Source organism: Vanellus vanellus, assembly GCF_965231255.1.
Source record: "Vanellus vanellus genome assembly, chromosome: 6".
NCBI lineage: Eukaryota > Metazoa > Chordata > Aves > Charadriiformes > Charadriidae > Vanellus > Vanellus vanellus.
Genome location: NC_138911.1, coordinates 22,739,579 through 22,802,104, shown reverse-complemented (window position 1 = coordinate 22,802,104; position 62,526 = coordinate 22,739,579). Strand labels below are relative to the sequence as shown.

At 44.0% G+C, this 62,526-nt stretch overlaps 1 protein-coding gene across 1 annotated transcript; it reads right to left on the bottom strand.

Moving 5' to 3' along the window:
* Positions 1 to 13,444: 13,444 nt before the first annotated feature.
* On the bottom strand, positions 13,445 to 57,357 carry PRR5L (proline rich 5 like). The gene is made up of 9 exons (XM_082485699.1): positions 57,325 to 57,357; positions 46,436 to 46,709; positions 44,959 to 45,039; positions 41,440 to 41,488; positions 28,683 to 28,740; positions 25,783 to 25,874; positions 22,408 to 22,548; positions 20,800 to 20,926; positions 13,445 to 14,565 (listed from the first exon to the last, which is right to left on the bottom strand). The coding sequence occupies exons 2-9, from the start codon at positions 46,603 to 46,605 to the stop codon at positions 14,183 to 14,185; spliced, it is 1,101 nt and encodes a 366-aa protein (XP_082341825.1). The 5' UTR covers positions 46,606 to 46,709; positions 57,325 to 57,357; the 3' UTR covers positions 13,445 to 14,182.
* Between the last annotated feature and the right edge of the window lie 5,169 nt (positions 57,358 to 62,526).

Genomic DNA, 62,526 nt, shown 5'->3' with positions numbered 1-62,526 from the left:
GGGCAGGAGGGAAGTCTTGTGAAGACAGGGCTTTCTGCTCAACTTACGAAGCTTGTTAGTTCTCTGTTTTCCGGGCCATTGTGTCCGATGAGTGACCTTTGCCTCGTTATTCATGAAATGCATATTGAAGTTCACACCCCCGCATATGCTAAGGAAGATTATGGCGATCATGCTAACCATATATCACTATAGGACTCGTCTCTCCACCCAAATCACGCTAGATGTCACCTCGGGGGGGAGAGAAACCTGAGCACTGTAACCGGGTCATACCAATACCGCAAACATAAAAGGGGAAAATAAGTGCCCCTAGAGAAACTTTTTTCCCTGAGGATCTGCGGAGGAGGGCTTCTATGAACCAGAGATCCCTGTTGGCTGGACCAACACTGGAACCAGGACAGGTGATCTCTCTCTCTCTCTCTCCCCCTCTCTTTTTCTCTCGCTCACTCTTTTTCTCTATCCCTCTGCTTCTCTTTCTTTTCTCTTTTTCTTTCAAAGTTAAGTACGTAACGCAAGGCATACCTTACCACTCGCCATAATTCATGGTATAATTTGTTGTATATCTGTTGCTAAGTAAGACATGGTGTACTTTACCACTTGCCATACTTTGTTTTACTGTTTGCTGTAATTTATTACATACCTAACCAATTATCGTGGACCTAGTCAAGACATATATTAATCACTGTGGGAATCTGATAGATAATTTTGTATAGACCTTGAGAGTTGAATACAGTTCATTGCAGCAACTTGATGGGTTTTTTTTTTTTGTTTTAGCTTGTCCTTACTGGTGCAAAACCAGTTGCTCTGCTGCCTTACTTATCCCCTAAAAGCTCCAGCCCAACACTAAGGCTGTTCCATCTGGAAAGAAGATTTGTACAGTTCCTTACTACACTATCCTGGGTGAGTACACGCAGTGCTAGGCTTCAGCTCTTCTGTGCCGCCTCTTTTGTCTAGATGCTGTGACTATTCAGCCTCTTCCATGACGTCATTTGCAGAATTCAACAAAACTTACTAAATTAGCCTTGATGAGGCTTGAGTATGCTATTAACATGCACTAAGTAGCAGGCAATAGAATGGGAGGTTAATGGACCAAAAACGGTTAGTAGGGCAACGAGACCTGTCTGGATGAAATGAGTAAGATGGCTGATGAATTCTGCCTGTTGCATATTTTGGACCAAAACCAAACCAAACCACCACCACCAAAAAAAAAAAAACCACCCAACAAAACAAAAAAAAAAAAAAAAAACAAAACCAAACCTCAAACTGGCACTCATGCTACTCAAAGAGGAAATTGTTACTCTGGCAGGAAAAATCATCAAAGGAAACACTTCACTGTCACCCTCATCATTTTCCCACCTCTGAGCCTTTGCCTGCTCCATCTGGAAGGGGTGGCTTGTCCAGGCTGGACTGAGTGGACCCTGGTGCTACCACCACCACGCTTAAAGGATCTGAGAGTCTTAGTGACCTGGAATACAAAATTTCAGGATCTCTGGCCTTTGTGTCTTTTTCCTTTAGTGGTTTTAATTTTTTTTTATTAAACCTAATCTCCTTGATAAAAATGCACGTCTCTGAGCTCAGAGGCAGCCCTTTGACAGTTACTTTAAGGTGGTCAGCACTCAGAATGTGCAAAGAGTTTGTGCTACTTCTGCAGCCTTTTCCAGTTCACAAACAATAAAAAAAACCAACCCAGAGACAGAACTGTCTTTCTCCTGTCCTCTCTTTTTTCGTTTCCTCTTGCCTGTAAGGAAGCAGAAAGAGATTCCATAGTAGTTGTCATAGCTTGAGTCTACCCTCACTCATATTTTATTCCAAGCAGAACTGTTACTATCACCACTTCTTATGCCCTCAAAAAGACTGCAATTTTCTCTATTTTGAAAAAATACAGGATAGTCTAAAAGCAAATTTACCTTGCTATTTTATGATGGAGGAGGAGCAGATAAAGCCTGAGATACAGCATCATGAAGATAATCTTTCTGCTCAAAACCCAGGTGCCTGTTTCACTGTCTAGTCTTTTGGCGATCGTGGTTGAATCTGTTTGTTCCACTGAAACAAGCACTCAGGTTGCACAGCTCTGAAAGGCTGGGTTTGGCTGGGTTTTTTTCCTCTCAGATGGAACAGGAAAATTTCTGAAACTGCAAGAGGAGGAAACTGTGAAACAGAAGAATAATTTCCCTATTAGCTGCAATCCCAGCCTCGACCGATGACCATCCTTTTCCTTTCGGTTTGGGCTCTGACAGATCTCTGAGGCGATACAGCCAATGAAGGTTCCCGAGTTTAGTGATTTCATCCTGCTCCTTTGTCCCAAGCAGCTCTTCATTGCCTCCTGGAGCTAGCTGCTCTCCCACATGGCTGCTGATGGTCATTTTGGCTGGCACACAGCCCCCGTGGGGTCAGTCGCCCAGTGCTGAAGCAGGAAGGGAAGACCTGGTCTACTCACAGTCCTGAAAGAAGACCCTAGCTGATGGTTTCTCACTAAGGTGCCAGCAGGTTTGACTCGGCTCAGCCAGACCTGACACTGTAGCAAAATGAATTCTTAGGCCATATGTATGTTTTCTGGCAGCTTTTGTCTAGGAGACTTACCGCACTTGACAATGAAGGAGCCAAAGTGTAAACAGAGCAGTGTTTTGACAGCTGGGCACTTACAGTTTTGGAAAAAAACCTCCTGCGTTCTCTCAGCAAATTAAAAGCAGAAGTGATAGCTTGCTAAAAACCCTGTGATGAACTGTCCAAAAACATGTGTTTCTTACCCCTCCCAGACAGAATTGTATTTCCATGAAACTCAGCTGATAATTCATACATTGAGGAAAAAAAAAAAAAAAAAAGAGGGCAGCAAGAGAAACCTTATGTTATCTTATTTGGTCTGCAGAGAAGATTGTTTTCTGCAGAGTCCTGAGTCCTCTCCTATCGACCAGTGTTTGTGACTTGGTTTACCCTTCTGCCTTCAGCAGCAGATACTCCTCCAGCTGCCTGCTTGCGCAGCAGCAGGGTGTCAGGCGAAGGTGTCACATGAAGTCCTTGAGTTTGGCTTGTCAAGTCCTACAACAGTATGCTTGAGCTTAGCATTTTTATTTCCATTTTGGTATTCATGAATACATGGACTTGTTTCTCTCCAAAATTTAACTTCGCTTCTGTTGCTGCCTTTATTAAAGTGGTAGTTTCAGCTGGGTATGAACTTGGGCTCTGCTAACAGGGTGTTAAGGAACCAAGACACTGCCAAGGAAAAGTGATATGTACAAGTTTTCCTAGTTTCAGTATCACACCCAGGTGTGATAAACTTCACACAGTGTGGAGCTTAGACTTACCTAAACAAGTGCCTGCACTGTGATATGTCCAAGTGGAGAGTAGTAACGAGTGGAGTTCCTCAGGGGTCAGTACTGGGACCAGTGCTGTTCAACATCTTTGTCAGCAACATGGACAGTGGGGTTGAGTGCACCCTCAGCAAGTTTGCCAATACCAAGCTGTTTGGCGAGGTAGACACGCTGGAGGGGAGGGATGCCATCCAGAGGGACCTGGACAGACTGGAGAGGTGGGCCCAAGCCAACCTCATGCAGTTCAACAAGGCCAAGTGCAAGGTCCTACATCTGGGTCAGGGCAATCCCAAGCACAAATACAGGCTCGGCGGGGAATGGCTGGAGAGCAGCCCTGAGGAGAAGGACCTGGGGGTGCTGATTGACGAGAAGCTCAACATGAGCCAGCAATGTGCGATCGCAGCCCACAAGGCCAACCGTATCCTGGGCTCCATCAGAAGTGTGGCCAGCAGGTCAAAGGAGGTAATTCTGCCCCTCTACTCCATTCTTGTGAGACCCCACCTGGAGTACTGCATCCAGATCTGCAGTCCCCAACATAAGAAGGACATGGACCTGTTGGAGCGGGTCCAGAGGAGAAACACGAGGATGATGCGAGGGCTGGAGCACCTCTCCTATGAGGAGAGGCTGAAATAGCTGGGTCTGTTCAGCCTGGAGAAGAGAAGGCTCCGGGGAGATCTTATTGTGGCCTTCCAGTACCTTAAGGGGGCCTACAGGAGAGCTGAGGAAGGACTTTTTACTAGGGCATGTAGTGATAGGACGAGGGGGAATGGCTTTAAACTGGAAGAGGGCAGGTTTAGATTAAACATAAGGAAGAAATTTTTCACTTTGAGGGTAGTAAGGCACTGGAACAGGTTGCCCAGAGAGGTTGTTGAGGCCCCATCCCTGGAGGTGTTCAAGGCCAGGCTGGACATGGCCTTGGGCAACCTGGTCTAGAGGGAGGTGTCCCTGCCTATGGCAGGATTGGAACTCGATGATCTTCAGGGTCCCTTCCCACCTAAACCATTCTATGATTCACCTCCTAGACATAGCTCCTTGGGCTAACACTTTTGTTTCTTCATGCCTAAGTCCTTTATATAGGCATATGCCTTTTCTCATCTTTCTAGTTCAAATTCAGAGAGTGAATCAGTATTTAAAATTCAACTCAGTGACCTGCCTTTTGTTGTTTTTTTGGTTTTTTGTTTTTTTTTTGTTTTGCTTCAGCTATGGCACCTGGACTTAGAAAAAAAGAAAGTAGGTAGTGTGGTTTGGGATCCCCTAGAAATGGAGGGTGTTTAGACTTCATAAGGGTAGAAAACACAACAATCTTGAAAGGCAAGTCAGTACTGTTGGGAAAGGGAAGGTCAGACCAAACACCATGATCATAATTAAATAGTAGAACAGAGATGAATGCCCACAACAGATTCCTTGGTTCCTTCCACACTGCTTTCAGACAGCAATAGAAGCCAGTGTGAATGCAAAGGAGCCATATTTTAACCTCTGCCTATTTCTGACTCTCAGATATTCTCAGTCCAGCTGTAATAGTCTCAGATAAAGATAATAAAGATTATAAAAGCAATACAAAAATAAAAATAAAAGTATGTAATATAAATATATACAATTAAATATATTTTTTAAATTAAGTGTAATGTATTTTAATAATATTGATATAGTATTAAGTATTTACAAATATAATATAATCTATAAGTAGATCATATATAAATGCACAAAATATAAAAATAGTTTTAAAGATAAAAAAAATAAAAATCATAAACTCTAATAAAGATAGTCTCAGTCCAGTCCAACCGTCCCCAGGTTTTTGAGCCAGAACTGTGTGTCCAACACCTTCACGTGTCCTTATCAGAATCAGAAAGGGTAAAAGCAAGGGGACGCCCTTTTGATTAATTTCTAACAGCTGCAGCAGTATACATCGTTGCAATAACAGAGAGGTTATTGCTGGTGAGCATCAAAATGCATTTAAAGGTCCTGCACCTAAACCCTCTCTCTTAATGGTAATCACGGGACAAGGCTTATTGCTCCTCGAAAATATAGCCGAATAGGGCACCACCAGACCACACCAAGTGGGGATGGTGCCCTTTGACGAGGCCACCACGAGGAATGGGAGAATGAAGAGACACCCACAGGCACGGGGTGCCAGACCTCACCCTCTGGCTCAGCCCCTCCTTCAAGGAAAAGCTTTCCTCAGGGAACTACCTTTACATCCACTTTGGTCTAGGATTCCTCTCGCAAAATGAAACTAAACTCCTGAAAGGCAATGAATGATAACAAAAAGTCAGAGCAATGAGGTCTTTTCAGCAAGAAGGCATACCGGCTTGCACGTTGGTGTAGCAAGCACTAAAGGTTCACTTGCAACAAACAGTTATTTGCAATAAGGCAAGGACAGCCAGCCCATGAACAACTTTCTCCAGGATTAGACAGGACATAACCCACAAGACTATGAGCATGAACTAACGTACATTCATCCAGTTATTCACTCAGAACAGCATGGCAGTCCAGTCCAGCTGCTTCTATCTGAATCATCAGTGCTTTTTTTATATATATATTTATTTTTTTTTTGCTGAGGCATTGTTTTCAAACAAATTTATGGCTGGGGTCTTCCGGAGCACATCAACAGTCAAGTGTCCTGCCCTCAGTGCTTCTTGACCACTGTAATGCATAATGAACATCTATCTATTTGGGGTACTATTTACATAAGCCTTATTTAAGAATCGCTAAAACTTCCCTGTCTTAAGAGATCATTTTCTTGCAATTCATTTCCAAAATTGAGAGGGTTTGATCCTTGCTTAATTTGTTGAAAGTTCTCTCTTAATAGCCCACAAAGATGATTTTTCTTTTCATTTCAGCCTCAAACTCCATGTAAGGTCTGATATGTGGAGTTTTTTATTTTGGTCTCAGCTTTTTTCTGTTTTGGGGTCCATCATAACAAATCTCCACTTTCAGCTGAGACTTTCCATCTGAGTCTGCCTCAGCTCCTTGTGCTGCTCCGCGTCTGCTGTGGCTGCAACACTGCATGCCAGACTTTCATCACACGCCACTTTTCCCACCTCTCCTGCAAGCTGGCACCCAGTAGGGAGATTTTTTTGTCTTGGCAGAATTTCTTTACTGAGTCAAGGCTTTTCACAAGACAAACCCACACATTTTCTCCCCACCTCTTTCAACAAGTGGTGCCATTTTTGTCTGGAAAAGAAAAACCATGAACTCAGGCTTCGTTCCTGTCACTTTTGATCCATCAGAAGGGTGACGTGGATGCATATTCACACTTACGTTGTTAGTCCCAGAGCGTGCAGCAACATAAGCATGTACAAAATCTATCCTTCCCCCTCGCCTTTGATCTCCCTGTACCCACAAAATCTGTGTCTCAAGATGGGGGGAATGTTTATTCGCCCAGACTTTCAGTTGATGACTTTACTAATTCATTCGCTTGTCCAGTTTCCCAGACACCATTTCTGAGACCAGGACCCCAGCACCGCAGCACATCACTGAGTGATGGTAAGTAGCACAGAAAGGAACATCTCTGAACAAGCAATTCTGATTGCAAGACAGAAAGCAAGCAAGACAGAAACAGGGTTTTTCCCCCACACCTTTGCAGTGTGACCTTCAACCCTTAGAGCTATCTATGCCTGTTGTTACCCTTTATTGGTTGTCCTTCAGATATGCAAGCTGATCTGTTATGGTTCATTTAACAATCCTATTTACTTGCTTCCCTTCAAGGTCACGAGCTAAACTTGCATCCAGCTGCATGCTGAACACCTGAAAGGCCAATGGATAGTTTTCCCACATAACGGAGTCCCCTGCTGTCCAGTGACCGATAATTGACCTCCCCCATCCAAGGGTTTAACAGTATGTTTCTCATGGGTTGCTTGCTAACAGAGCTGCAGTTTTTGGTATCTATTATCTGTGCTGAAGCAAAAGAAGATTCCAACATTAATGGCAGGACCACATTAGTCCCACCTCCACAGGTGGCTACCCCCTTCACTAAAGACTGCCCTGCCTGTTAGATGCAAGCCTGCTTTGATGCTACAGATGCCACATCTCAGGCAGAATTTTGACACAGTTGTCTGTTTTATGAAGGGGTGATTGCGGAGCCTGCTGGTAGCATTTGATACCCGTGATTTAAAGGCACACCCAAAAAAACCGAACTGGTTAGGTCTTCCAGTTTGGACTTCACACACCCCTGCAGTTGCAGAAACTTTGCGTGCTGGCAGTGAGCCCTGCAGGGCAGCCCTGAACTTCTGTTCTTTGCTGGATAGAGCAGATCTGCAACATTGAGGTAAGTGCGGCTTTACCAACTTCAGAGAGAAAAAGGACACCTATTAGCAGTCTCAGGAAGGCAGAGGATAGGAGACAGGTTGAAGGGATATACTGAGTATAGGCATGGCTGTTGCTAACCCAAAAGCTTCCCCTCCTGCACACGCTCCTTGCTTTCACCCCAAGCAGTGCCAGCGGCTGTTTGTGGTGCTAGGCAGAGCCCTGTGTGCTTCAGAGCCCTGCCAGGCTTTGGGCCACGGGTTCTGCCCGACCTCCTACCAAAGACATATTTTCTGCAGTAATACCCTGTACAACTTCTCCTCGATCAACAGAATTAACTCACCTTCTTTCAGAGCCGCTTTGTACCTCTGTGCAGGGCACAGCTAGATGCACCACAGCACACGGATGCACACAGGTAGAGGGGGGAGAGATCTCACCCATGTTGTAAACCCCAAGTAAAGGAGGTTGGCGATAGCAATGCAGACAGCCAGTGGATTAGATCAAGCATTGGTGAAAGTCAAAGAAATAAGATTCTGAAGATGGGCTTTTTTGTTTGTTTCGCTGATAAGCGTGGGCGTCTTGTCACAGCAGCTTGTCCATTTTAATAAGCTAGGAGGGGGCTTGTGGAAAGCTCTGACAGGCCTCATTTACTTTGGCATTTATTTTCATTTCAAAGAGCTGGATTTTAAGGACTAGGGGACACGCTCTTTGATGGGGGAATGACTAGATAGTGGCAGCTGCTTTTTGCCGCAGTGCTGTTAAGTATGAGCCACATCTTTTAACTAGGACTATGGGTGCAGTGGGCAGCACGCCTCCAGTCTGCGGCTGGGCTTTCAGGGAAGAAAACTGTCTAGCATTTAAGAGCCAGAAGACTGATGATATCCAGTGCCAGGCTGAACAGAGGAGCTCAGAGGAGCTCCATCTGCACTACCAAATGCAGTGATGCTCAGCATGTAATAACTGCCCACCACTGTTTTCTGGGAAAAAACAGGGATGGGGGAAAATCACAGGAAATCCCCTCCTCCCTCCCCTCCCCAGCAATCACTCAAACTTGTAAAGGAGAGTCATTCTGAATCTCTGAGATTCAAAGTCCCAAATGCACATCGGAGCTCCCATCCCATCCCCACCAAATGAAAAAAAAAAAAAAAAAAAGGATTAGAGCAGGGTGTTTCTCATAAATATAGTGCATATACCACCTAGGAGGGGACTTTTCACACATATCATCAGTCCCCTCCTTCAGAACAGCCTCTCCCACCCTGTCATCTCTTATATCTAACCACGCAGAAAATAAACGGTAATTCACCAGCCTGAGATGAGCCTGAAGACAGACAGCAGGTTTAGCACTTGTAATAGTGCCCATTAGAGACAGATACACAGAAGGCAAGGGAGGACATCTTGTTTCTGCTCCAAGAACCACTGATATGTCAGTCGATAAGCATTTAGTGTGAAGTGGATTAAAAACCCACAGTGGAAAAAGAGTTGCTTGCCAATAATGTGTGTAAATCTGTCCAAGAGGCCTACAGGGTAGGTGGTGTATGGCACAGATTCTGTGGTTTCTCGCTGACATTTAATATATATAAATTCTGTTACTTTCCAGGTAGTCCTGGTGCAGTACTGCATTGAACCCTGCGCATCTTGCAAGTGGCCCGTCCGCTCTTTGAGGAGCCCAAGCAATCCTCACAGAACTCATGCTTTTGGGTTAAAAAAAAATAAAAGAAGAAAAAAATAATTTTCAATGATGATAGCAACTGCAGAAAACTCCTGGGTGTGAGACAATGCAGGTGTCTTCATAAATTTCAGGATCAGAAAGGATGATTCTGTGACTCCAATCTATTTTCCAATGTAACAGAGGTGGTTACTGCACAGTCTGCAATAATTATGCCACAAGAATTCCGAACTAGTTCTTGGCATAAGTGGGAGGTAGTTCTGAAGCCTGATGACAAACCCTTCAAACAGCGACTCCCTGAATATTGTTGCAATGTATAGCTGCTGCAAAGCTACTCTGTACTATGGTAGGAGTTTAGGGTAGGTGCGACCCTTCAAGCCATTGTATTTCGTGGTATTTTTTAAGGACTTTGCTTTCCTTTTGCTCATTGAAAAGTCTGATGACCAAACTATAATCAAGCCTCTACCCTACCTTCTGTTATACCAATTATCTGGGAAAAGATTAATCTAGTCAGCTATTTCCTTCACCTGCATATATTCCTTCTTCATTGCCCTCCCAGACGTTCTGCCATACAGACACGTCTCCTACACGCACACCCATACTCGTGGCCCAGAGAGTGTGTTGGCCATACACAACCAGCAACTACTGATTAATAATGGCAATTTTCAGTTCACTTACTTCCTCACTGAAATTGCTCTTTCTTTTTATCACTTGCACAGGAGAATTGCAGCCCAAATTACTAATACACCCTGAGCTGCCACTCCTTGTGTAGTTAGGACAGCTTTCACTAGACCTGGAGAAGTGTTTGGGGCAGGATTCGTCCTTCAGAAGGGATGAACTTACACATAGGAGAAGCATAAACTGGCACAGCAATTTTACAGCACTTGCTCTCCCAGGTGGGAATAATGGTTGGATATAACTAATACGGGGACTCAAGGTATCTTCAGGTGCAATTAATGAATGAAGGGCAGCCAATTCTCAGGTGGAAAGTGGCAGGTATTTTACTGCATGCAGTTTTGAGCACTGTGTTAATGAGAATGTGCTGTTCCTTTGCTTCTAAGCTGCTTTAAAAGCTGCCATTTTGGTTCTGAAGCTTTTGTTTATTTAGTTAAGTGCTTGGTGCCCTCATTGGGAGCCGTTGGATAGCAAGGGGGACAGTAAGCACTCTCCAAATGGGTGAATAAGAAAATCCCATTTAAGCTGTTGTCATGGTGCCAGATCCACCTTCCAATTTTGAAAAATGAATAGGACAACTAATTATCTCCTCTTTGCTCGGGGAGATACCAAGTACTAGCCACGCTCTTCCCACTTTGAATTAAAAGGAAAATTTGTCCCTCACTAGACAGTTTCTGCTCTCTGGGACACACAGACTGCCTGTAAGAGCCAAGCATTTTCAGTCTGTTGACTCAGGGCTGTAAGCACCAAAAGACCATTCCTTCCGGGGGAAACCATTGCCGTTCGGACCTAAAAAGAAAGGGCTATACCATACCTCACCATCACTCCAAAGCCTGCAGCACTCCCCCTGCTGCTACCACTGCCAGCATCAAGATCTACTGCATTTCTTCAGACAGAAAAATGAAAAATAAACCAGGTTGCTGCCCACCCAGCTGGGGACTGAAGAAGATCTGCTTACTGGCAATAAAAACATGCTGCTTGCCTATGGGGGATGTCAGGAAAAAGGCCAGTTGTACTAAGAATAGATTTCTGCTGAGACCTCCTCAGTAAGTTTATGACAGAATTGTATGGACATGGATAATAAATCACTTACCTTAAGAAGAGGAGACAGAGTAAAAAGAGAAGACAGATTGGGTGTGCTGGGAAGTGACTCAGTCTAGGTAATTATCCAATTAAAAGATAACAGACCGACTTTAGGCAGTGGTGAGAGAAGAGAAATCCCTTCTTCCCATTCTGACAGCTCTTCCAGCAGCTTTTCTCAAGTGGAAGACCGTTAGGGTAGAAAAGACCCGCCCTCTGTAGCTGTCCCGGCTGTGTGACACGGTAAGCGGTGAAGCAGTGTAACCTCAGACCAGAACCCCGTGTCCAAAATGCAAGTGTTCCTCACACCGTGACTCTGGCCTGGGGACAGAGTCTTTGCTCTTCGCTTCCAGGGTACCACACCTCTGCAGGCTGAGAGCAGCCCTGGCCGGGAGCGGGGCTCAGCGTTGCCCCCCAGGTTTGTCCCCGTGCCCTGTCAGTGCCAGCCTCCCACCTTGCCCTCATGGCAGCCACAGGGTGCAGCTTTCCCGCAGCTTCCAGGTTCACCCAGTCTGCCTGTAAAAGGTATGTCCTTGCAGAGGGTTGTGCATCTCACATGGCTGTAAATGTGCTCAGGCCCAGGCCCTCGGTGTTGTTTACAGAACAAGTTTTGTTTACTTCAGTTTACAAAGTAAAGCCACAAGCTTTAATTCTCCCTAGAAAAAACAAAACATCCGGGGAAGTGCATGATTCAGAGTGGCTTGGTGCAAATTTTTGCAAAGTAACAGACACAAAATCAAATTTTACATACACATAAAACAAAAGAAATTCAAGTTAAAACCAGGACTGGATTCTTATTTGCCTTAGAGATGATCCAAAATATGTCAGGAAATAAATAAATCATTCTAATTTTCACCATAAAAGACGGGTGCTGCTCGCTAATCCAAATGGTTTGGGTATTTACAGAAGGCAAATGGGTTAGAGGAGGAATAAAAAGAAGAAAAGCATTCAGAAGAGTGAACTGAAGGGTGCTGCAGGGTGATTCCTTCCCCACATGCCCTACTGTGACTAAGAGAAAGCTTTAAATCACTGCAAGGAGCCAAAGAAATTCCTTTTGAGCAGGATGCCATCATCTGCCCCGTGCTGGAGGGACCGTGCCAAGGTGAGACCAGCATGGTCTACTAGGTTTGGCTGTCACCACAGAGATTCTGAAGCTCCACTATAATCCATGGCCACCCTGGGGCAGATGACAACAAATAAATTGGCCTGGTCAGTCCAGTTTATGAATGGGAGGGCAATTTATCCTAGAATCCCGCTTAAAGCCACATCTTCCTGGCTCCCGCTGGATTGTGCATGCTCCAAGGAGGCACAACTACATCTCTGTTCTTCAACGTGTAAGCCCAGCTGGTGATCAAAACACTCGGCATTTCCACAGAGGCCGATAGCTGGGGTGCCTTAGGTGACTGCAAAGAAAAGCAGGCCCTTTCAAGTATCTCTTTCAACATTTGCAAACCACAGGACACAAAGCAACACCCTCGTTTACAAAGGCTGTGTAACCTGTGCTCATCGCTGGTATTTCTGAGGCTTTGTTACCAAATAATAATCTGCCTTCTTTTTGCTGCACGTGCTACTAAGGCCAAATCCTGACAGCTCGGAGCTGTACTTTTGGTGCAGCCAGTGGAGCAGAAGATGCTTAATGCCCAAGAGAGCAGGGCAATTTCTGCAGTTAATGTCACATGCATGCAAAAAAAAACATCCTGAAGGCTCATCCTAACCTTCTGTTTCCTTGTCAAGACAGACTTATTTACAGTCAGTACCACAGGGACTAAATTCGAATGGCAGTGGTGTTACATCCATATTTTTAATGGGATTTGACATTTAAAGCAGCATTTCAATTCACCTCTAAGCCTGTAATTACACTTGCAAATCTGCTTAGCAAGACATCAGCAGAGTATCACGGGGGACTGCTTGAACAGATTGGTTCTGTTCCCATAGAAGCAGCATTTGAGTACCAAGTGATGCTACAAAGTAGGCACTACAGACTGCAGTGCCTGACACAGACACTTGCAAACTGGACCCACTCCTATTCTTCAAAACAAAAACAAACCAAACCAAAACAAAAAAGACTGCAAAGAGCCCTTGCTTTATCTTAAAAGGAACACTGCGCTGAGTCAGATACCACTGGAGGTCAGGAGCACTTCACGAATACACTACTGAGATAGACTCCGTTCTACACTCCACTGGTTATCTTTGGTCTCACAAAATCTGCAAGTGCTAAAAGTACCAGAGCAGCTCATGGATGAAATCCTGTTTGTCACCTCCTGGTCTTGGAATCATGATGGCCCAGTGCTGAGAAGCACCTTTATGTCTCCCTCACACGTGCAGACTCTGCCCAGCCTCTCCTTCCCAAAGGAAATCAATTTAGATTTCTCCTTTCATTGTAGCTCTACCACTGCTGAAATTTTGAAAGCAAATTGATGCCAAATGCCAGGATGCTCAGAACTGTATTTTGCCCCCAATTTACACACCCACCCCTCCTTTGCACCCTATTTACATCACTATCCCCAAAGGTACGACTGGAACCAAATAAAGTACATATGAAGTATTCAGCTGGGCCTAAATGTATACTCAGTTCTCTTCAGGTCTGGGGGAAAAAAAAAGTCTGATTTGTTCAGACTTGGACATTTCATCCATGCCCATGGGAGGCAAAGTGAAAGACGTCCTCTCACGAGCCACCTGAGCTGATCTTTCTGCAGGATGCAAATGGTTTCATCCCTGAGTTCAACTTTAAAAGAGAAAAATGCAGTCCTCAGCCATCACCACCCTAGGGCCAGAAGCAAAGAGAACATTTAGCACAGAACTCTGCTGCAGGAACAAAGAACAAACAAGCAGCACAAATCTGGGAAAGATGGAGAAAAGCAGAAAGAGGGTAATTTGCATCATACCAAAGAAACAGAAGGAAACCTGAGGCCAAAGGGTTTGGGGTTGTAGAGCAAGAAAGCTTACAGAAGGTAGACTGTGCTGTTCAACAGCAAAACCTTTGCAGCTCTCAGTGCTCATTTGGGAGCAGCCCGGTACCTCCATCAACAATGATCCCAGACAGGCCAGAAAAACAAATCCAGAAAGCATTCCCAAAGAGACGTAAGATCCCTCAAGGCCATTTCAATGACATGAGCAAAACTCAAATTTTTGTCTTTTTTCCCAGCAGGGATGACATGACACTTTGTCCAGCTTAGTGCATACAGTTCTCCTCTCCTCAGCCAGACTTCTTCTAGCTGACCGATGTGCAGTTCAGCTCTGCAGGGTCCTGCCTACCTGCTGCCGTGACTCCCTCTGGCCCATCAGCAATACTGGGCTCACTGGAGCACTGCCTGTGGCTAAAACTGGGCTGCAGGAGGAGGCATTTGTCGGTATTCTCTGACTCCTCAATCACCATTCCCGTGTGCATCATGGAGGCCATTGCCAGGAGCTGAATATCTGAGTGAGCATTGGCAACAGTGTGGCGACGGATGCTACCACATTTCTCCAGGTAAGCCTCACCCTCCTGCTCTGTCAGTGGGGTCAGGGCCATCTCGCTGGGCTGCCGGCTTGTCACCACATGAGATGAATAATTCAGTACACCAGTCTTAGGACGGGATCTGGAGTACCGTCTCTCTGGAAGAGAAAAAGGAAGCAGAAACGGTCAGCGGGACACGAACAAAGCATCATCTGAACTGCTAGTTTGGCCTCAGGGAACAGAGAGGACTCAGCGTACAACCACAGAGCATCCCACCTCGTTACCACCAGGGAACAGTCAGGTGCTCATTAGTTCATACTGCTGGGGGTTTGCAAAGGAGGTCTGCCTCTTCCTGGTAAGGAGACACCTCCCATCCTGCTGTAAGGCAATGAATGGTGCTGCTGCTCGCAAGAGAAGTCAGCCAAAAAGTAACGAGTGCAGCAAAGGGACTATTTTCAGCATCCTGATGGTCTCCTCTCTTACCCAGGGTGGTGAGGACTGAGTAGGAGCTCTCATGTGCAGGTTCACTAAAATGAGTTACACTTAAGTGGCACAAGTCCTCCAGAAAACATTCAGTGAGAACCTGAGTTGCCACTCCTTTCTCTGGACAATTTCTCTCAGGAGGTGCCATTAGCTGGTGTCAATATGAAATTCCTGATGCTTACATTACGCTGCCTCTCCAGCTGCCTAGGGAAAGGTGGTTCTGCTAGCATTATCCCACTGTATTTTTTTTAAAGATTATGCAAAAAAAAAGAACATTTAATCCACTTTAAGACATGTCTAGTTTTGGGGCTAGTCACTGAAAACACCTAACAGTGCACAGCAAGAGCCCACAACAGCCTGGGGGGAAAGGCGCAGAAGAGGAACGCAGTACTTGCGGAGCACAGGTGAAGGCGGTGACACAGAATTGATGGGTGCAGGATCTATGATCTGCTTGGCAAAAACATTAAGGGGGAAAAACGCTTGGTTTAAAACTCAAACCCAAGGCCGAGTCCCCAGTCCTGTATCATGAAATGAGAAACAGGGCTCAGTAGCCTCTTGAGGTAATGATTCACTGCACTCCCCCATCCCATGATTTAATACTTACATTATTACATTGTATTATAGAGGGGCTGACCTGCTAGAAAGCAGCTCTGTGGAAAGGGACCTGGGAGTCCCGCTGGACAACAGGATGACCATGAGCCAGCAATGTGCCCTTGTGGCCAAGAAGGCCAATGGCATCCTGGGGTGCATCAAGAAGAGTGTGGCCAGCAGGTCAAGGGAGGTCATCCTTCCCCTCCGCTCTGCCCTGGTGAGGCCGCATCTGGAGTACTGTGTCCAGTTCTGGGCTTCCCCATTCAGGAAGGACAGGGAACCGCTGGAGAGGGTCCAGCAAAGGGCTACAAAGGGATTGGAACATCTTTCTTATGAGGAAAGGCTGAGGGACCTGGGTCTTATTAGTCTGGAGAAGAGAAGACTGAGGAGGGGTCTTATCAATGCTTATAAATACTTTAAGGGAGGGTGCCAGGAGGATGGGAACAGTCTTTTTTCAGTGTTCAGGGAACAGGCACAAACTTGATCACAGGAAGTTCCATCTTGACATGAGGAGGAACTTCTTTACTTTGAGGGTGGCAGAGCACTGTCAAAGGCTGCCCAGAGAGGTTGTGGAGTCTCCCACTCTGGAGACATTCAAAACCCTCCTGGACACCGTCCTGTGCAACCTGCTGTAGGTGACCCTGCTGTGGTGGGGGGGTTGGACTAGGTGATCTCCAGAGGTCCCTTCCAACCCTGACCATTCTGTGATTCTGTGATTATGTCTATCCTGAAATGGCTTCAGGTACGCCGAGGTGTCTTAGCCAACTAGAGAAGTCTGAGGAGATTAAACTGAACTGAGCCGCGCAAAACGCTGCTCATTTTCTAGACTACATAGCTGCAGATTTTGTAGACAAAGGCTGAATTTTTGTTCTTCTCTGTTCCTATACAACACATTCAAAACTAAAACATGGTTCATTTAAACAGGGACAGCTTACAGACCTTCTCAAAAAGCCAGGGTACACAGGAAAAAGAAAAATCACAGCCATGGCCTTATATTCACTTAATAGACAAATAAAAATATTCCCATGAGGAAAAAGTGGTGGTTTTGTGTGTAAACTTTTAGTGCTGCTGGAAGAGCCAAGCCTGATGACCTGAGAGATTAAAGTCCACTAAGAGCAAGCATACTACAAGAAGCAATAATATAAAATTATTCCTGCCCAGCCTGGTGATCCTGCCTTCACATGAACTTGCAAAGAGATCCTGGGATCCTCTTCTGTCACGTTTGCTGTGGTAAAACGGTCAACTAGTATCATTAGTAACATCAACTACCACGGTAGTTTTCAATCCAGCCTGTCTGTATTCATCACTTCACAGGCTTATACACAATATATGAACTTGTGTACAAGTTTGCCTGGGTGTGTACTTACACACACTCACTGACTAGCAAACTGCATAGAGCCGATGCACATGTCAGTGTTTCAAAGTCTGACATCATTCAGCTCTTGAATAGAACCAGAATCTGTAAAAATCTGGTATTGAAGGAAACACCGACAGTAATTCAGAAGACCACATTCTTCCCCTCAGACCTATACCAGCATGGAACCAGGAGCATTGCACCACCTCCTGCATGCAAAAATAAAGCAAAGGTCCCAAGTTGGACTATACTGAATTAACTACTGTAACCCAGACACCCCGCAATGCACCCAGAATTGAGCAGAGGTTGCAAACCCACCCAGGAATCTGGACCGACATGCAGGCAGCATGCACTGGGGCTCAAGCTGCCACAACACTGCTGCTGTTCACCTAAACCATGCAGCTGGTTACCAGCATGAGCATATTTATGCTAAAAGTAGACGCACATTTAGTCAGCATTCACATAGCGTGTTTTTTAAGTAGGCAAGCAGTTGATAGCAGTTTATCCCCAGTGAATACTTTAGTTTGGAGAAACTAAACTTTAACTCTTCTCCTGCCTTCTATTCTGTTACGGTCAAGGTGCTACTTTCTGTCCCAGAAATAGCAGCATTTCACTATACTCTTCTTGCCACCATGATCGTTTGAGATGATAAGGCTGCTGCTCAGACACTGTGTTTCAGATGCAGCTGAATGTGAAACACCGTAGTAGACAGCAGAAGAGTTAACCAAGTGACAGAAAAGTCACAGTTTTGAAAATTACTGAAACTCCCCTCTAACTCCTCTTCAAGCAGTCTTACCCACCAACCAGGACGAGGCTAGCACTTCACTGGTGGACTTGGAAACCCAGGTGTTTGAGTATCTGAGTACCTTTGATAACCTAGACCTTCATCTGTGTCAATCCCTGACCATAAAATTTCACAGAAACTGGGACACAGGAAGGAGGAGGAAGGTGGTAGTGGTGTTAAATAAACTAAAGAGGTTAAAGGACAAAGTGCTTAAATTTTATCTGATGTAGCCACAGGAATTATCCGGCTTTACAGGATCACAGCAATGGTCCAGTATCCTGCTGTCACAGCAAAATGGGTTGGACTCCAGAGAAAAGTGTGTTCAAAGCACATGTGACAGAGCTGGTGGCAGTCAACGGAAGAAGTTAGAAGAATTCTTTGGTTTTCCCCTCACCAGCAAAGGTTTTCCTGATGTTGTAGCTGTAAGAGCTAGGACTGGGAAGGCTTGCCTGGGCAGCGACAGGAGGCCAGGTGTTGTGTAACTAACATGAGAAGAGGAGACACAGTTTAGTCACCACTTACTAAGGCTACTCAGTCTTCAGCTTGACTGCGGAAACAGGCCTGCCTTTGACTTCTGAATTTGCTAATTCACTTAAGACCTGATAGGTCTCTGCTCTTATTCTCTCCCCACAACAGTAGCAAAGACATTCTTAAGACATTAAGCAATGCTATCTAATGCCAAGGGTGAGGGCTGCAAGAAACTGCCCGGAGGAGTTGAGGAGCTCCCCTCGATGGAAGCTTTTAAGAGCAGGTTAGCTGTAGAAATGGCTTACAAATGACTGACCAGGTAGCGAAAGAGAGAGATGAACAGTGAGGAATTTCTCAATGTTTATTCTCTTCAAGGGAGGGATGACCCAACTCTTTTGAGGAAAAAAATATCCACAGATTAATCTTGTGCAACAAAATTAAAATCCTTTATGATGAGAATCAGGCAAAAATTGGGCTAAACTCTGAACACTCATTTATTGCTTTACTTTTCCCCCTTTACTTTCTTGGCCACAAAAGACAGTCTCTTAAGGGAGTTGTCATGCATAGTTTAACTAAAAATTTTATTTCTATTTTGGTGCATTATGGCCGGCAACATAACTGGGAAGAGTTTTTAAGGGATTTTTTGCAAGCAAACTCAAATCAACATTGATGTTAGGTTTAATATATGGGGGGGAATAGGGTGAATGTTTTCTCTTTTTCTCTATCCCCAATTTAAACACTGTTTGTTAGACAACTGGATCCCTTCAGCATACTCTATCCTTACAATGCAGGTTACAGCTAATTTACACGGGCAAAGCAAGAAGGGTGGGAGCAGAAGAGCAGGTGGGGACACTGCCCTCTACTTGTCCCCTCTGTGAGCTGTCCTGTCCGCTTTCACATCTATCCCTGCTGCACTCCTCTCTCACTTTAAATTAAGTTTACGTTACAGCAGCCTTGCAGGCTGAAGTCTCATGTGTATTCACAGCTGTGATCAGACACCTTCAGTCGCATTTCTCAACACTCCTTCATCTTGACAGCTCCAGACCAGAGGGCAGTTTGGCCTACATAGCATCTGTTGAGAATGCAAGCGTACCCAAAGCCCAACAGTACATTTCCAAAAAAGCTACTACAGGGAACCTACTGGTGTTCATCATCATTACAGGCTGCCCAGTGAGAGAAGAAACTGGTTCTGAGAAAGCAAAAAGGTGACAGAAAGAGGGAGAGAGGAAGAGAAAAAAGTTTGATTAAAAGCGGGAGTTAAGGAAAAGAAACCACCGCCACAGCAGCACTTTGAAAATACCAAGATTATTTGCAGAAAAGTGCTTCTCTGCTGTCAGTGTTGTGTAAAGAAAACACGAGTTCATTCTTTCCTCCTGCTCAGCACAGGGTGGAGCAGGGGCAAAAGGCCACCTTGGAAATACACACAAATAAATGACAGCTAAAGCTAAAATCAAAGTATATACAATGATTTTAAAGCACGTAAACTTTACAAGGCCAGTTCATGTGAATTTATTTTTTTTTATGACACTTTTCAGCTGGCGGAAATCCAGGATGGATAGAAACTTCAGTACAGGTCAGACAGCTACCTTTCGAACTATCCCAGCAGCACGCTGGTGTCCATAAAAAGCAAAACAATGAAATTTGTCAAAGCTCAACTTTTACAGGGGAATGTGGTCTAGATTTAGCCTCAGGATCAGGTCTGCAAATCAACGCTGACTGTATAACCATATTCACATGCATAAAAGATATTTAATCGCCCAACAACCACAAGAACAAAACCCCTGAGCTATAGTTTGCCTAAAGTGATGCCATGAGTTTGCTATAGGCACAGATCATCTGAGTCTTGATAAATGCTTCTACTGCAAGACCATCTTTTCCCCTGTGCTGCTAAGGTGTAGTACAAGACAGGTTGCGTGTCTCCAGATTGCTACAATTTGCATTGAAGCAAAGGCTAAAGCTTATAAAAACAGAGGGAGACCGGAGCTTTTCTCACTTGTTCTATTTAAATCTTCTTGACTGTCAAATCAGTATCACGACGCTCATTTGTTAACTAGCCGATCTCTTCTGGCTGGCCACACATGTAAGCAGAGCTCCTGGATCATGCATGAAACAGTTTTCCACTATAAGCATCCCCTTCCTGAAGTGAAGGGCCAGTTCTCTCACTTAGACCCATTTATCCACAGTTCAAACACAGATTTTGGGGTTTTTTAAACAGAGTTCTCAGATGGAACGAAGACTCCATGCCTAAAAGACCCTGTAATCCCTCAGAATGAGTGTCCAACAGCTTTGCTGTTTGTGAAGGATGGCTGATGCAGCAGTAAGTGTGGGAATCCAGGCAGCCAAAGCTTTCTGGGCTAGCAAGCAGGGACAGAGAGCAGGCAGCAAAGGGCCGGGTGCAGTCTCTCACCGGGGCGAAAGCAGGATGCCAGGCAGAGACCAGCTCATCTCCAGAGAGAGGGGAGACTGCACATGTGTGTGTGCATGGTGGGGGGGCAGTAATAGTTCATTCGGTCATGGAAAATAAAAAGCCTGTCACAAAAATCTACATTCAGAAACATATTCATCAGGACCTTCTCGAGGGTGTTTTAGCCTTTGTTTTCTGTCTCTCATGGATTCACGCACTTTCTCCTTTTCTAGCACAGATGTACACTGCCTAACATTAACCAACCTGTGTACCCCAACAACAGCTTCTGTACAAGGGGCATGTCTTACCAAGCAAGCAGGTGCTACCAGAGAAGCTGTGATCCTCACACAAACCCAGGTACGGTGATACCACCTGCTTGACCAGTTCTTCCAGCTGTAGGTAGCCCTCACTGGGGCCAGTAGGCTCATGGACACTCTGAAATTCAAACGCAAAAAGATAACATTAACCTTACATAGTTTTGAGTAAGGTTCTTGAGTAAAGCCTGGGGTCTGTCAAATATCTCTGTAATGGAATATCCCAACCATATCAGTAGACCATTCAGAGGAGCACAGCTGATAAGCCCAAATGGAGGTTCAGGTGCCATTCAGGTCAACCTCCTTGTTCAAGTCATAGCCATAACCCTATGAGAGGACATCGAGCAGCTAGCTGTCTTTTTTCTGACCAAAGGATAGGAAGGTACAATCACACTGAGGATTTGCAAAGTGTAACTACAGCGATATAATTATACCAGGGCGGTTCTACCAGGAAACATCCGTTTGTAGAAAACCCTTAACACACCTTGGGCAAAGCACTGCTCTTCCTAGGCAGGACTGTAGGAAAAGCACCCTTTGTAGTTCAGCATACAGCTGTGAAGATGGTAGATAACACTAACCAATTTAACAGTAATTTCAGAAATGGTTCACAGACTTAACTTCCTGCAAAGCTTCAATAAGCTTTTCTTTCTCAAATGCGCCGCTTTGACACCTTCTTTGCCCTCAAGATTCTTTTATTAAAAATATTTCAGGGAAATTGAACTAGCACTTTAGTATCTCCTGCTATTACAGTCTGGATCACTGGGAACATCAGAACAGCGGGAACACATACAGAAATACCAGCTTAGCCACTTTGCAGTTTTGATTGTACTTCAGAAAGTTTCATTCCCTGCCACTCATTATAATGTATACTGGAGAACAAATAAAGGTTAGAGGAACCCAAACAGCCACCTGTAATATGGTACTTTGCAGGACTCAGAGGCTGGGCGATACTGAAAGATAAAACAGATTATATACTTGTTTGTATCTGGCATGCCTGGAAAATATTCTCTTGAAGTCTGGATAAAGAGGATAGTCCTCACAGAACGTCTGGGTCTCTTGGGAGAGGCTTTTCAAAGATGTATAGCATTTTGCCTGCTGCCAAAAGGTACTCCTCCTCTCATGGGCACTGCTCAGCATCCCAGCCAGCCAAGGGGCCAACATCAGAGAGCCAGCAGCTATGGCTCATTCAAATTCCACAATCCACTGTGGTGGAGACTCACCCTGTCATTGCAAAGCTGAGAAATCAGAAGAACTAGGGCACAAAGAGGCATTCAGAGAGGCAGGGAGATGAAAATTTATGTGAAAAAAAGAGTCCTGAGACTGTTCCTAGCTGGGGAGGAGAGGTACCAAGAAAAATACAAACACCAAAGAGCAGAACCCAGCCCTTTCACAGCAACATCCTTACCTGTTCCCAGGAAAGCTCAGGACATTCAAATTCAGATCAGATCTCATTTCTACATTTACTGCTTCCAAATAAGCATGCAGCACTTCCCCTTCAGCACACCCTCTACCGCCTCCCCTCTCCTTTCCAGGGTTTGTATTAGTTCAGTGGGGTCGAGATACCCAAGTGGAGTCAGATGAAGAAGAGCAGAGGCTCCCCACCTGCAGAATTAACAGCATCTGGACAATGGAAGCTGGGAGCTTTGTCCGGACCAGAGGAAGAATTTCGTCCAACTTTACTTTTAGCAAGACCAAGTCTCTGAAGCCAAGAAGAGCAATCTGACGGATGGTCAACTCCTGACCCTAAAAAAACACAGAAGGCAAAATCCAAAAGTTGGCAAAGGGACATGTGAGCATCACACCAACACATGTATGCACACAGACAGAAAGGGTCTACCCTGCCCATTGCTGTTGAGGCAAAGCACCCCCTAGCTGCTCAGGTTGAGGATTCATTGCTCTTGGTCCCACTCTTCGGTTGCTTCCCTCTCAGCCTCTGTCCCACGCAAATTTTGAAATGAGTAATACCTCATCTGAGGCTCCGCTTGTAGTGAAGCTCGTGCTTTGCCACTCAGACCTGAGAAACCAGAGGTTTGGTAGGGAAAGAGCTTGATTCAGAATATTCCTTAACTAAGCCTATGTCTAGTTTGTGTTGGATCCTCTTTTAGCTCAACATCTGCACTTCAGGCCTTGCCGATTTGACAAAAAATCCACAATTCAGTCTGTTACAGACTTTAGGATTTAGGCTAGAGCAAAGCTAGCAAGACTGCTTGTACCAAGCATCATTTAAAAAAGCAACAGCTTTAATTTCCACTGCAAGGCACTCCGTGTCCCCTCAGTTACATTTTACACCAACAACACAAGTGAGCAGGATTAACAGATGAAGATGTAATATTTCTCAGCATATTTAAAAACAGTTGGACTCCACTTGGCATTCTGGTGTTACTGTCTTTCCCTCTGCTATGCTTAACGTCCGCATGACTTTCTCTTGTGCCACTGCAGCTTAACAGCAGAAACTTTCCTCCCAGCCTTGCCCATCACTTTCCGGCCTGAACAATTTCCCTTGTTCTTCCCAGCCTGTTAATCTCTGCCCCACAGTCTGTTTGGGAACCATTTAATGGGTCTCCATAGCACACTCAACATGGCAAATATTTAGCTGGAAGGGATTAACAGCAGTTAATCATTAACTCATAATGGGTTTAATGTCATAATTAACAGCATCATCAATATGTAAATACGAATTAAAGCAAATAGTCTGGAGGGCAGCTTGGCCATAATAAAAGCACTTTGCTGTTTTAAACCATCACTGCGTGTTTAGAAACACAGAGGTGCAGAAAAGACCGGTACATAGCTCTGAACTATATTTCAACAGCTGCATGCTTTTTGTTTATATCACGCAGTTTAGTCCCATTAACTTCATACCCCATTTCAAAATGCAAACATCTTGCTGTGCCAAACAAAACAAGATTTGCTATTCTTTTTCCACACCAAGTAGTTACATCAGCAGCTGCAACTATACAAAAAACAGTGACCTGTTTACATAGTTTCCCTCTGTACAGCAATTTAACCAACTTGGCTGCTTAAAGGTCATATTTCTGCAACAGCTATGAGCCTCTGGTTTAAACTTAGCTGAGATAGGAAGTGACTTCTAGCTACTACCTTCAGTAACATACGCTCACACATTTGGCTGACTTACTTTCATTCTGAATGGGTAGTTGCTGGGGCAAGAGCACAACACAATAATCATGTTGACATTTGCAGCAAAGGATGGGGAACCAACAACAAATTGACTTTCCCATCTACCAGAGTAGCACATGGAGAACTGCGACTTGGTGAAAGGGATTTGCTAGACGAGCTCTCTTTCCATGTGGTGACACACCATATAAATATGTATATACAGTTCCCTATTTGTAGGAAGAGTCAAATCTTGTTATTAGGGCACTGGCCTGGGGTAAGAGCAATTTCTTATTTCTTGCTTATTTCTAGCCTAGGGCAGCTTATTCAGAGTCAAATTCTTGCATGTATTTAGGTGGTTTAAATCCACAGGACTTAGGTGCCTACAAAGCTTTAAATATGCTGTTTCTTACCTTGAAGTTCTGCATCCATAAAATGGCAATACTTCCCTAACGTCATAGCTTCTATGAAATATTTTTGACTGACTCAGGTATTGTGACAAGACAAATACAGTAAGAAAGTTATCCTTGCAAAGAATCTCAACATCCCGTAGTCACACTTTCACCACTGCCCCCAAGTTACTTCTAAAAGCTGCACCCACTGTGCAGTAACTTTTGTTCAGTTTCTCATTAGAGACGTTTAATAGCAGGGGAGTAGATTTTTCTAAGTGGCAGAATTATTAGCATCAGTGGGTATGAGACACAGTTAGCTCAGCTGTTTCCACAGTGCACAGATAGCTGCAATGCAGACAAGCCCCTGCCTAAACAGCTTAGGTCACTCCCTGACTGACAATTAGTTGCAAAAGGAGAGAAAGGCAGGATAACTGCGCCGTTTTACCTTCCGAACACCTACCTTTAAGCATCTGCAGCAAGGAAAGAATAAAAATAAACACAGTAGAAAGGTTAGTGTCTGTCTTTACAGAAGTCCTTTCTCTTTTAGGAAATGCCAGCTTTAATAAGATTAGAGGAAAAGGGCAACCTTTGAGCTTTACCTGCTGCCTTTCAAACAATAGAAGAGAAAAACAATTTTAAAAGGCTCTGGAAAGCATGTCTTGTGGAAAAGGCAAAAGTCAAGAGGAGGAGACTAGGATTTCCAAGATCGTCAGTCTCCTCATGAGGTACATTTTTCTTTTCCTCTGATGGAAAAAAAAAAGATCAAAATAGGCCGAGGAGGTAATTGGACTGCTCATGTGGAAACCCTGACTAAAACAACACTAAAAAAAGATACAGCTCAACACTTCTGATGGGATACTCAGCTTTCAAAATACCCAGTGTAAAAAGGTTTTGCATGAAGTTGTTCATTCATCCTCTACCCATAGATTTAGTAGATTTACTTATCTTCATATTAAAGCTTTAAAAAACCCAACAGAGGATTTTCGAAAGGCACAACTGGAACCTAAACACTAAGTAGTTAAGGCGAGATAAACACATATGCTTCTGATCTAGCCTTCAGCTTTGTCCCCCTGAAGACAAGCTGTCAGTGTTGTCATCTGTACCAACTGAGTCCCAGGTATTTAAAAATGGAAGAATTATAAAGACAAATGACCCAGAGCTTCAGTCTAGACAAGGGATATTCCAATAGTTTCAAGGTTCAGCTCAGCTAAGCACTGACAGAGAGTAGACAAATTGGAATAAATTCAGCCCCAAACACTGTGCTTGCCCAGTAAATTTTATCAGTCCTTACACAGTTAAAGCTGAAGTGGGCAAACTGTAATTCCTCCCAGATTTAGTTGAAAGGTTTTGAGACCTTTTTAGCCACTGGCCAAACAATGCTGCTGAAACAGAAAAGAAGTTTTCATGTGTCATTAGCAGACATTGAAGTTACATTGCTTCACCTGACTGAAGACTGAATTGTCATAGAGATTACCTGGACTGGGTAGAATATTGCCTGGAGTGTAGGAAGAGTCTCTGTAAAATAGTGATCCCAGATTTCACACAGGACATCAATGCGATCCTCGCCTAAAAAAACATGACAGGGACACCTTTAGCAACAGAGTCACTAAAATTAAGTTGAATTTTCCCACTAGTCTCTAATTCCCCAAATAAGAGATACAAACCCACCCTTCACATTCACAGTTTCTGTCCAAAACTGGACATCACTCAGCTAAGCTTCACTTTAACTGACAGAGACACAAGGCTGTGACCATAAATTGCTGTCACTTACTGCAAAGAAGACAGCTCTATGCAAAACATGAGACCAATTCCAACAGAATAGTGATGCCTCTCTTCGACTGGAGGCTTTAACTCCACCACAAAGGATTGTGTAATCTCACAGCTCACAGTTAGCATGCTCAGCTAGCGTGGAAGCATGGCCACACATTAGCAGATGAATCTGAAAACCAGCAGATCATGGCCAACATCAACTGTTCTGCAGTAACTGGGTCAGGAAAACCATTTACAAGAGTTGGGCCCCCTCCAACATCCTCCCACTCCCAAGTACAGATGCAGCAGTCCAGACCCTGATGAGCCACAATGCCACCATGCTCCTTTCAAATGTGGCATCTGGGAGGGTTTCCAAATGAAATCCACTTGTGGCCACCCCTCATATGACTCCGACTCAAACAAACATCCCCAAATGTAAGTGGGTCTTTAAAATGAAGGCAGACTAAGTTATGCAACTTGTGATTCCCACGACAGGAATAAAACTGTGGTCAAAATACTATTATTAACAAAAATGTTTTACTGAATATAATCATTTGAATAGACATTTTAAATTATGCTCATAGGCTTGACTTATAGAGCTGTGTGTTCCTCAGCATTTGGGCCCGAAGCCTCTAAGGTTTTTTAGATTTTTCCCATCCCAAAGGCCAAAGGTCTACAATGCTTTTTCAAGTTTTAGAGACTTTCCCCAGAAATTTCAGGTAAAATACAGACCCAGGTTTAATAACACAAGTTTCTGACAAAAAGGATTTTCCAGGATACCTTCCACGGAGCCTCAGCTGGAACTCACAAGCAGTCAAGACTCAAGGAGCAGTAATGGAAGATGGCTGCTTAAGACAGCTTTGAAGGCTCAGCCTCGAGGTGACTAAGGCCCTACATGAGGAACTGGAACACATGTAAAACTGCAACTCAGAGGAGCCTTATAGCTGCATACTAAAGTGCTTTCCCCATCTGGAGACTTCCACGTGGGTTTTCACTGTGCTTACCCATGGGTTGTGCTGCTTAAGACACAAGCAGAGAGCAGAGACCCAGCAGGACCAGCTCCTGCAGACATTTCCTCTCAAGCAGAGAGCCCACCGACTATCACAAGAGGGTTCAGAGGGAGGCTTCACCATGTCAGGTATGACGCCGGCTTCAAAACTGGAATTGCAGGCAGAAGAGGACCTACCCACCACCCCCATAACAGCTACCCATTACCAGAAACTGCCAACGGTAAGTGAAAAAGACAACAGGAAACAGACTAATTGAATGTTTACATTTTTCCCTCCTCCCCAGGACTGCAACAAACCTACATATTATGAAAGAAAGGTGCCCATGAGTCATCTCCTGCGGAGATGCCAGCCTGCATGGGCAAAGGGGCTCCAGTATCACTTCAAACGAGGGTAAAAAAAATGAGGCATCGGAAGAGGGTTTTGCTGTCTGCCTGGGAAACTTCATCTTACCCAAACTACCTGAGCAGCTGCAGATGACTCCTGGGCAGCTTTCAGCTTATTACAGACTGGAACTCAATTTTGATAATGCTAAAACAGATACTGGAATAGTTGTATAGGAATACAGAAAACAAAACCTGTGGTAAGCTGCGCAGCACTCGTTCTGAAGAGCTGACAGTGCCAGGGCAGGTACCCGCATTTGGGAAAATGCATGAGTCTGCCTTTTTTCCTCCCTTGCAGGGCCAATGCCAAAGAAGCATGCACCAAGCAGGAGGCTGGCAACTGCACAGCTCCTTCAGGGTCCAAGTTGTACAGCCTGCTGGCCGGGTGGAGAAGTCACTTGGTGAGCGGAGAAGTCACCTGGTGAAGAACGGTGCAGAGGAATCCAGCACCAGCAATGATGCGAGATTGTAAGTGTCTCTTGGCATTTAATGACCCAGATACAGCAAGTGGGTGAGTAGCAAGGGATCTTCCCTACAGGCTACAAAACTGGGTCAAATCAAACAGCAGCCTAGTTTTGAATAAGGACATGTGCTCTAGACAGCTTGCTCTGCTTGAGCAAACTGTTAATAACCGTAACTAACTCCCCACACGTCCAACACTGAGAGTTGCTGCACCACGCTGGCCTTTGTCAACAGGCTCTGCAGTAGCAAGTGTCTGTACCCCAGTGGTTTGAACAGAACTTCACATGTGATCAACTTTTTTCATGAAGGATTTCATTCCCACCCAAGTGACTGTTTTTTCTTTAAATTTACACAAAGTCTGTTAGTTCAGGTCTCAACAGCATGCCACAGTAACCAAAATCATGCTTACATCAAGCTGCAAATCACATTGAGAAATAAAAGGCAGAAGGCAGCTCTCAGCAGTTTTGCAACAGGATCCACATCCAGCCCAGAACTGCTTTGAGCCCAGGTTCAACTGCCACACAAGACCTGTGTTCCTGTTCTCGTGATGAGGACGTGGCTGGTGGGAGTGTTGCAGCTACATGGCTATTCAAAAAACCCGTCATCCCCTAAGCCTCACAAGGGCTGCAGCGCAACCTGGCTCCCGGGAGGTTGTGTGACACCCTAAGACAGTACTAGAAAGGACTGTACACTTTCCAGACATGCAAATCATCTTGTCTGACCAAACATCAAAGCACAACTTCCTTCCAACACAGGTTTCTTACTATACTTGCCTTCACACAGCTTAACCTTCTCCTCTATAAACAGCAAGCCTTTCGCAAGGAGTTGGTTCTGCCAAGAGAGAAGAAGAGAGACATGCATTTGCCTTTTCTGAGATTTAAAATAAACATGGAAGAATATTTTTTTTTTCAGATGTTATCCATTTTGCATGCAGTTATCTAAAGATTAGTCATATTGTAGTACTTTCTCACAGCACCACCACCAGATCTGGTCTCACTGTGAGTGCTGTACATTCATTAACCACCTCCTGTTCAGCCAGACATGAGAACACAACAGACACAGCAGATAGTTGAAACACTTGCCAGAAGTGGGAAGGAAGGACCTGTCCTGGGTCACAGGGAGGGAGGCAAGAAAATAAAATGGTTTTTAACATAAGAGTGCAGCCAGATAAGCTATACCTCAGTCATATGATGGAGGTGATCAAAGGTCCAAATGCTGCCAAAACGTCCTGTACTCTTCTTCCTTTGCACTAGTTCAGTGCTCGCCTGACTGTACATTAAGACAGTTCAGCTCCCTAACCATTAGTTCTCTATTCCTACCTATTTTCTTTTTATGATGCTATTGGGGTTTTTTGCTATATTGAGCAGTTAAATAATCTCAGTATGCAGTCTCAAGCTGCAGGAGAAGCGGCAGGAGCTAGTCTTTCTAGGAAACTATCATGGACCAGACAGATCAAGATATCGATGTGCCTGTTTGCAGTTCAGGACATCTAAATATCTGATAAGCTTTCTGTTCCAATTTCCCCAAACATAAGAATGGTGCAAAAACAACACCTGTTTTTGTTCTCACAACAGCACTAGGAGAATCAGTTATTCCAAAAAGCTTTAAGAATCCCAGAGAAAGGAGCTGATAGCACCACATAGCATGCTATTACTGCATCCTAAAAGGTTCAGTCCTACCACAAAGATAGAGAATAAAGCCTTCTGTCCCTCTGAAAGGATTCCATATCAGGGTAGCACACAATATTCAGACACCACCACCATCCCCACTACCCCGATATGTTCATCCTCCAGCTTTTGTTTTTAACAGGTCAAAGTTGCACCTTTCAACCTTCCATCAGCTGAGGAGCAAGGCACATTTTTTTTCACTCCCAATGGACACTGCTGTTACACCACTGCCTGGACACCACCATGGCCTCCTGATGAGCTGCCGTACTGCACACCGGCCCTTGGGCTTCTGCTCTGGATGACAGGCCTGCCTCCTGTAACCATATACCAGGCTGGCTCGTTAATGACACACACAAGCAGGTAACTGTGTAACCCACCCCAAGCAAAGAGAACAGCACACCTCTGCATCCTCCCTACAATAAGAAGAAATACTAAACTGAGGTACTGTTGAAGGGAGTAAAAAGAAGGAAACTTTGCTTTGTGACATTCTGTGCTTGTACTTGTACTTCACTTTCCAGAACAAAAGAAAAACTTGACACTCAAGAGTCCTACTTTTTAGTACCAAACATAATTGAAATGTGTTGAAAAGGAAGGTCTCTTCCTTAAATAGCATGTAATCAATCAGATTTCAGAAGTCTTTTGTGAGTAGGTTGAGGCTGAGGGACTGAAGAGACCATCATACATCCTATCAGTAAGGAAACATCTCTGGATGCGGATGCATTGTCCTGGTGGAGAATTTATATTGGATAAGAAACTGGCTGGATGCTTGCACTCAAAGAGTTGTGGTCAATGACTTGATGTCCAAGTGAAAACCAGTGACAAGTGGTGTTCCTCAGGGGTCAGTACTGGGACCAGTGCTGTTCAACATCTTTCTCAGTGACATGGAGAGTGGCATTGAGTGCACCCTCAGCAAGTTTGCTGACGACGCCAAGCTGTGTGGAGCGGTCGACACACTGGAGGGGAGGAATGTCATCCAGAGGGACCTGGACAGGCTGGAGAGGTGGGCCCATGCAAAACTCCTGAAGTTAAACAGGGCCAAGTGCTGGGTCCTTGTGGCAATCCCAAGCACAAATACAGGCTCAGCGGGGAATGGCTGGAGAGCAGCCCTGAGGAGTTGGGGGTGTTGGTTGGTGAGAAGCTCAACATGAGCCAGCGGTGTGCGATTGCAGCCCAGAAGGCCAACCGTATCCTGGGCTGCATCAGAAGAAGCGTGGCCAGCAGGCCAAGGGAGGTAATTCTGCCCCTCTACTCCGCTCTCGTGAGGCCCCACCTGGAGTACTGCGTCCAGCCTTGGGGTCTTCAGCACAAGAAGGACGTGGACCTGCTGGAGTGGGTCCAGAGGAGGGCCACAAAGATGATCAGAGGGCTGGAGCACCTCTCCTATGAAGACAGGTGGAGAGAGTTGGGGTTGTTCAGCCTGGAGAAGAGAAGGCTCCGGGGAGACCTTTTAGTGGCCTTTCAGTATCTGAAGGAGGTCTACAAGAAAGCTGGAGAGGGCATGTAGTGATAGGACGAGGGGTAATGGTTTTAAATTGGAAGGCGTTAGATTTAGATTAGGTATTAGGAAGAAATTTTTCACTACGAGGTTGGTGAGGCACTGCAACAGGCTGCCCAGAGAAGTTGTTGAGGCCCCATACCTGAAAGTGTTCAAGGGCAGGTTGGATGGAGCTTTGAGCAACCCAGTCTAGTGGGAGGTGTCTCTGCCCATGGCAGAGGGGGGGAAACTAGATGATCTTTAAGGTCCTTTCCAGCCTAAACCATTCTATAAGTCTATGGTTCTAGATTCAAAAAGCTGTCAGGTAGGAAAATACTACTGAAATTAATAAAATCAGGGGCTGAGTTCATGAAACTCCTTTTGCTTTGGAATCTCACCTCATGCAAGGCGAGCTCTGAGACTCTTTGGGGCTGAGTGTCACGGCAATACCAGAGAGACTTTTTTCCACTGGCATGTTTGCCAATATTTCAGCAAAAAAGGCCTGGAAGAAAGAACAAGCCATACAAGCTCACCAGCCGTCTCACGTGCTATGGGCAGTAGGAGGAACTTCATGAGAAGTTTCATATCATGTCAAGACAGGACTGTATGGACACACTTCATGGTGTGAAAGAAGTGTGGTGTTATACAACAGAGAGGAAACGGGTACTTTCCTTGGCTGTTGTTCCATCTCATGGCTACTTCATCCACATTAAAACATTAACTCATGTTTTGCTGCAGTAGCTTACTTGTCTTAAATGAGTCACATGTAAGCATTTTTGAGACACTACTTTAAAAAAAAGAACCCTGAATCCCTTAATGTGTATCCAGAGTTCAGTGATGCCATAAGGAGGAATGGCCATCCAATTCACCAGGGGTAAGCTCTGCTAGTAGCAACAATGGTTAAATATCGTATAGTGCATACAAGGGAAAAGTAATTAATGGTCATGCTTGTAATTAAGGTAATTTGGCCCTTCTGGCAAATGGCTTTTTTTTTTTTTTTTCCAGAATTAAACCAAAAACTATTTAGGCTGGTCTTATTCCCAAAATAATGTAGAATTTAGGTTCCTTTTAAATTAGTTACACAGCAAAGCCAGAGCATTTTAGGAGCAGCATATGGGATGAAACTCTATTATTTGAACCGCCCATCCAAGTCACAAGACTTTGACCTTTAGGTCTAGCAGAGAGCAAAAGCAATCCTATCCGTGCAGTACAGTCAAGCTATAAACAACTCTACTATTAATCAATACTAGGAATTTCAGCACAGGAATCAAAGTTGACTTCAACAGTCCTGTTTGTCAGAGGAACATGCTAAAATTGCTATTCTGCACACAGGTGACCACATGGAAACAGGAATCCAAAGCGTGTTTGCGTGTGACCTTCTGAACCTGACCACAAACAGTGTACAAATGGCTCTCATCAACCGCACTTGAAAAGCTGTGGATGCCAACAGGTGAAAAGCAGAGCTCTGGCAATACTGCAGACAGCACAGCAGCCGCTTCTAGGCCTCATGTAGTGCACGGCTGTCAATTTAGGAGGGTACACTTTGGTCTTTGCTGACTCCTTCCACAACATGGGTGCCTACCCAGGTTAGCAGGAGATCCACCACTGAGGGCCTGGCAGCGCGCGCCACCTCCATGACCTGTGGTATCTCACCCTGCTTACAACAGCTTACTCAGTTTTACCCAAAAAGGCATACGTTTATTCTGGGGGAAAAAAAAAAAAAAAAAAGCCACTTTCTGCAGTTTTTTGGACTCTGGAATTCCCCCCAATAAAACAATTTAATTTTTTTTTTTCCTGCAGAAACCTATTTTCTGATTTATTCATTGTCACCAATGTGACAAGAGGCTGACAAATGAAGCTGCAGGAAGTAAAGGGAACTTGTCAGTGAGAAATCTTGTCAGTGAGAAATTTTTAATGGCTGGGGGAGCTTTGTCTAGGGCTCAGTCCTCAGTTGCTGTGAGTGTTAGGTTTGAAACAGAAAGCCAGAGTTCACAGCAGCGTGCAGGAGGAATACGGCTGCCAAAAGATGGGTAAGCTGCAAAGAGAACGTACCTCGGAGACACTTTTCACCTGGGCAATGACAACTGCAATTAGCAAGTTGGATAAATATTTTCACATGATGAAAAAAATATTGCAGCCATTCCAAACGTTGTTATCAACCAATGGAAGGTAACTATTTGGCAAAGATTCTCTAGCAGAAACCTAGACTTTGGAGGGAAATATTAAGTTCTCCATTCAAATTTTAGATTTGTTCAGCAGAAATAAACAACTACACATGTCAGGCTCTGGACAAGAACAACAAAAAAATACTTTCCAGGAAAAAACAAACAATGTGAAAAAAAGAGGGAGGAAGAAATCTAGAATGGAAAAACTTATGAGGGGAAAAAAAGTAAAACCCACTTACACTGTAAGTATTTTTCTGCCTGAACAATAAGATAATGTTTGGAGTGATATTGCACTTAAATCCTTCCAAATGCTTTCAGTTTATTAAGAAAGTACTTCTTTATTTTTCAATGTATAGCTCAAGGTAATTACCTCTCCTATATAGTGCAGGGAAAATCTACAGCTGGTCTTTAATACTGTGTCATTTTAAACTACTATATAATAAAAAGGTATATACACATACATATATGATGGTGTCACACTTATTTTCTTGTGTTTCTCTCAAGAAATATGAATTCCTTCTCTATCTCCACTAGGTCATTAGGTTTCAATTTACATATGCTTCCTGAGCACTGTGAGTACAATTTGCCAGCTGCTTTGCTTATAAGTTAGTATTATTGATGCTTTCTACTTCCAGAGATATTTTTTTGTATTGTACAGCTATGTCAGCAAACAAAATACTCATTTGTACACCTTAATGGGCAGCACAGTTCTATCTATTAAAAATAGATATATTAAGCATTACCTTGTATTAAAGAACTTTTAAAGCTCTTATGAATGTTTTATCAGTAATTCCATGTGTTAAATATATTGCATCATCTCATTCTTAAGGTTTCTAAAAAAAAAAGCTCAGCTTCATATAGTTACTGCAGCTGTTTCAATCTCCTCTCAATTTTTCCCTTTTCCTGTGGAACAGAGAGACTTTTCTTTAAAAAAAAACAACAGCGACACTTCATTTCCCTTCTCCCCATCTTAAAAATATCTGGAAATTTTACTTACAGATAAGTAAAGTCTGCTAAAGTCACAGGCTTAGAAATGGATTCAATCTGAACATTACCCCCTCAGATCAAGCCACACAGATAATTTTTCATTAAAAAACCCTACAGGGTTTGCTGACAGCTCAATACAACCTAAGAAATGCAGCAAGCAAGACCAGATAAAGACTCGCACCAAGTGAGATGGACAGGCGCATTTATTTGAAAAAGTTCAGCTGCCACCTTCTGTCTCTTTGCAATTACAGCTGAACTGGGTGCTTGGGGAGACAGTTATTCCCTCCCCTCCCCAAAGCAGCTTTCCCTGGATCTCCAGGGTGAAGTCTTCACTCTGCTGTTGGAACACTGTAGGCTGCTATACACTCACTGCGGGTGCTGCAAACCTGTCCTCACTCTCACTACAGTGAAGCATGCACTGCAGAGACACAAAAGCCCTGATTCAACCCCCCGACACGTACACGCAGTTGAGAAATTTGGAGAGACAAGTTCTGCAGCAGATCGAAGTGAGCTAGTGAAATCTCGCAGGTTGAAACCCCCCTACTTGTCTCAGTGCAGTACCTATTTCAGGTATAGCACCAAGAAGTGCAGCTAAGAGAAAGCCTGTAAGTAAGTTTTCAAACGCCCTGAGGTTTGGAAGACAGGATTCAAAGCTCCAGAAAAATCGCTTTTCATTTTTCCTTAGCAAAGACCCTCCTACAATGTGTGTGTGCTCGCTACTCTTTCAAAGCAAGCTGTGCTGAAATCATTGGGAATAAAAAAAAACCAACCCTGAAGGCAGTCACACATCATGCTGTAAAACATAGACACTTTCCAGGTAATTCTTTCTTTTTCCCAGCACAGATATTTTCCCCTTCCTCTCCACCGCTAGGGAAATTGAGGCGAGTTTCTCCATCCATACCCAGAGGAGCAATTCCAGTTCCCCCAGCACAATGACTGAAGGTGCAAGCTGTCCCAGACGCAACAGCCGGGGCTTCTCTCTCAAACCAGCAGTGCCAGCAGTGCCAGGCACCTTCTCCCTCCCTCCACCTTGTCAGTAGCTGGTCATCCCCGATGGGCGCCATGGAGGCCCTTCCTGTGTGCGATTCCGCTATACTCTGGGCAAAATGGCATCCATCTGACTTTGCCAGAGGCAAAGCAGGTGTTGCCTGTCAGGAGCACTCTGCCAACAGCATGGTTGCGGTGATGGCCTCCGGGCAGAACCAACAGGAAGGATTTTGGGGCGATAGCACAGCTTGCTCTGCTGTAAGTTCAAGCAGAAAGGCGGTGAAAAGCAGCTAAGTAGTTTTGGGAGCAGATCCACAGGAGCCTCCATCAAGGAGCCTCAACCCATCACAGGCGACTTCACATCTCGTCTGAAAGCCACATCCCTGCAGCGCAGCAAGGCACAGAGGAATTCTTCTGCTCATCAAAAAATATTACTATTTACCAATAAGCCACTACTCTTTGGGGTAGGGGGAGCAGGGGAGAAGTTTACATGACCACCCATTTAATTACAGATGAATTTTGTTTTTTTCATGTCTCCAAACCAAACATGGCTAGTATGCCTTTAAAAAGCCACATTAAAATTAACAAATTAATACTAGTTCATTAAACAGAAACATAAGCTTGGAACAGAAGTAAACTGATCCAGAGCAAACTCAAAGTAATTGACCTCATTTTGCTGGGTAAAAAAAATCAGTTATTCTTCTACACATTTACTGAATTTCTTCAATGCAGCCCCCTCCCCTAGCCAATTGAGGCTGGGTGTTCTGGTGTTAAATCCCATTTTTACAGGCTGTGCAAGCACATAGCCACTGTTTCTTGGATAAGTTGGTGTTAATTCGAGAAAAAAAGCATCACCCAAACTTACTTGGCAAGTATTTTCTACAAAGTAATTGCCAGTTGCTCACAAACACCTACTTACTTCTTGGCAGTGTTTTACAAAATGCAAATCTGTGTGAGCTGCAGCATCTGATACCTGGACCTTACTCCCCCCTATCCTTTTTTTTTTTCCTCTAGAAAGAGGGGAACTAGTGACAGAAGCAGAGAGACCATTTTGATCCTACACAGAGAAAAAATTGATCCTGTTGACAAATACGAAATAACATCCTAAAATGACTCTTCCAGAGACAGCTGTGTCAAAACAGATAAAAAAGAAAGCCCACTTAAAGAGAGAAAGTGAGGCAGGGAGAGTAAGAAGGAGAGCAGACCAGGCAGAGCGAGTAGGCAGCGCTGCTCTGATCTAGACCACAACGCGCCAGTGAGGCAGCAGCTGTGGGAAAATCCGTCGGCCGTGCTCCCGGCTCTGCACTGCTGACTCACCGCCCCGAGCGGGAGCCCTGCTTAGCCAGGGCATGGCATGCCGACCCACGCTATGCTTTCAGCGGCAGCAGCCAGGCACCGTTTCAAGTCAACCACGCATGTCTACAGAGCCGATGCACGCAGGGCCTGAAAGCAGGCATCCCGGCTGATGCTGCCACCCAGGACTAGGTCTTCTGCTCAGCTCGCAGTAGTGGGGCTGAGCCCATCCGTGATAACGAAGCTGGGCAGTTGCTATGGAGTCTCTGGAGCTGCTCCATGAAAGCTCAGCACTAGAAAGTGCCAGATGAAGCAGAAATAATTAGCTGACCTGCATCAACAGGAGTTCCCAGCCAGCGAGGAGAGAAATACAATAATAAAGACCAGCTTGACCCAAAAGAGTATTGCAGACATACGGCTGAGCTCTGCAAATCACACAAGTGTGAATTCTCTCCCCTTGTGTGGCGGCCGAGTTGCTGCAGTCCCTGGCAGCAGGCATGAGAGAGCACCCGGCCAGAGAAGAGCTAGCACTGCCCTTATCCAGCAATAACCATCATTCCAAGAACCTACAGAACAATTTCCTTGCCTTGCTACGAAGCAGGTAGAAGTAGAAACCTGGCACCGAGGAAAGAAATGTTACACACATCAGGTTTTTTTCTTAGATTAAGCAGGAGAGAGGGACAGGAGACATTTTCTGCTATTAGCGTGGCTTTACAAAGCAGCCTTTCAAAGGCCGAGAGATGCTGGATAGGCTGGAGCCTCAGAAAGACATGCAGCAGGGGACTTAAGCAAAAGCTTTATGGTGGCACAGTAGAGCAAGAAGTGCCTCTACCCCTGCAGCTGCATTGCACAGCTGGCCAACTTATAGCGAGAGGCACGCTGACCGCAGGAAGGTTCACCAGTCCCACTTCTGACTGCCTTAAAGGGAGGAGACAAAATCAATTTTGGCTTGGATCCAGGCTTGCCTCGTCGTTGCTGCTGCTTACTTTCGCAGCTATCCATTATCGTCTTGCTATTTTGACTTTGCTCAACTCCCCAGCAACATTGGTGCTCTCATGTTGCGGTTTCTATGGTTTTGCATGCACACAGAAAGCTGGGCCTAATTCTGAGTCAGGGCTTGGAGTTTGGAGTTAATATGCATAAACCTGGCAGTTCTGCTAAAGTGGTTAGCTGTGAAATAGCTAGCATTTTCATTTTCCCCCGTGAGTTTCAAGATCAACAAGCCCCCAGAGAGCGAAAAGAAACTCATCCTTTCCAAAGGTTTTGTTTCAGGCTGTTTGCAGAATCGGGAAGATAATGCATCAATTTATCAACACCCACTAGTTTTATATTTCAAAAATTTTCTCCACAACTCTTCAGACAGCATGAAAATGAAGGGAGCATATCTGAAAAATCTTACAGCTCCCCCAGGGAAGTCCCAATCACCGATACACCCTGTTCCTCCAAATCCAAGCCTCTTACCTTCTGTCACCACAGGATTCCTCCCTGTTGTGGTTCATCTGACCACCAGAGAACTAAACCAGCAGTGAGAGCAGATGGAGCCCTGCTGGGTTACCGAGCAGAGGGCACAAAGTGCACCTTTTCGGCAGCAGGAAACTATCAGATCAGTTCATGGGCAAAGCCAGAAAGCCGTTACTGGAAAACCTGGAGCAGGAAGCATTGCTTTAAGGCAGATCTGCAGCAAATATTTTAAGTCCCAACTATCTGGCATTTACACTCAGACTCCAATCCAAGAAGGTGGCTTGTATATATAATAGGGTTGCTAAAGCAGCAGATTTATAAACACAAATCTCCTTCAGAATGAAACATCTGAGTTCCTACCGAAACCCTTACAGGAGTTACGTTTCTTTTTCCAAATACAAACCAGACTCAATAACTCTGGTATGACGATGATTTGGTAGCAGAGAAAGACTGCCTAAACCCCATCTGTTTCCTAAACATTCCTTTAGCAAATTCAGGAGCTAAAAACTGGTAATTTGCATGAGTGCTGGTGAAAGAGACTTGTGAGTAATCAAGCCAAATTGATCACAGAGGTAGATTTGTCTCACTATAAAAGCTCTGCTCCATTTTAGTCTTAAATAGTCAGTGCTTAGAAAAATTGTGCGTGTGTGTGTGTATGAAATACATGTAATGTAAGAGCCAGAACTCTTAAAACAATGGAAAATTTAATTTAAGAATTATCTTAGTAGCTCCTCTTACAAGTGTTGTGGCATAAGAAATGGAAAACATTGAAGTCAATTTATCACATCTAAACATTACATGATGCAGTTGGTTGCTGGTACAATATTTAAAACTGCCTGGTTACACATGAGAGCAGACCCTTCATTACACATGAGAGCAGATCTTTCAGGGTCCATTTCAAGCTACGAGAACAGTAAAATCGGTTCTCAGGATAGTTTTTCAGTGGGCTTTTAACAGATGTGGGAGAAAGTCGCTGCCAAAAGATGCACTTCCACTCCACTCCCCATCCTGATGACCTGTCCCCATCGCCTCCCCCACATCAGAGGTGATGAGAACAACAAGTCAAAGGAAGTAGTTGAAAACTTTATTTTTTTATTTTTCCATAAATTTTCTTTTTCTTTCAAAGTTATTTTTCAGCCAAACCAGCAGCCTGATTCAAATCTGCTCATTTTGGTGGGACCAGTATTGCCATAAATCAGCTGGCATCAGCAGTGAAACCGAACGACAGACGAATGAATTAATGTTGTCAGCCCTTCTTTGGCACACGAATGGTCTTTCTCCACTCCACAGCTGGAGGACTTTTGAGTAAAGACATTCAGGAGGGAGTAGTAACTTTTATCACTGCCATGTGCTGTCAGTCTAGAATCAGAAATAAGTCTGCATCTTAGCTTACAGTGGGGAAAAAAGCTCATTTCCTACAATAGCCTTTATCTCACAGTTTGTCTTATGGCTTGCCAGCACCAAGAGTTTTACTTCAGGCTAAGTCTGATGGATGCCAAGTTATTCTTTTTAACATTGAGCAAAAAAATCCCAGAAATTAAATTTGAGTCCCAGTGGCTTCAGCGGGAGAAGAGCAGCTGCAGGTCAACTGGTATGTATATGCTGAGGTATTTGCACAAGTGTGAACAGACAGACTGACAGAAAAACAAACTCAGAGGTGAGCGCACCCAAGCCCTTGCACTGCGCTCTCTCCGAGACAAAGGCCACCACTCCCGGCCGTAGTGCAGTGCTGAGTACCTGCATTGTGATTGTGGCCTGTGGCTGAAGTAGTACAGCCCTGTCATTAGGGTGAAAGAGCACAGTTTTTGCTCCTGCTTTTGCAGAAAACAGTGCTGGTGATCAGATCCTTCTCCCGGGACAAGATCAGACGCCCTCGCCTTGCTAAGAGGGATGCAACACAGACATCCAGCCTCCAGCAGTGAGCGGGCTGTAGTCTAAGCAGTCTGCAGTCATCAGCTCTGCTGCTAAGAGATCTAAGGAGTCTCAGCTAATACCAGTAGCCCCAGCGTGACTGTGACAGTCTTCAGGTTTACAGCCTGGAGGAAGAGAAGACATCCAAACCCCAGCAGTGGGAGCCATCCGGTCCCCAGCAGTCGTCAGCTCTTCTTGCACAGCGACAAGATGCAGCTGTGTCTTACTCAGCGCTGGAACCCACCCAGGCCTCTTTCAGTACACTCTAAATTTTTAAAACCAGATAACAGTCATACATCAGCACCTCACACCCCTCAGGACCGAGCTCAGCTCCATGCTCCATTCAGGCTTACGGGTGCATGAAGTTGCCCCTGGACATTTTCTGCTTATTCCAGCTTTGCACACCGTGCCTAACACTGTGGTACCTGGGTACCTGATCAAGACCTTTCAAATTTCAATTTGTCACATATATTTAGTTGCAAACTTTTGTTTGCCTGTTTTCAAATTAGCAGGAGCAGTAGCAGATTTCCACTGAAGCAAGGCACTTTGTGCTATGGGCTCGCAGCCTTTCTGCCGGGCTGCCACCAGACCCCTCTCACAGTCTAGGAAACGTCCCAGCAGCCACCTCTTTCCAGTAAATGACTTGTGCAAATAGCAACTAAAGAAGTGAAACATAACTACCCCTGGGGCAGGAGTTTGCTTCTCACTTGATAGTACAGCATGGGGGATTTTTTTTTAAGTCATGTAATCTAATACCGACAAGAAACAATAATCTTTTTTTTCCCCTTTCCAAGCTGTTAGCACAGTATACAGCAGCATCAGCCACTTCAGAAAGTACTGAAATTTCCCCTCTCTCTCTCTCTCTAAGGCAAGAAAACCCTCTTGGTTTTGGCAGCTGCCTCCTTTTTTTAATCAACTCTACACTGAACAACTTACAACACGGAAAGCCATCAGTGCTCTCTTAAAATCATCCAACACGCTTTCATGTGGTTACATTTGAACCTCTATCTGGACAGTATCAGTAAAAGGCAATATAACTTATTCATATTTGTGATTGATCAGGCCTCCCCTCATCCTTTGTCTTTTGCTTTTTCGCAGGTTGCTTTTATATTTGTGGGACTAAAAGGCCAACTGTACCCAGGTTGATTTCCTGCTGATACAGACTTCCTTCTCTGCCCCCCACTAAAACAGACAGCCGTTATCTTTTCTCTTCCTCTTTGCTGGTGCCTGTTGTAGAAAACCTACTCCTGAATTCTCTATACTAGAGAAACAGGGTGAAAAAAACTGTGAAAAGATATCCCATCATATTTAAAAAGTTCAGGTGAATTCCTTCTTGGCCTTGAGAGGCTACAAGCATAATTTCTTAAGCACAAAGGAAGATTATCCTTATTTTAGCACATACACCCATATATATGATTACTCCCAAGGCTATATGGCCCACATTAAAAAAGTCTAATACCTCCTGTAGCAAAACAAAAATGAAACTTGTAGGCTACGTGCATGTAAAAAGGGGTCCTCATTTTTTCATAGGCTATAAAGCTTAAGAGAGCAAACCTCAAAATAAAGCAAGCAAACAATGTAATACCTGAAAGTAGTCTGTGATGAAGGATCCAAGTTCACTCTTCAGCAGCCGTCTGTAGACAGAAGGAATGCAGCCATGAAGTAACAGCCATTGCTGGTCATTTCTTACAGGTATATCTGCACTTTACTACCAGTCATACCAAAGAAACATGAGTATATGTGAATGTGTCATTTGGCCACAGTTAGATTTATTTTTCGTTTAGGTGTATATTCTATAAATGTCCACAAAGGTTGTTCTCAAATTATGAAGGAATGAAACAGTTTCCCTGAAGTCTATAAGCCATACACATAGAACAAGCAAAAAAGCATTTACCCCCCTGAACGAACAGAAAGTTGGGGAGGCAATTTCAAGTTATTTAGTTTGAAATTCATCATTTTTTCTGCTTTTTGTTTAAAAAAAGATGCCTTTCCTGTCATTGAAAATAGCATATTTCTCTAACACCGTACTTCCTTTTCTCTTGGAAGTAGAAGGTGGGAGGATAAGGAGAGGAGCAATGAAGTAAACACACAAGCAGAAGCTGTGGCTTCCCCATGACTACCGCATTTGAAAGAAAAAAAAAGGCATATTTTTCAAGAAAGAAATTCTAGAAATTTAACAAGAGGTGTTTTAAATACATGCCAGCAGAAGCCACTCTAAACAAGTATTTCTGATAAAAACTGTTGGATTTTAAACCAGGCTGTGATAAAAGTTTTAAATTCCAATACATATTTATACTTCAAAACTCCAATATAAAAATCGGGATTGTTTTACATCAGAAGAAGCATTACAAAAACCCAACTCTCAAAGTTCGGAGCATTTGCACTTTCAGCTTTCAGTGACTGTTAAGTATAAATTCTGTAGCAGTAAATTCTGCCTAAAATTTAAAAGGCACCCAACACTTTCCACTGCAAAACATTGCAATTTTTTTCTGTTCTAAGAGTTTTGCTTTTCACCAACAGGAATTATAACCAGGAGTGCTCAAAAATGGCATCTGAATCAGGGTCCATCCAGTTCTCAGGCTGGGATCTTAGTAACAAACCACACCACTTTTTCCTAATCTTTGCTGAAAGTTGATTTTGACAGCAACCTTCCTCCCTAACCATTTTGCAACACTTCTACATTTATTCGCATGCCAATGTGTTTTCACTCTTTCTCTCTCAGAGCAGTTATATTCACCCCACCCATCTCAAAGCACAGTTCTATTTCTATGAGATGGGTAAACCAGATAAGTCTTTGGGGGCCCGTTTGCCAGAAGCTCCTCCACTGGCTTCAGCAGAATCCAGGTGGCTCTCCACCAGCTGATTGAGAAGCCCAAGGCAGGACTTTGCCTCACACAGGTAGACAAGCAACGGGAGGCTTGCACCTTAGAGAGAACCCAAGGGAGGGGTATCCTCCTAATCACAGCCAGGTCACCTCCTGCTTCCTGAAATCTCATCTCCCGATGGCATTTCTTACATTTTCTCTTGCTGTGACAACTGACTTTCAGAGCAGTAGGGAAAAAAAAAAAAAAGTATCCAGTGAGATGATATCAAATCGCAGCAAGATAAAAACTTGGTGGCGGCAACCCAGAGCAAAATGTTGCCACCTGCTCGTCTCCTGGTCCTGTCATTACCGTCCTACTTCAAAACTCTCCTGCGTTTCCCACTGTCAAATAACTAAGCACTGTGTATAGCCTGTGAGTCTCTTAAAGCACTGCATTTGCTGACTTCCACCAAGGAGCAGAATGGAGAACTACAAACAAGGAAAACGCACCAGCTTGACCTAATGGCACAAAAGAGTTGGCCGTCTGACAGGTCTGGCTTTTTGCCTAGTGTCAAGCTAGAGATTCACCTCACGCACAACAGTGTGTTGGAGCTACATCCAAAGTCACAGTTGAGAGGCTTCAGGTGCGCATAAAAACATACAGGCAGATGCATGTCCTTTTCTCCTTAGGTGGACATTAAGGAGCTACTTGAACATTAAAGTGGTCTATTTAGAGAACGACATTTGGAGATGTAACCAATGCTCAGGGCAGGAACATTAATCATGTATTTCAAGGTGAGTACTTCCAAGTGCTGCCTGGGAGTGCCTGTCCATGGCAGAGGGCATATCCTCTGCCACCTTCAGCAGTGCTTACAAAGCATACACAGTTGACAAAGAATTTCTTGTTCTTCATCTGGCTCTCAACAGTCTAGATCCACTTCACCAATATGAAGAGAGCATGGTCCAGCCACTGAGGCCAAGCCCAGTCAAAATGGCTACTCTGCCCGGTGTCCTGCCTCCCCACAAGGCTGGGAAGGAGCACCTGCTTGCACTGCGGAGGGAAAGCAGGCTGCAGCCACCACGGTGGGCAACAGCCTGGCAGATGAGTCACAAAACCCAAAGCCGGCCCCCGAGTTTGCCAACAGGCTGTGGATTAGGGTATTTCCAAAGTCTTGCGACATTTGTTTTTCTTTTCACATACAGAAATACTCATCCCATGGAGAATTAAGACTGCTCCAAGTACTTAAACCCAACTTGAAGACTTCTGACCTGAGCACACTAAAATACCATTAAAGCATGAGACACTCAGCTCTTAAAAAGAATTATATTAAACTTTCACCTTTGGGACCAGACCAAGTAGTACAGAGTCTCGTGCCCTGCAAGCTGCGTTTATTTTGAAAGTAGGGAAAGGGGTAGTTTAGACTGCTGCTTAGTACATGCTTAGCCCAAATTGCCATTTGAATCTTGGCGCTCAGGAAAAGTGCAATAGGGATGAGGGGGGAGCATATCAAAGGAGAAACAGAGACCTATCGGACAGCATTCATAATGAATGAATATGGATGTAGTGGGAAAGAGGGAGGGAGGAGGAACCACATCAATGAACTCTGACAATACTCCTCTTAGCAACACTTGGAACCAAGGCAAGAATACATTGTTCTTTATCTACTCTACAGTCTTATCTATTGCTAACCAAACTTTCCAAATAATCAAAATGAAACTACAGATAATCATGAAACCTGCTTTTAAAAAAAATGATACTTTTAATCATCACTAGTATCAGTGTTAGAAAACGTTTGTTAGGCTTTTAGGTTTTTTATCTTTAGGGCTTGTATTTTCATGTCTTGCTCTGCAATTATCATGTGAAGATTAAGCTTTTAAATGAAATGTGTTTTGCTTTCATTTTAAACACTCCATGGTTCTGAGAAGCTTGGGTTTAGAAAAGAGATTTTACTACCATTACAAATGCCCTGATCGAAATGTGTAAAGAACAGCCAGAAGAGACAAGCTCCCTAGGAAGGGACAAAATCCTTATAATCCAAGTCAAGACACATCCTGTCCTTGTCAAAGCTACGCATCCACACAAGTCAGAGAAACATTATCCAAGTGCCCTATGCCATTCACTCCACCCAATAGCAAAAAAGAAGTAAGTTAGCCTGAAACCCCAAAGCTGTGCTTAAGTTTGCTTCAACCCCTGCTCCTCCCACCAATACCCTCTAACTGCGTTTCTGTAGGGGAACAAAACCAAGCAAACACCAAACAAGCAGCAACAAAAATCCCTTTTCATGCATTTCAGCAACCTACCTGATATTTTCATTGAGGGTGTAAAGTTCATTGCTCTGCAAGCCTCCCCCTTTGAACACATTTATCACTGCTGTTTGAACGCTGCCAAAAAAGAAATGAGACAGTACAACATCCATAAATAACAGCCACCAGTATGATTTAACACAGAGCGCAATGTGAGCTAGCTGCCAAAAGCTGAGTGGTTATAATGGGGTAGAGAGGTTAATTGCACTTAAACGCTTCCACTCTTTCTCCCCTGGAAATCACCACATTTATTTACCTACATCTCTCATGGGAGACAGAGCATAACCAACCTCAAGTTGTGCCTAGAGTAAGCAAGGGAAAATCATTACAGGGACACTGTTCACCAAAAACACATTCACACCAGATACGTCTTTAACACGAGTGTTTAGGGGATCTCTGCTGTGTGCTGCAGGCTAGTTGCTATGAGGAGATATAGATTTTTGGCAATATCTACCAAACACATCACATTGCATTATCCAGTGATAATCCAGCAGGAACCACCCAACCTGCAGCATCTGGCTGTGCTGGAAGACATTATGCAGCCAGCATCACCTCAGTCAGACCCAACTTTAAGCCCTGTTACTGCTTGTAAGATGCAGTTGGAGGATCTTCTAACTCATACTTCTCTCACCAGCACAGAGGAAAACATAAAGTGACAGCACACAAGATGTTTTAGCGGGTCTAAAGGCTTGCTATGGCTAACAAGAGGAGGCATCGTTCCCTTAACAGGCATTCCCTTCTGTGGGCCAGTTACGGCATTTTCACACCTCACAGACCTCAGCTCACTATCCTGGCACAAAACTGCCACGTTTTTTCTGGGCTATTTTTGTGTGACATTAGTAAACTGAGCTAGGTCAGCAAGACAAAGTGGTCTGCGGAGCACAGAGCTGGTGCCAGGTGGCAGAAGGGAAGGTGGGAGCACCCACTTTTGGTAGCAGCAGACCATTAGATCAGATCAGGACATCTCACTCTTCACCCTACACATTGTTTTTCCAGTTGCCATTGCTGCATGACACTCTCTGCAGACAGGATTTGACTGTCAATAGAAAACGCTGGTAGAAGCCACAAGTTTAGCAATTGTCAGAGGAACTTGACTGTGGCAAAAGCTTCATAATATGCAAATAATGTCTGTTGTGGATTAAGAAACTGGCCTTTATTACAGTACTAGGAATATGTTTTCCTAACTGGTACTTAAAAGATGCAACTGTTAACAAAGAGCAATTGTGTTTTACTTCAAGACAGTACCTCAGAACAACACTGGCCAAAACCAAGGCTGAACACTACTAGGTCTAATTTTTTCACCTCCGTGGAGGTTTTCAATGCCGGCAAAGCTTGGGCATGCCAAAAGTTCACTCAAGTTATAAATGGATGAGCTCAGCCTAAAACAAGCTTCGCCAACAAAGATCAGACACTCACGGCCCTTATCGCGGGGCTGCTGCAGGGCGAGAGCTCAGCCCAGGTGGGTCCTGCTCACCTGTTCCAGGCAGAGTTGGAGCTGAGCTGCAGAGCCTGCCGGGCTGCCTGGAACCGCGGCAGGTCACTGAGGACCGGGGAGCTCATGAAGCGAGGCCGAGGCCTTCTGAATGAACCCATCTTGTGGATCTGGAGAGCAAAGGACGGAGCTACAGTGAACCCTCCAGTCATAGGGCCAGGTGGAGTAGAGCAGGGCTGTCAGAAAGTCTCTTGTCTTGAAGGTCCAAGCGTCAATCTCAGTGATGTCAACAAGTCTTCAAGCCCAAGGATTCAGCCTGCAGCAAAAACAAAGAGGCATCCTTGAACTAGCAGTTCCCCACAGCATCAGGTTGTGACATGGACACACCTTGCAAGACGATGAAGGAATTGAAGCAGTCCTGCAAAGTAAAGAGAAAGGAAAAGAGAAAGACAGAGAAGGGAGGGGTGAAAATATTCTATCCCATGAACAGCAAATTTGGGCAAATCTTCTAGAGTTCTTCAACAGCAGCCCCCTTTCCCATCTTGCCCCTTAAATAAGGACCCAACACAGACAGCCAGAAATACAAGCACGGTCTTTTTTTCCATTTCAACTAGCAGAGATGCAAGAACAGAGGTGCCTAAACCCTTCTCCCGGAGGCACTTTACAAATACCTTTAAATACAGTTAGCCATTCAGCCTGTATAAAATAGTAGAAACTGGAGAAAGAGAAAAGAAAACAGAAAGGAACAAAAGATAAACAGTGTAAGAAAAGATGAACAGACAAACACAATGTTTTTTTTTTTTTTTGAGAAGTGTTGTGCAAGGGAATAAACCCACTCGTTATCAGTCCATTACAAAAAGGATAGAATAGGGAGCTTCTGCAAAAGAGGTCTGACAGCCAGATATTTTGAGAGTAAGCAGGACTTTTATGTTTGTTTTGTTTTCTACAGAATGAGAAGTAATTGCTAGGCCAAAGACAAAATGCCCATATTTTCCACTCTGATCATCATCTCCATATAGATGAATATGTAGCCCCGAGTAAACCACAGAAATATAGTAAGTTAGCTTGGATAAAAACCACAAAAAAAAAACTTTGGCAAAGCTTCTGTACTTTGAAATCTTCCCACTTCAGACAAATACAAGCAGTAGATGTAGTTAGCAGTTTGGAGAATCGAGATGTGGGAGAAAGGAGAGAGGAGGAAAAACACCCAACCAAACAAAAAAGTTGTGTAACAACTGCACATGAAAGATGTCAAGCAAAATCTTCTCTTTTCCACTACATTTTCAGCTTGAGGTGAAAAGACAGATGATCAGCCAAAGAAATGTTGTGTATCTGCACAGTGCTTCTAATTTGACTAGTGCTCAGCTTCAGGAAACTCTTTCCACTCCCCAAACCATAATTAACTCTTTTACATGTAAAAGAACAGCTTTCTTCCCACCCAGACAGCCCCGTTTCATGCTGAGCTCACTTTGCTACCCGGCCTCCACGTGGCCTTGTCAGGTTCTGATCAACCACCATGAAGCCCTCGCAAGCCCTTGCTGTGCCACAGACACCAGGCGCCCTGCCGCCGAGGAAGTTAAAAGGAGAAAACACAGAGAAAAAAACTCATTTTTGAGGCAGTGAAACATGCACTACTATCATTCTTGGTGTTATTCAAGAAATTAATACGGTTGTTATTCCCCCACAAGCTAAATACAGTTTGCACAGATCTTTGTGGAACTGGAACATGGCTACAAGTGCAACTTTTTTCTGACTTTAGACAACTCCTGGCTGTCTTTAGAGATGACAAAGCCCAGACAGTCTTTCATGACGTGAGCTTAGCCTTGACTGTTGTTGCTTGAAAGTGCAGCAATCTGTTGATTCTGTGGCTGCTCTGTTCCAGCTTAAAAGAAAAATAAAGTCATAACTTTCAGAAATTAAGAATAAATGTAAGCTAATACAGCCAAATCAACAGGGTCTTCTGTGTGCATTTAGAAATAACGGTTCATTTGACATTGCCCACACATTTTCAATCTGCCAGCAATTTCTCTACTGGCAATTGTAACCACATCAGAAATCATCAGAGGAAAAAAGCTACAGCACCTTGGAGAGCCAAGGGCAGGCTTTTCTCACAACATACCGAAAGGTGTCTGGGAGGCAAAGCTTAAGCACAGCGGATGTTTTTCTGTTGCAAAAAAAGTGCTTGTGCCAAGACAACTTGTAGACAGTGTCATCTACAAATTCGAAAGCTGACAGCATGAAGGGCTGAAGGAGAGACAACTCACTTCTCCCAGCAGTGCAGTAAAATTTCTAGCTTAACAATTTTTACACAGGGAAAACAGCATATATTTTTCAGAGCCATAACATGCAATATAAGTGTAACTTTAGATCAGTTGTAGGTATTTAACAGGGCTAGAAAGCAGAGGTTAAGATGACTGTGCTGGCCCACAAGCCTCCTCATCTCACTATTCTAGATGCCGTAAGTTCATACAAATGTCTTTCTCCCCAGCAATGAAATCGTTTTATAAAGCTGCATTTGTATTAATTTGAGTTAGATTAAGTTGCATGGAAAAAGCTTAAATTCAGAAATGTAAATTGAGAGAACAACTTCTGTTCCTTAATATACATATATTTAGAGTTTGTGTAGGAAATTCTTTGGCCCGTTCCATGCAAGCAGTAAAACACCACAATCAGGAAGATCTCTCCTGAGCTTGGGCTATGGATTTACAAGACTGATTCCACAGCAGCAGAACTGTGGCATTACACAGGGCCCCACGACAAATTTCCTGAGCAATTCTTATCAAGGGAATGTGCTTGTTTCTGTTCACAGAAACATACACGTTGTTTTCCTTAATCTCTGTTAAAGTCACCCAGACAGATAATAACAAGCTCTGGTCTGTGAAGAGCAGATAAGACACTCCTCTTCCCCCTTCCTCGCCCAACACCAGTCTGCAATCCTGTGTTACTGTCAAGTCACCCTTACTTTAGGTTCTCATCAAGAATTTAAGACAAGATCTTCAGCTTTAGGACCAGATTCAGAGTCTTCATTTCTTCAGGATTCAAAGATACAAAACTCCTGTATTATATCTAAACCGGTAACTTGTTAAGTGGCAGGCACAGCAAACTGTTACTCTGAAGGAAGGCCAGCCACCAAATAGTATTCAAACATAACTGTTATCAGAACTGGAAATGCCGAAGTCTGTGAGAAGGCCCACATGCCCCAGCCCCATATACCCACAGCCTATTTAAACTATTTTCAGAGTTTCATAAAGCTTGAGGCAACAGAGCGTTTGCAGGAAGACAGACTTTTGGCACAAGCAGTTCGCAGATCCTGCGCACCTGAAGGTACAACAAAGCACCCAGACCCAACTAAACACTTCCATCAGACCAGATCTTCCTTTCACAGCAACTAATTTCCACTGAAAGTTTTCCCCAAAGCAAGGCAGCCTTGTAAATACTGCTTCATTTTCACAGGGAAGTTACATTAGCAGTTTGTTGGCAATGTCCATGGTGCGCATTCTGCAGTGCGCACTTTTTTGGCTTTTTGCTGAGAGAAACTACCCTTGTGGCAAGAAAGGCATTAACGTAGTTATATGAAAGAAACCCTCATAGTATTCAGGTTTTTTTAGCTATTGGGAATGAATTGTATTCAGCAAAATGCTGAGTACAGCAAGGAACAATTTTCCTCTTCAGCTTGCCATGGGAACTCTCATAGAATTATGCAGAAATATTCAGAAACAGATATTGTCCTCCTAGAGGCCTTCAGTCAAAAGTGCCTCACATCTACAGCCTCATCTCCCTAAGACAAAGTTTTAGAAGACTACAAAATAAAACCTACTTCTAATAATCATAGTGTTATTATTTATCAACCACAGAACTAGAAAAAGCTTTACAGAGAAGCAATTGTTATTTTTCCCCTTTTATACAGAGTGAAGCGAGGCAGCAGGGTGCAGCATGTTCCACCCACCAAGCAACACTCTCCCCATTGATTATAAAAGGCACAAAGACCTGGAGACTAAAGTGTAGTGACTGCATAAGAGATACACCCACACCAAGATAATCTCTCACTGCCACACGCTCCAGCTGCTGGGGCAATGCTTTATGTGGCATCAGAGCATTTCAAACTGCTTTCCAGCTGATACATCCTAAAATATTCCCCACTGTCCTCATCTTGCTGAATGACCCGGCATGTCTTTTTGGGCAAGGAGCTTGACGTAAGTCAGTCAGTCAGAGAGACAGGTACTGCTCTTCCTTCCCTTCAACCGTCCTACCCCCTGGCCTTTTTTCCCTCTTATCCTTGATGATCATCTCAAGCTCCAGCTATCAAAACCCTCTAGATCTCTAACAAGGCAGGTATGTCATCTGTGTAAAAGCCAGGTCTTTGAGTGAGCAACCTCTTCAGAGCTGAAAGTCAATGTCCCCAACTGGGGGAGGGAAGCAGGACCACAAGTCAATCTGACAACAACGTAATTTCATCCACTTGTAATTCATCACATCTGAGTAAACACTTTTAAGATTCATCTGAATCTTTAAAGAGAAGAATCAAGCATAGAGAAAAATCCTTTTCCAACATACATAGACGCAGGCATTTATAAAAACATTACAGTCATCAAGTTAGGAATTTTTTATCCTTTTTTTCTGCTAGCCATGAAAACTAAAAGAGAAATCATTATAAAATGATTTCATGAAAGGCCTTTCCCTCCCAACAAACCATAATACATCTGACTATGTGGAGGAAAAGCAAGATCAGGCAATATACCTAGATATCTCTCTCTCTCTCTCTCTCTACTAAAGAACAACCCAAAGAAAAAGTTGGCAGCAAATCCTCCAAATTATGAATCTTCACGATAATCTTGGGCCAAACAAACAAAAAGCCCATGATAACTGAGATTTAACAAAAGAACAGACCATTTAAAATTCCTCTGATGCCTTCTGTCAAGACTCAGAGCAACAGCTGCTAATGGAAGTGACTGGCAGCAAAAACTACAACTGTTTTTGCTTCTTAGAGGAAAACTTGCACCAACACTACACACCAAATTCACACCAAAAACTAACTGTAAACCAGATGGTAAGGGAGAGTGGAGAGATCACAGCTTCCTCAATTCATCCAAACAAGCATTTCCCAGGTCTCCTGAAACAGAGCAACAGAGAATGAGGGGTTATCCAGATATAAGTGATGTTTGCCATTTAAACTTTTTTTAGTGGTAAAAAAACAGCCTGTTCCTGAAGGAAGATACCCACTTGCCCATTTTCCTCTCCTTTATATGCTTTGTGCAATTGTGACATTGATGACCTATGACCATAAAATACACAAACTGGATACTGCAGCATGCACCAGAATTTTTTGTAGTGATTTTGGATGTGGAAGAAGCAAAACAAATCCCCCACTGTACTAGACCCATAATGAGTGGTTTCATCCTACCTCAGACACAAAAAATATGCAGAGAACCAACTAGATTCTTGTTAGCTGACTCTCCTTCCAACCCAGTAAATCCTTAACAAAGTACGTGATTGGCAAAATCTTTGATTCGAGTTCAACTGACAAGATCTGAAGACAGTATTTCTGATAAAAATCCCTCATTTATTTCCTATACAGCCATACTGAGAAGTGGAAAAGCAGCCCACAACCTGTAACTTCAAGTCTTTTAGGTCATCACAACTATACGAGCACATGCATGAATTTAGTTTATATTCTAAGAAAACACAGACAGCATTGGCCACTGTTGAATTTACAACACATTTAGTTCCTCTTATACCTCCCAATTGCTCAGTTTCTTAAAAATAAGCAATGTCTGCTTTTCAGAGGAGAGAAGATGATCAAATCAAGATTTATTCAATAACTAACAAAGGTCCTTTCTGGTTTACATTGATTAGAAGCTGTGTCTCAGATGTATGTCTGAAGTCATTGAAAGCAAGAGCGTGAAAAATTTTGGAGGCAGTCTGGGGCCCAGTCTCAAGGCATGGTCCTTTCTACACCCTCATCCTTTCATGACTTCACACCTTTGGAAATCCGAATTATGAAAAATTTACTGCTTAATCCACAGTCCATCAAAAACAATCATAATCTAAATATTGGTCTTAACATGGTTTGGGTCAAGCCCTGAAACAGCAAGGAAAAATGTAGATACTTTCTCTTGCAGTCAGCCCCTCACATAAGGAACGGTATATCTCCACGTCGGCCCATGCTAGCAGCAGGAGACATTCCCAATTAAGAAAGGTGAATGGAAGAGAGCAAGACCAGCCTTCAGGTCTAAAAATCTTGCCAGCAGGACTGATTCAAGTTGCAGACTTTAAAAAACAGCTGTATATTAATGCCACTTGTTTCTGAAAACCCACCAACAAAACCAACTGAGAAATTTTGCAAGGGGAAACTCTAGTGAAGCTATCCTCAAGGATTGCAGGCCACAGCCCAGTCAGGGGCCATGCCCTTGCTCCTCAGCACAAGGACAGGATCCAGGCAAGACTATTCTCCACTCCTCTTTCGGCAGTGCCCCAGATGCTGTCCCGTGGGGAAATGCAAGGTGATTCCTCAAGCTCTCTGTGCAGGTTACATGCCAGCTGGCAAATGCAGGACTTCAGCCAGCCAAAGCACATTACCTGCAGCCCCATCACACACCTCCTGCTAGCCCCTGGCTGGCCCCAGTGTACGCGGTGCCAAGCGCTGCCGGGGTTGCCGGCCTGCCCTTCTTACCCTCCACCATGGGAAAGCCCCACGGTATCCCCAGCAGGCTCAGGCCTGGGTGGACGGGCCACTCAGTCCTGCAAAACACTCCTTTCATCCAAAGCTCTTGCAAGATTACTAATAAGAATAAAAATAATTACCTCCATTTTCTGGCTGAGGAAATGAAGATGCAAAGCCAGTGAAGTGACTTACACAGGTCTTCCACCTCCCAAGACAGGATCCTATTCACCAAAAAAAAAATTCCCTCTAAGCTCCTTTAATGAAGCTTTTCAAATTATTCCACAGAGTTGGACGGAACAAGGATACATCTGATCTACCCCTTCTTTCCAAAGCTGACTCAATACTGAAAGGTGTAAATTTTTTTTATTATTATTATTTTGCTGGCTACCCCACCATGATGGCAGCAACTTGGTGCACCATAAATAGTCTGGAGGTGTTTTACTAGCCTCACCCATCCTTAATTAAACTTGACAGATTTTAACTACCAAGATGAAGTATGTAAAAGAAGTGACATCAACAGAATATGGGAAAACAGCCCTTTCAATACAAAGTGTTGACACTCTGGGATACACCCATATATCCAACAATTTTACTGCTACTCTTTGACTATCCAAAACAAGATCTCACCTTCCCTATCTTCCCACTACACACCCACTTCCACAAATGAGACCCCAGCATCCCTGTCTTCCTCCCCCGTCTTTTGCGTATTCCCTCTTCAAATCGGATACACATCATGCCTTTATTCATCATACGTCTCAAATAAATTCACAAACATCTAACTTGGCTTTGATAGCAGAGCCATGTAACATTTGAAAAGAAACTCAGTGGTTTCCACTTAGTTATGCTTTGAGTTCCTGAGGTTAAAGCAAATCTGAAACTCAAAGTGAAACTCTGCTTAGAGTGAGAGGAAATATATGAGAAGAGGAGGGGGAAAAACCTTTGCTTATATCCCACCGTGGTCTGAGAAGCTTCTCTGCAATTCAGAGACCGCTGCAACCCCTTTGGAGTTGATGGCTGGTTAGAAGTAAGACTGCTACTTCACGTCTATCTACATAAGAGATCAGGTCATAGTAAAGAACATACAGAAAAAGAAATATTTTGCAATATAGGAGTAGCATCCAAAACAACAGAGTTATATTTTTCTCTACCACAGATCTTTTGTGTTATTTCAGCAACATTACTTAATTCTTTGGACTCACATTATTCCAAAATGGAGAAAATTGTTATGGCTATTAAAAGGTGCCACATGTTTGCAGAACCCTCTGAAATGCTTAGGTGGAGAATAGAGGAGAACACCTCATTAGAATCATATAGCTGGTCAGTATAAAGCTAGAGACAAATTTGAATTAGATGCACTAACAGCTGATTTAATCTGGTTGAAACAAATTGAATTCCCTGTATAAACAACTACTACACCAAAAACCTAGCTATGAAAGGCAAAAAGCAAAAATGTAGCAGAGTTTCAGAATCATAAAACTGATGGACTGGATTGAGGCTGAAAAAATACACTTAAGTCTTTGGTTAAATAAGAATCCCATCCAATAGAGAGGAGGAAGGGATAAGAGGGGGGAAAGTGGAGCTATATCACCATTTTCTGATTAACTGAAAGCATTAGGGTTTTTTAGGCATTCCATAAAGTTGTATCCATGACAGCTACAGTAACCATCCTTTCAAAATGAACTCGAGTGCAGTGCTGTCCTAATCCACAGCAGCTAGCACAGAATTTTTAAGGAGCTAGTTTATCTGCATCCCTCTTTTGAGTTTCACCCACTAGATGTAGCTCACTTCAGACAGCAGAGTTAAAATCACCATTGCTTTGTCTCCAATTCTATAGCAAGGCTTTACTCAAGCTGTTACACTCTAAAACCCACAACTTATTTAATAGCAAAGTAGTACTCCAAGGAGCTCAGGACCCCAGTTCAGTGGCCTGTGTTACTCCCAGGACTACCAGTCTTAAAGTCTGTTGATTACCGAAATGACTTTAAATCAATACAGCTATATGGGAAAACGCCACAGCATGAAAACAAGAAAAAAAGATGGCATGCACATAAATAGTTATTTCCTTCCACTGTCAGGAATAGCATTTAATAGACGCACTAGCAAGTGCATCCCTACTGGAGCAAAACAGGCCAGGAATGTATGACTTGAATGGCACAAGTATGAGTAAACTATCAAGCTTTTTGCTGTAGAAAAGGCCTTTGGATTGAATTGACAAATGTGTTTGCTAACCCAGAAACTAACTTAGCAGTTTCAACCTGTTTCCAATAACTCCCAAGTAGCATCTGCTGCAAAATTCAGAAAATAGATGCATTAAATCCTTCAAAACAAATTACAAAGTACATTGAACTGTCTGTAGAGATCATAGCAGTTTTACTTAGCATATGGAGAAGCCGTTGGGTCGTATTTAAAAGGAATAAAAACCATAGCTCCTCAACAACTAAACTGTTCACATTCAGTAGTTACATGAGCAGCAGAACTAAACCAGCCCTGCTCTCCTACATCACGCTCCCTTCTGAATTTCACACGTGCAGGAGGGGATAACTCCCACCAAGAGTCCTTCCTTCAGCATGGGCTCTAAAAACATTTTCACAAAGCTCAGAGAAACTTTATCCTTTTAGACCTATCCTTCCTTGGTCAAATGTGCTGAAATTCACAAACTAATTCATAAAGATACAAGAGGGGAACAGACAAGGGAGAGCCATAGGGATACTTTCTTAAAGATGCCAGGCAGAAGCATGAAGGGGCAGAGAACATAGTTTCAGAAGCGAAAAAGCTCTATCAGTCTAAATGTAATGATATGTTTAATTTCCCAGGAGTGTTAATCAAGCATGCAGGACACAATTCATCAAAATCAAACAAAACGTCAGCAACTGCAATTATTTTAGGAGCCATCTCTGCTGCAACTAGAATGACAATCTATCATCTTTGTGCTTTCTTGCACTTCATACTTATTTCTTTTTGTTTGGTTGGTTTTGTTTTTATTTTCACATTCCTGTTATTAAAAACATAAGTATACACCACATTTTTATCCCTGGGGCTATAAACCATGGCAGTTAAGTAGACTGCTTATACATCACAGCCCACCCTCAGCCAGCTCTAGTATAACCAGGTTGTTGCTAAAATCCTCAGCACAATCTTCCATCCCCTGAGTCGCACTTAGCCTCATCTCATGTAGTAAGAATGGGTTGTTATGCCCTACTGAATAAGCCCTGGAACCCAGCACATACTTAATCAGTGTATATTTATGCTTGAATTCACATCAGCAGAAACAATAAGCACAAAAGGCCATACGTTATTGGGGGAAAAAACCCAACACAAATACTACAGGCGCCTAGAAAAGTCACATATGAAAACTGAACTCATTGAAAATTAGTTATAAAAAGGATACAATTCTAGTACTTATTTGCCTGCTACTTCTAAGCCCTTGATGATACATTCAAGTCCCATTCCTCCACTCTTTCCACAAGAATGGAAGCTACACCTACTCATTTCTCAAATAAAAGGTTACATATCCCACCTATTCTGTGTCTTTGGTTGCTGGAAATTTAAGAAATTGAAATTCTTCCAAAAGGGATTCAGGAGTCAGTAACCACTACCTGTGTTCCAGATGAACTTTGAAAGTGAACGTTGGAAATCTTATCAGTCTCAGCTGATATCAGACAGCCCATAAATGTATTGCATAAAAATAATTACAAAGAATTTTATTCTGAAGGCTGAAGACAAATGTGAAAGTGTCACCTTAAACTCTGCTGTAAAACTGCCAAAAGGAAATACTGCTATTAAATTGACATAGCAGAAAACATTCTCATATGGGCTTGAGTGCATTTGAACTTCCCCGCCTACCCTTGGTACTGCCAACTTGCAGGTACTGTCCATGTAGAACCCAGTGCAATGCACCACACCCGACTTGACAGCTATTTTAATCGGAGATGCAGGACACCCCCATCATAGACAACCATGGAATAACCCGCCTCTGGGAAAGTTTCTTCCTAGCTTCACCAAAAAGCAGCTGGTTTTCAACTCAAGTCTAAGAACTTTCCTCCCTCCGACATGTTCTAGGAGTCCATGGCACTAAAATCTTAGCAAGAATGCTATACGTTGTCTATGAACTGTGTATAAAGAGCATACATTGTCTTCGATTACTGTAAAATTTTCATGGTGTTTTGGAACACAAGAGAATAATATTTTCTTTTTTTAGTTCTGTACTTCGGCAGCATGTTTTAAATTCATAAATCTTTTACATGTTACAGCTAAAAGGAATGTTGCAAACCTTCTGCAGGAATCTCTCAGCGCTGCACCCTATGTTACAGGTCAATCAATTACGACGATCTTGCTTGGCTGTAAAAAATACAAATAGCTTTAATAGGAGAAATTGAATCTAAAAAAAAAAAAAAAAAAAAAGATTGCAAGCACTTTTACATCTCAGTTCTCCACTTACCTACATAGAAATGCCATTAGATTTGGATTGCTACCCCAGATCATGTTCTCAAACCTACCATCCTTCACATTGCTGTAAAATAGCTGACATAACTTACTGCACATATTTTCAGCTATAGGTCATTTTTTGTTGCCAAAAATGCTAACAAAGTTCTTCACAGGGGTCAGAGGACAGGATTTTACACCTAGCTAGGTGTTTCCTAGTTTCAGGAAAGTCGGTTTATCAGGAAAGCACAATGTATTGTCTCCACTGATCCATCTATACCATTAGGGATTACTGCACGGTTCGACTGTGGCATCTGTTTTAGAAAAAAACTATGCATCCTACACATCAGCTTCTGTGTCTTGTGCAGGCTGCCTCACCGTGAAATAACATCTATGGGTATATACATTAAATATGCATGCGTATACAGCACTAGATGCAAGATGTAAACAGCTCTTGCACAGGGCCCCAGGTACCGATGAGTTCTGCATAAATGAAATCTTTCATACAACAAAATTGTAGCATTGCCTATAAATACGCTCAGCACTTGTTGCTGACAAACAAAAAATCCCTCTACTTGAGACGGCCCACTTACATGAACAAATCATCATATGACTGGAAAAGGCAGAAAAAAAAAAAAAAAAAAGCTGTGCTTTGGACTATTCTTTTCAGAGTAGACAGCCAGGAACTGCATTGACTGGGGTCACTGCTGGCATGATGTGCGGCTGTGCCTGATGTCCCACAGAGAAGAAGGCGGCAGGGAACAGATTTGGCAGTCTAAGGAACCAAAAAGTAGATTATGTCCACGAAAGTGGAACGTACAGTAAATATGCCTTTGGCAGAGAGGCTCTGGGTGCTTGTCGGGGAAACACCGGTGGCATCACCATGGGTGAGAGGCTCGAGGGAAGAGGCCTGCTACTCGCGGCTTTTGTCTCCTCTTGCCGCGGCAATGTGCTAATTCGATTTATTTAGAGCAAGAGAGAAGAAAAATGTCTTTCCCTTCACCCTCGGTTTCAGAATTATTGTGTCTCCTGGGGGGAAGGGTTAGACCGAGACGTTTGGTTTGGAAATGACTCACTCGACAGCGCTATGGAGCCGGAGGGTCTATTTTTAATATTTTTAAATAGAGAACTTACCCAGGTTTTATGTCTGCGCTTTAGCTTCAGAGGCACGGCCAGGCGAAGGGAGCCGGCTCAGCCTGCCCCCTAACATCCCCTTCGCGCTGCCAGCGGCGCCCTTCGGCTGCCAGCATCGCTGCCCGCTCCGCTGCCTCCGCGGGCAGGGCGGACGCCCCCGGCCGCCGCCGAAAGCCCCCCGGCCGCGCAGCCCCCTCCGAGCGGGGAGCCCGGAGCCCGGCAGCGCCTCTCGCACTCACCCCCGCCGGGCTGCAGAGCGGGCGGCAGCCAGGGGCGCTCCGCTCCGCGCCGCTCCGCGACTCTCCGCGCCCCGCCGCCGCCGCCGAGCCGACGGACGTGCTTGCCTCTTCCCCGCGATCTGGCGAAATTTGCCACCAACCGGCCAGGATTTTACACTTCCTGGCTGCCGGCCAGCCTTTATTTTTACAATCTGCCTCTCGCTGGCTCCTCCCAGCAGAGACTGAAGGCCCGGGCCGGGCAGAGCCGAGCCGGGCCGGGCGGAGCGGGGGCTGCCTCCCCCGGCCTCCCGCCCCGTCGCGGGGTGGGGGGGACCCCGCCCCCGCCCCGTCCCGGCAGAGTCAGGAAGTTTAAATTCTTCTGACCTTAAGCGAAAGAAAGGGAAGGGAAAGGATGGAGGAGCTCCGGAGGCCCTTCCCGGGGCAGGGCGGCCGGCCCGGGCCCCGCGGGGCGCATCCCCAGCCTCGGCGCTCCCGGGGATCCCGCTGGCTCGGCCGAGAGATGCTGGACCCGCTGCCGGCTGCTGGCAGGCCTGGGTCGGGGCGCGGAATTTGCCTTCACACCGAGCTACAGATAAAAGACACGGGTCGTTACGGCCAATAAAACGTGCAGCACGGGGGAAGGGGATGTGTCGTTTAAAGATAGGGCTTATTTTATTTTGATCTCACGGTTCAAGGTTCCTCTGGCAGCCGCAGCCCCGTGCAGTTTGCTCTGTTCAGCTGTCACAGTCTGCAGCAGGTATCAGACAGGAAACTGCTGAAAAAAATATCACGTGTAATTCGGGGTCCTTAAGGAGATCAAAAAGCCGCAATTAGTGGCAATCAGTGAGCAGTCGCATGGGACGCATAATTCAAACAGCGATGCGACTTTTGGAGAGCTGCTCATTAATTTAAAGCGCTGAGATTTTTAAGTTTTCAAAAGAGACAGACCAAATTTTTAAAATAGCATCGTTTTCTCTAGCTGCTTAAGAGGCTTTTGTGAATTAGTTTATGCGAAGCACTGCTGATGCTTGGTAGCCCAATGCACTTCTTGTTAAGAGAATTCACATTGTAATTTTACAACTGAATTGCATCTGGTCTTAAAAACAGAAAAGCTGATGCTACTCTGGAACCAGTATGTTAGTCCATCAGCCCATGCTGGGATCATCTAATACTTTTAAGTTGTTCTGTAGACATCAATAGCAAGCTTAGTTGAGAACACTCACTTGTCTGTAGGAGAGGTATTCTCATGTCTCTCTTCCTCCTTTTCTGTCTCTAGATGTGTAAAACTAAGACTCACTGAGGAACTGTGAACCTTACCTGCTGCCCATTGCTACTACTAGTTATACAAACAGGATTTACTGTTACGAACAAGAAATTAGTACCTGGGCTTGCAGACAGGACTTTACTGCAAGCTATATAAACACATACAAAAACATGTTTACTGTCCCAGACTGATGTGGCATATGATGAGAGTTGACACCTATCCAGCACATAAAATTTTAGTGCATCTGTTAATCTACTAACGATTAAAAGTACATATTGTCATTCATTCTGCACCTGTTTTTCAAGCCAACAGTTACTAATTTTTCAGAGACAGCATTGCTGGAGTGGCATTTGTGCAGTGGTCTCAATCTGTGGCTCGTGATACAGCCGGGAAGTGACCGGGTAGAAGTCAATCTATGGATAGATTGACTGCAGAATCAAGGATGTGATTTATCATAGTTGAACTATTCTCCATGGGCCAGCAAGATCCTACAGAACATGATGCACATGAAGAGAATGGTGACCTGGCATCTTTCCCCAAATTTTAACTCACGTGGTTATGAATCAAAACTTGACAGTACGTTTCAGGTGTGGGACAAAGACCTGCACATGCAGAGTTGTGGAACTCCGGGTTTACAAGGGGGAAGGTGTTCACCATAGCCATAGAATCATAGAATCATAGAATGGTTTAGGTTGGAAGGGACCTTGGAGATCATCGAGTTCCAACCCCCCTGCCATAGGCAGGGACACCTCCCACTAGACCAGGTTGCCCAAGGCCACATCCAGCCTGGCCTTGAACACCTCCAAGGATGGGGCCTCAACAACCTCTCTGGGCAATCTGTTCCAGTGCTTTACCACCCTTAAAGTGAAAAATTTCTTCCTAATGTTTAATCTAAATCTGCCCTCTTCCAGTTTGAAGCCATTCCCCCTCGTCCTATCATTATCTATGTGGTTCTAGCTTCAGGATTACCACTGAAGGACATCATTGCCACAACACAGATTTACTGTGACCATCCTGATGTATGGCTCGGCTCCCGCTTGTGGGAGAAGAGGGAGGAAAGAGCTGAAAAGATCCCTACAACTGCACCAGGAGGAAGGGGGAGGTCCTCTCTGATTTCCTCATTAGGAAGAAGAGAGGCTTCTGTGGAAAGGAGAGTCCTTGTCACTGGGAGTGAGGGCCTCCAGTTATCTTATGCAGGAGAAGATACTGGGAAGACTTTAATATACAGCAAGGGCAGACAAGAAAGACCATTAGAAACATCAGCCCAGCAGAGAGAGTTAAAAGACTTAGGCGGGATCCATTTTACCTAACTTTAGCTATCTGAGATTATGCAAACACACATAGCTTTCAAAGTTAGGTAAGGTAAATCCTGCCCTAAAGTCTACTTGAGTGGAATAGGGTTGCAGTGAAAGAGAAGTTGCAGTGAAGAGAAAAGGTTATGGTTATATTGACAGATGAGAAAAATGACATTTAATAGCTCCTTTTCCCCTTTTAGCTTTGGTTCAAGCTAGAAGAGAAGAATATGGTTTCTAAAGAAAGCTCATTGCCTTACACAGACAAGTGATAATTTACAGATGTCTGCTCTCAACATCGAAGCCAATACATGGTGCAAATGGATGGCCATGTGCTTTGTGTGAGAGGAATTGACTCTTCTGTGGCCTTGTTCAAGTGAAAAGCATCATCTCAGAGAACTGAAAAGCAGGCAAATTGACAAGATCAACATTGCTACAGACATTTATATAATGAAAAGGATATGTGAAAAATAGCTACAGCCTTAATTTTGTTTTTCACACTCTGCCTTGACACCACACATCCTCTCTGCAGCACACTCTACAGCAAGACAGTCCTGAGCATACACACGTCCTGCTGTCACACAGGCTGGTGTTCAATAAGAGCCAAACCACAAGATTTGTGACTAACAGATGTGACCTTTTATTGCTTTGCTTTATAATGCACTTGATGATGGGATGAAACCACAACATATCGCCTTTGCTTTGGCTGTGTGATCCAACAGGTCTTCAGCATCATGTACTTCCCAGAAATGAGTTCTGGGAAAAGACCACTGTGGTCTATGAGGAGAACAATGAGGAGAGTCATAATTTCTGAAGAGCGTTCCTAATTCTGGCACTATTTTTCAAAGAGCTGAGGGTTGCAGCTGAACCAGGTTAAGAGGTCACCATCCTTCAATTTCTTCTTATCCACCAAAGATCTCTTTCCCTTTCCATCTGCTGGGATAACATGTATTTGCTCCAGCTGTCCAATAAAAGAGAGAGAGAGAGAGAGAGAGAGGGCACACAAGCAAGCAAGAAAAAATTAACTTCAGCTAAAGTGGGTGGTTTTGACAGCAAAGGATTAGGCAGTAGCTACACTTGAAGTTACCTGGCAGATTCTAGCAAGGAGTGTGGGGCAGACAGCTGAGGGTAAGACAGGAGCA

Bases quoted from the DNA above. Each gene is read 5' to 3' on its own strand.
- PRR5L (XM_082485699.1), bottom strand. From the start codon at position 46,605: ATGACTGGAGGGTTCACTGTAGCTCCGTCCTTTGCTCTCCAGATCCAC. The intron at 45,040-46,435 runs GTGAGCAGGACC...CTTTTTTGGCAG, and splicing joins TCCAACTCTGCCTGGAACAG to CGTTCAAACAGCAGTGATAA. The intron at 28,741-41,439 runs GTATTACATTGT...CTCTCTTGGCAG, and splicing joins TCATCACAGACTACTTTCAG to AACCAACTCCTTGCGAAAGG.